The sequence below is a fragment of the Ursus americanus genome, chromosome 14 (assembly GCF_024610735.1).
Source record: "Ursus americanus isolate L20-20 chromosome 14, mUrsAme1.1.p, whole genome shotgun sequence".
Classification (NCBI taxonomy): Eukaryota; Metazoa; Chordata; class Mammalia; order Carnivora; family Ursidae; genus Ursus; species Ursus americanus.
In genome coordinates this window covers 50,253,077-50,303,655 of record NC_142140.1, presented here as the reverse complement: position 1 = coordinate 50,303,655, position 50,579 = coordinate 50,253,077, and the positions used below count along the sequence as shown (strand labels likewise).

Here is a 50,579-nt window from a genome sequence, read left to right as displayed (position 1 = left end):
AAAGTGAATGCCTCACACTCCTCACCCTAGTTCCCACTCTGGTGCTCACTCTTGTTCTGAGAAATCTAAACTATCAACTGACTGAATCCCCCACCTGGAGCACATTAGTGCCTATATTAGCATATCCATCGCCAGGTGGGTGACCTGAGGTCCAGAGAGGGTTAGTTCCGGCCCTAAGGTCATACAGATGGCAGGGATCCAAGCCCAAGCCGTCTCCCTCCAGTAGACTTGGCCACATCCTACAAAGGTGGAGATAGAGGTCAAAGTCGGGTAACTTGGAAGCCCAGAGAAAACCTGTCCCTGCGGAAAGAAGAGAGGAGGTGCCCCAGGAAAGCAGAAGAGAGGCAAGCTTGGAATAATTAAATCATCTGAGGTGAGTTACAGAGGAGAGAGCCAAAGCCGGTTGAGTCCTGTTGAGGAGTGTGAAAATTAAGAAAGGGAAATCTCACTAAAATAGAGTCGGGAGGCCAGAAGGGGGAGCTCTCACACAATACCACTCCTTGTCAGCCCTTCACATTCTCAACTGAAAGAAGCCTGTACTTTTACTGCCCTAGCCAGAGGAAGGAAGATTTTCTCCTAAACTAGCAACAGCCCAGCCAATGAGAGACAGTCACAGCTCAGCCAGTGAAAAGCCACTACACTTTGAGGGGCACCTGGCTGGCTGAGTGGGTGGAGCATGGAAACACTCCATCTCAGGGATTATGAGTTTGAGCCCTATATTGGGTACAGAGATTAGTAAATAAATAAATAAATAAATAAATAAATAAATAAATAAATAAAGTTAAAAAAAAAAGAAAGGGGCGCCTGTGTGGCTCAGTCGGTTAAGCCTCCGACTCTTGATTTCAGCTCAGGTCGTGAGCCCCGTGTCAGGCTGTGCACTGGGCATGGAGCCTGCTTAAGATTCTCTCTGCCCCTTCCCCATCAAAAAAAAAAAAAAAAAAAAGCCCCTACACTTTGCACTCCCAATTTATTCCAACGGAATTTTGTTTGTAACAGCCCCTCCCAACTTCCTCTCTCCGCTATGAAAGCGCATTCTTCCACCTTATTCTCCAGACTTGCCTGTGGTTCTGCCATAGCTTATTGTCACAAGTTACAATTCTCTGCTGTTGCCAAATAAACCGATTTTGCTGATAAAATAACTGATGGTTTTATTTTTAAGGTTAACAGAATTCTGGGGAAACAGGAAAACACCACAGCCCACCACCATCCATGTAGCCAGGGGGAGCTTCTACTCTTCAGAAATAAAACACCAATTTTAAACCCAGGGAAGATCAGAGCCTCCTAAATTACATCCAGCACTCAAGATAAACAAACATTAACCTTTGTCGTACTGGCTTGATTCACTTCAAAATTATTTTAAGATATAAACTATTTTAAAGCACACCCACTCAAAAAAAGAAAAAAGGAAAAACACCCACTCAAATGGCTAAAAAGAAAAAAAAAACTGACACAACCAAAGGCTGGAGAAAGTCTGGAGTGACCAAGAATTCTCATCCACTGCTCGCAGGCATGTAAAATAGGGAAAATACTTTGGAAAACGATTTGGCAGTTTGTAATAGCCAGGGTTTCTCAACCTTGGCACTACTGACACTTGGCCTGGAACATTCTTTGTGGTGGGACCATCCTGTGTGCCTTGTAGGGTTTTGAGCAGCATCCCTGGTCTCCACCCAGTAGATGCCAGAGTGGTGACAACTAAAAATGTCTCCAGACATTGCTAATGTCCCCCCTGGTGAAAGGGGCAAAATCACTCCAGATGAGATCTTTTGGGTTAAATATCATGACATCATGACTAAGCAATCCTCCTAGGTATAGATCTAACAGTTAATGAAACACCTTTTGCCCACAAAAAGATACGAACAATGGAAGTTCTTTCCATAATAACCCCAAACTGGAAATAACCCAAATGTCCGTCAACAAGTGAATGGATAGGGGTGCCTGGGGGGCTCAGTTGGTGAAGCATCTGCCTTCAGCTCAAGTCATGATCCAAAGGTCCTGGGATGGAGCCCTGCATTGGGCTCCCTACTCAGTGGGGAGTTTGCTTCTCCCTCTTCCTCTGCCCCTCCCCCCTGTTCATGCTCTCTCTCTCTCTCTCTCTCATGTTGTCTCTCAAATAAATCTAAAACAAAACCAAAAACAAGTGAATAAAGAAACTGTGGTCTGACCCAGGGATTCCACTACTAGGTATTTACCCAGAGAAAATGTAAACTAATTTGAAAAGATATACTCATCCCTATGTCTCCTGCAGTACTATTTATAATAGCCAAGATATGGAAGCAACCTAAATGTCTATCAATAGATGAACGTATAAAGAAGATGTGGTGTACAGGGGCGCCTGGGTGGCACAGCGGTTAAGCGTCTGCCTTCGGCTCAGGGCGTGATCCTGGCGTTGTGGGATCGAGCCCCACATCAGGCTCCTCCGCTATGAGCCTGCTTCTTCCTCTCCCGCTCCCCCTGCTTGTGTTCCCTCTTTCGCTGGCTGTCTCTATCCTGTCGAATAAATAAATAAAATCTTTAAAAAAAAAAAAGAAGATGTGGTGTACATATACAATGGGGAATATTACTCATCTATTAAAAAAAAAAAAAACGAGTGACATTTGGGACAACATGTATGGTCCTAGAGGGTATTGTCCTAAATGAAATAAGTCATACAAAGACAAATGCCTATGATTTCACTTATATGTGGAATCTAAAAAAACAAACCAACCAACCAAACAAAAAATCAGAAACACACACTAATACAGAAAACAACCTGATGATTCCCAGAGAGGCAGGGGCTGGAGGGATGGGCAAAATAGGTGAAGGAGATTAAGAAACACAAACTTCCAGTTTTAAAATAAATAAGTCACAGGATGAAAAGTACAGCATAGGGAATATAGTCAATAATATTGCATGGTGACAGATGGCAACTACACATCATAATGTACATAATTGTCAAGTCACTATGTGGTACATCTGAAATTAATATTACATATAATATTGTATGCCAGCTATATTCAATTAAATACATACACACACACATACATACATATATAATCAACTGTGGTCCAGCCATATCCTGGAATACCAGTAAAAATAAAAAGGAATAAACTATGGATATATACAATGTTATGGATGAATCTCAAAAACGTGTTCTTGGGGCGCCTGGCTGGCTCAGTCTGAAGAGCATATGACTCTTGATCTCAGGGTCATGAGTTTGAACCCCAAGTTGGGTGTAGAGATCACTAAAAATAAATAAATAAATAAATAAATAAATAAATAAATAAATAAATAAAACATTTTAAAAATCATGGTTTTTTTGTGACTATATTGAAAATCAGTGGGATCATACACTTAAGAAAGGTAAATTTTATGGTACGTGAATTTCATTTCAATAGAAAAAAAAGAACATGTTGACTGAAAGAATCCAGGCATAAAAAACACAGAGATTTTTAAAAATCATAAAATGATCCCATGTAGTATGAAGTTCAAGTATCAACAAAATTAATCTATGGTGATAGAATTTCCCTAAGGTTGCCAGGCAAAGGACACAAGTAAAACTCATGCAGCAGGGGCGTAGACTAGGTGGCAGCCACAGGAATGTATACAGATATAAAAATTCGCGGAGTGGGGGACCTGGGTGGCTTCGTGGGTTAAACACCTACTGGTTTCAGCTCAGGTCATGACCTCAGGGTTGTGGGATCAAACCCTGCATCGCTTAGCGCGGAGTCTGCCCGTCCCTCTCTCTCTGCTCTCTCTCCCCCCATCTCTGTCGCTCTCAAATAAATAAATAAATAAATAAATAAAATCTTTAAAAAAAATCGCAGAGCTACGCACCAAAGGATCTGTGCACTTCATCAGATGTAAGTTGTGCCTCAATCAAAGCAATTAACGATCAAAACTTAAAAGACACCTTACAGTTAAAATGGAAGTTATGTGTTCACCTTCCCACTTCCCCTCTACCCCGCACTACAGAAACAGCAACCGAAATAAAAAGAATGATACTGAACCGACCCCTTGCTCTGTGATTTACAATAATTAATTCATGTACGCTTCCCAGCAACCCTTGGAGGGTCGGTGCCTGTCTATCATCCCCTCTTACAGATGAAGAAACTGAGGCACACAGCAGAGAAGTAACTTGCCCAGCATCTTACTGTGAGTGTGTAGTGGTGCCAGGATTTGAACGGAGATGACCTCACTCACCTCAACCAGGGCGCCAGGCACACCAGGAACACAATACTCCCTGCATTTTTTTTAAATAAACTTGATACATAGTTTCACTTTCTGTTTTTCAGTAATTGATATAAGCAGTGTCAAACTGTATCATTTCTTTCTACTTACTTTTTTGTTATCCCCCCCCAACCCAAAGTTTTTTAGTTTAGCTTTGTTGATACATTTAGTCTTTCTGGTATCAGATGAACCTACTCCGGTTTCTTTTTCTGGCCCCCAGCTGGCTGGTGGGAGGCTTGGTTTGCAAAGAGCCTTTTGAGAAAGAATCCTCATTCAGGTCCTCCCCTGCTAAGAATCCATCAGTGGCTCCCACGATCATCAGGGTCAAGTTTGAACTCCAGGGAGGTGCTGGATCCCCTCCATCCCCACCATCTGTGGCATCTGGAGACCGTCCCTACTCCAGGTGCATCAATACTAAACACGCCAGCCATACCCCATGATGCCCTGTTTGCTCAACCACCTGTTCATTCATCAGCTTTTTATTTGAGCACCTTCCATGGGCTAGACACTGTTCTAGGAGCTGCAGACCCAGCAGTGAACAAGACAGATGATGATTTCTTCTTGGAGAGCTGACATCCTGATTGAGACAGACAAGTATGAAAATAGAGTAAAATCTATTACAATTTGCAAAGAAGAAAAACTGAGCTATGTGAGGGATGAGTTTGGTAGAGATGGGTGGGGCCTGTTTTAGGTGGAGATCAGGGAGTCAGGGAGTACTTCTCTAAGAAGGCATTTGAGCAAGGATGGAAATGAAGTGAAGAAGAAAGAATGCCAAGAGGAGAAGGAAAAACATTGCAGGCTGAGGGTAACAGCAAGTACAAAGGCCCCGAGGTAGGAATGGGCGTTTTTGAGGAGCAGTGAGGAGGGTGTCTGGCCAGAGTGAGCGGGATGGAGGGGAGCGGAAGAATCAGGACATGTCAGGTTCTCCCTCACCCACTTCTAGGGCTTTGCCCCTGCTGTTCCTTCAACCAGACACCCTATTCCTCTTTATCTACTTTGCAGTTTCCTAATTTGTCCTTAGTGCCAGCCCTTTTGTCTTTTCCACAGTGAGGCAGCTGCCTCCTTAAGGCATGGGCCGTCTTGGGATACCTTTCTCCTGATACCTCACACTGTGTTCCCTCACACATTCTGCAAAGATTGACTAAGTGTAGGCCAAATGTTGAGCAATTTCAGAGAGGAGTGACAATTAAAATAAATAAAACAGGGACATATTTATAATAAATATGCAGGGTATATAAAGGTCTCTCAGAGGAGATGACATTTAAACAGAGACCTAAAATGATCAGAAAAGTCTAGCCTCAGGGAGATGTGATGGAAGGGCATTCCAGACCAGAGAACAGCCAGTGCAAAGGTCCTGTGGTTGGAAGTAAAGTGAGAATATCTGAGGAACAGAAGGAAGGCCAGTTTTGCTGGATGGGGATGGGGGAGTAGAGGAGGTTGTGGCTGGACAGGTGAGCAGAGGCCTGACAAGACTACCCTGTAGACCAGGTGAGGGGTGGGTGTTTTTCCTAAGACCTCCAGAGAACCAGGGACAGGTTAGGGTTTCTGAGGCCCCAGAGCGCATTGGAGAGGGACCAGAGCAGCTGCAGGGAGGTGCCAGTGCAGTTATCATATTTGGTTGAGGTTGCACAGTAAGTCCTTGGTCTCCCTGTTTCAAGCCCGAGTGCGACTCTGTTTCCAGTGCCACCAAAGTCCCCAGCGGGCATCGATAAATACCCACTGAATAAACGGATGTTGGAAGGTTGGAGTGAGAATTTGGCAGGGTTCCTCAGCTCCATCCAGGGAGGAGGAAGCCTGGGATCTGGCAGGCAGCAGAAAGCCCATCCCTGAACACAGTGGCCCAGTCCCTGGGCCAGCAGCTTGGAGCCTAGCTTTGCCACATCCTCTCCACCTGTGAAATAGATGGGCTGAAGAATTAGAAGACAGGGCAAGGGCTATAAACACCTCAGCTCCATAACTGGGGATTCTCCTGACACCTCACCCTGCGTCTACTCACTCATTCCACAAAAACTGACTGAGCATAGGCCAAATGCTGGGTAATTTCAGAGAAGTGACAGTATAAATAAATAAAACAGGCCCGTATTTTAAATAAATATAATGGCATAGAACAGTCTCTCAGAGAAGGTGACATTTAAATGGAGACCTAAATTATCAAAAAGTCTTGGGGAAATGTGTGCCTCAGTTTCCTCATCTGTAAACTGGGAGCAAAAGAAACAGCTCAAAGGGTTCTTTAATTCAATTGATAAATAATCGAGGGACAGCCAGGAGGCTGTTGTGTCTGGATGGAGTAAGCACGGGGAAGAGGTGAAAGGGAAGGTGAAGGAGGTAAATTGTGCAGGGCCTGTGGTCTTCCGGCAGACCTTTGGCTTTTACTCTAAAGAAAGTGGGAGCCACAGAGGGATCTAGGCAGAGGAGGGATGTGACCTGACTCAGGTGCCCGCAGGTATCCTTAGGCTGTTGCAGGGAAAATAAACTAGGAAGTAAAGGCAGGAGCCTGGAGTCCTGGGAGGAGGCTACTGCGCTGGTCCAGGTGAGCGATGAGACTGGACCAGGTGAGGGCCGTGGTCGGGGTGAGAAGTGGGGGGATTCTGGATCGGTGTCTCGGTGTCATTCTCTTCCTCCTCCTTCTCCTTTTTCTTTCTCTGTTAAAATCCTCCACATAAAAAAAGGAAAGAAAACATCGCGCCCTGGTCTCTAGGTAACCAAGGTTCCCTCAGCCCTCCGTGTTTTGGCGGGTCCCTGCAGGGCGCCCTTGTTCAGGCTCAGTCGCCAGGGAGCGCTCCCGGCCCCGAACCCCAGGGACCATGGTTTGGCTCACTCACCGGGTTTCCAAGGGAGTGCGGGCCAAGAGCCAAGCTGCACCGTCTAGAGACTCCGCAGACCCCGGAGAAGCTCCGTAGAGGCTTCCACTCTTTTCCTCCACTTGGGCTCGCGCCTGCATTTATGGAACACCACCGGCATCAATAGCTCTGAAGAAAAGGTCTGCATTGTACAACAGGGAAAATTGAGGCTCAGAGGCCACAGGATCCTTAGGGCCCAAGCCAAGTCAGTGAAGGAGTCGGGTTTTCGTAACAACGGCAATAACATTAAAAATGACAGCAGCTAACATTTATTGAGCGCTTACTGTGTTCTCAACACTTGGCATGCACAATCTCATTTAATTTTATCAACACCGAGGGGTGGGTGGGTAAAACCCATTTCTCAGATGAGGCCCTCTTAGGACTTTGGGGCTCTCCCAAGGCATGGGATGCTGGGATTTGAACCCAGATCTGTCCAGAGCTTGTCTCCAGGTAATGGGGGATCCTTCCTGGGATACCTGAGCTTGCAAAGGAGAGGTGGGGGATATGAATTGTTCTTGTTTTTAGAGGGGTTCCCGGAGGCCCAAAGGCCTCTGCCACTCCCGGCTTTAACGTGGTTCAGTCTTTTCTTCGGATTGCCGCGCGCTCAGATGGGGGACCTCTGGGCAGAGTGAGGATGCAGAACCAGGCAAGGGCGGGGAGAGCAGACGAGGTGATTTCAGTCGCCGACGGGGGTGGGGGGGAACCTGCAGGCAAGACCCCACAGCCCCGGGGGCCGCCGGGAGCCGCGCCCCCTCGGCCCCGCCCCCTCCCCGGGCGCCGACCTCGGTGGTCACGTGACCAGGCCCGGCCGCCGCTGGGGCTGGAGGGCGCGGCGCGCGGACGCGGCGGCCTGACCAGGCGGGGCCCGAGCGGAGCAGGCCGGAGCGGGCCGCGCGCTGGCGGGGGCTTGCGCCGCGCCCGCCCCTTCCCCGCCCCGCGCGGGGCGCAAGCGCGCTCCTCTTGCCGCCCCTCCCTCCGCGCGGGGACCCCTGGCGGGCGGCGCGAGGACATGGCCAGCGACGCCGTGCAGGTAGGCGCACCTGCGTCCGCAGCCGCCGGGCGGCCTCCCAGCGCCGGGGACCCCCGCCCGCGCGTTGCCGGGGTCCCCGGGGCCCGGGCGGCCAAGGTGGGGGCCTCCCGAGCGCCCGGGGCCCCTCCCTGGGCGGACACCGTGGAGCCAGCACGGTCCACTTTTCGGCAGGTGGAGGTACGCACCGAGGGGGAGCGGGGAGGTCCTGAAGGCCCCCGCCGCACCCCCAAGCTCCTCCCCTGCCGGAGAATTACAGTGGGCGCGGCGGAGGCTCTACTCGAGTGTCTGTGGCTGGCTCTGTGTCCCGGTGCCTGTCGCCCCTGCCACTCAACTCGGCACTCCCTCCCCCTCCCACCCCTCGCGTTCGGTTCCGGGCAGGTGCCACTCCACCTGGGGCAGGTGCCTGGCGCAGTGGCCCGGAGGGGAGGAGGCCGCTCGGTCCGTGCCCCTCCTCCACACAACAAAGCTCTGGCGGCCCCTCGCCTCCAGACTGAGCTTTATGATGGTCCCGACGCCATCCAGATTGGCACCTGTTGGCGGAAGTGCCCGAGTCACCTCATTAGGTTGAGGAATGGGGGACCCGCACGGCCACCCTCCGGGCTACCAGGTGGAACCTTATTCCAGACAGGGGATTCTCTTGTACCTGGTACCCTACCTGGGCATGGGTGACAGGGCTGGGTCACGGCTCCCCCACACGCAAACACACACAGCCTGGCACCAGCCTGCCACCAGCCAGGTTCTCCATGTACCACCTTGTGAACATCACAGCCTTGGACTCACCTTCCACATCTGTGACCGGCAAGGCCAGGGTGACTTCTGAGCTTTGGTTCAGAATCTGAAGCACATTATCCTGTGCCTCTGGTGCCCTCATTAGTGCCTCAAAATCCCTCCGTTGTCCTGTGGTTGCTGTGTAACTGGGTTTTCGTCTCCTTCTGCACCTGCCCCCATCCCCTCTATGTCTCCTCCATGCTCCCCTGTCCCCCACCCCAGTCCTGCTGATGGCCTGTCAGCCTTGCCGTGGAGCTGGGCGTATCTGGTGTTGCCGATCACATAAGGTCAGACCTTGGGGCTGGGTGGGCTGGGGTTTCTGCCTCTACCCCCAGCCCTGGGAGGGCTCTATAGGAATCCTGTGGCCCATGCATGCACTTGGCATGTGCGAAACATGACCCTCCTGGAATGAGGCTGGACCTGTGCTGTGGTCCCCCCTCCCATCTCTTGCCCACTCTTTCCCCCTCCTAGTCATCCCTTTCTTGTGCCTGCTTGGGCCTGCCACCCTGTCCCTCTGTCTGTCCCGACGTATGCCTGTCTGTTCTGTGTCCGGCAAACGGATGTCCTGTCCAGATTCCGGAAACACCCAAAGCATTGAAATCTCCGGATGTGAGGGTCTAGGTCCCTGGCTGCTCTGGGAAGGGGGGGATTCTGGGAGGTGGACCCTCTAGACCTGGGTCTGGTGTGCCGTGGTGGGAGGTGGGAGAGCAGGGATTCTCCAAGGCTGGGCCAGGCTCCTGATCATGGGTTTGCCTCGTTGGCCCATGGGTGACCCCTGCCCTCTGGGTCAGAGTGAGTCACCCAAGGGAAGAGAACCCAGGAGGCTGGGCCTCCCTCCTTCCCTCCCTGCTCTGGGTAGTCTCAGGCCTCAGCTTCTATTCCTCTCTGCCCGGACTTTCCCTATTTGAGCTGGCTGAATCCTGGCTGTATCCTGCTCTGCCTGCTAGGGATGGAATGGGGCTGGGTGGTGGGCGGGGACTGGTCACCAGCTGGCAGGATTAGGCGAACTTGGGTTTAAATTCCAGCTCTGTCACTTTCTCACTGTGTGTCCTGGACCCCGTGCCTTTGCCTCTCTGAGCCGCGGTTCTGCCACTAGAAACATGGACGTGTTCATCAATGAGGGTGTCCCTGGTCCAAAGCGGGAGATGTAGATGGGCCTGTGCTCTGCAGGTGGGGCTGCTGCGAAATCCTTACTGGTGGTCATGGTCAGCAGCCCAGGGTGTGAGTCTGTGTCCTTTAACGCACGGTTTCTCAGTCTCAGCACTATTGACGTTTGGGGCTGAATCATTCTCTGAGGTGGGGGCTGTCCTGTGCCCCATAGGATGTCAATCAGAATTCCTGGGCTTGACCCAAGACAGGCCAGGAGCACACCCTCCCCACCCCCTGTTGTGACAACCAGAAATGTTTCTGGATGTTGCCCAATGCCCCAGGAGGTGTGTGTGGGGATCCCCCCTCCCGCCCCCACGGAACTGCTGCTGTCCCCTCTCTCAGCCTGTTTCCTTGTCTGGAAAGTGGGGGAGAATAGTGGCAGCGGCTCAGGATTCGTGTGAGGGGTTGGTAGGATGGCGGAAGTGACACTCTTGGCCTGCACTGAAGCTTGCTGGGGGCAGCTGCCCTCCACATTGGCTGGGAGCCAACAAAGACTTTCCTCATCTGTGAAATGGGTTCTCCCAGTGGGGATTCTCACTTAGTGCCAGGCCTGACACTTAGCTGGTGATCAGATTCTGGGCACCCCCCTTTTAAATCCCAGCCGTTCCTCCTGTTGGCTGTGGGGCCTCTGGGCAAATTATGTCACCACTCCAGGCCTCAGTTTCCTTGTCTTAAAAATGGAGTGATAATAGCATCCACCTTGTGGACTTGCATTGGGTGACCTAGATGGAGCTCCCAATAACTGCTTTTATTATTAATAGTCATACTTGGCCTTTAATGAGCCGCTGGTTTGTGGGCACCCTCACCCCAGCCCTCCAGCACTGTCTCCTCATGATGTGGGCCTCAGGGAGGTGCCCCTGGCCGGGGTGGGCCCTAGCTGTGGTCACAGCGGTGGGTGACCAGCCTGAGAGGAAGCCGGAAGTTGGGATGGCTTGCATCTGCAGGAAGGGGCCCGCCCATCTGAGCACTCATTGGCCGGCGTGTGCATATCAGCGTACGTGGGGTAGGGACAGTGGCATGCCTGTGTTTTGTGCACATGCTTGTAGGTATACAAGAGGGTGTATACACCCAGGTCAGCCCCTGGAGCCTGTATACACACTCAAGGGAGCCTGGTCTCCATGTCTACACTAGTAAGGTGTGTGCATACCTTAGCAAACTCCGAGGACATAGAGCGAGGGCTGTCCCTGGTTGCCTCCTGAGAAGCAGGCGTAGTCCTGGAGGGGGCCAGTGAGGGATAAGGTCCCCTCGATGCCCCAGAGCCCCGGAGCTGGCCCCACGCAGGGGCTGCTGGGAGCTAGCAGGAAAGAGGAAGTGGCGGTCAAGAGGCCCTGGCAGGGCTGAGGTTCAGGAAGAGGGCGGGGCCCTCAGCCGGGACCCAGGATGGCGGAGGCCAGTCCCCCTTTGGACCAGGAGCTGGAGGTGGGGTCTGGGGTCGGGGTGGGGGGGAAGAGGACCCTAGTGACACAGGCCGGAGGCCCTGCCCTCGGTACCTCTTGAGTTTGGACCAAGGGGAGGAGATGAGTTTGAGAGTTTTCCGTCTTGAAGATGAAATTATGTGGGGTTTTTTGAGGCTCCCAGGTCAGGGGGAATAGAGAAGGAAGGAGACAGGGCTCTGCTCTTTAAGGTCCAGTTGTAGGGGACGAGAGGAGGGGAGGCAGGGCTTGTCCCAGGAACTCGTACTTTGAGGGTACAGCAGGAGAGAGGTGGGGCCTGTCCTTAGGACGTAGTTTGGGGGTATGGCAGAGGGAAGACAAGGCCTGCCCTTGGCACCTCCCAGTTTGAGGGCATAGCAGAGAGGAAAAGAGCGTGCTCTCTGGATCTGAAGCCCATTGTATTTTTGGGGGGTGGGGGTGGGCGGCGGAGGCCTACCCTCATACTTCCTTGTTTGAGGAGCAGCAGAGGGAAAATGGAGCCTGCCCACGGGACCTGGTTTTAGGGACAGTAGAGGGGAGTTAGGGCCTACACTTGGGACCTGCTAGTTTAGGGGGACAACAGGAGGGAGAGGGGTCTGCCCTCAGAACCTTGTTTTGGGGGGGCAATGGGAGATAGGCCTGAACTCGGGGACCTCCTAGTTTGGGGGCCACACTGGTAAGATAATGGGCCTGTCCTCCAGAATCCTGCTGTATAAGGAATAGATGAAGGGAGACAAGGCTGTATTTATGGGGCCCCCTAGTCTGAGGGGACAGGGAAGGAAGAAGGCCCTGCCCTTGGGACCTCGCAGTTTGGGGGAATCAGGAAGCAGGGACGGGGATGGGACCTTGTCCCACCTGCCAGTTTTGGGGCTCAGAGTATATCTCGGAAGCCCCCAGGCCAGGAGGAGGCCAGGCCACGCACCCCGGCGTCCCGGCCCCACTGACCAGGCCCCATCTCCTGCAGAGCGAGCCGCGCAGCTGGTCCCTGCTGGAGCAGCTGGGCCTGGCAGGGGCGGACCTGGCGGCTCCTGGGGTGCAGCAGCAGCTGGAGCTCGAGCGGGAGCGGCTGCGGCGCGAGATCCGCAAGGAGCTGAAGCTGAAGGAGGGCGCCGAGAACCTGCGGCGGGCCACCACCGACCTGGGCCGCAGCCTCGGCCCCGTGGAGTTGCTGCTGCGCGGCTCGTCCCGCCGGCTCGACCTGCTGCACCAGCAGCTGCAGGAGCTCTACGCCCACGTGGTGCTGCCGGACCCCGCGGCCGCTGCGCGAGGTGAGGGCGGGCTTCTCCACGGGCTGCGGGACTCGGGGGGCTCCACGGCCAGGCCTCGCCCACGGTCTCCCAGGGCAAGGCTAGCCCTGTCTCCACGGGTCCCCGGGGAGACACACGGGGTTGGGACAGCCTGCAGCCTCGACCGACATACGACCAGAAGAAACACCCAAACCGACAGCCAGAGAAAGGTCTACACAGTCACACCAGCACGCAGACAACACCCAGGGACCTAGACGCTACCGTGTGAACACCCAGAGACTGCTGTACTGCCAGCCAGCGCCCAGAGAAGCGCACACGCGGTCACAGCCACACACAGACGATATCTAGAGCCCCTTACACATGGTCACACCGACCCCAGAGGTTCACACGTACACAGCTGTCTGACCTCTACAGATGCACATCATCCCGTGCACAGCCGGACCCTTCTGCATACAGTCAGACAAGGCCAGCGGACTCCAACACCCACCTGCCACCTGGGCAGGTCAGCAGCTGGAGAGCGACACTGTCACGTCCGTGCTCAGAGACAGTTTGTTCAACACCCAGCATCTCCCACAATGACTTCTGCACAGAAGGTCCCCCGTCCCCCAGTCACAGCACTCCCCAGCACGCACACAGCCATGCCAGCATCCAGGGACACGTGTGTCTGAGAATACCGACACCCAGACAGACCCGGTACAGACGCAGTCATACCAGCAGCTGGAGACCTGAATGGACCGTCGTGCCAGTAGTTGGAAACGTGTGTGCGGGGTCACCCCAGCACCCAGACCTCACACAGTTATTCTGAGTAACACCTGTTGTTTCATGTAGTTACGTGAGCACCTAGGGAGACACACACTCAGTCATGCCAGCACCCTGGCACAGATGTAACCACACCCACAGACTCCCACCCAGCCATGTAAGTAGTTGGGGGCTTCTGTACACACTCACACCGACACCAAGGACTTACGAACACCTGGACGCTTGCCCACACTCATTCGTTTCCCTGGGAGGGCTGGAGTGGGGGGAACTTCTGGGCCCTGGCCCTCATTTCCTCCTCTCCCTGGCCTTAGGGGCAGAACCCAGGCTGGGCAGAGGGTGGATCCTCTCAGCTGGGCAAAGCCTCTTAGGCAGATGGAGAGGAGGGCCGCTGTCACTCTGTCCCACCCGTCCCCCTTTAGATGCCCCCCAGTCCCCTGGTGCAGGTAGCCAGGCCTGCTCGGCCACCAACCTGAGCCGCGTGGCCGGCCTGGAGAAGCAGCTGGCCATCGAGCTGAAGGTGAAGCAGGGGGCGGAAAACATGATCCAGACATACAGCAATGGCAGCACCAAGGTAGGAACAGATGACGGGCTGCGGGGTGGGGACCAGGGTGCCACCTATAGCCGTCTGCCCCTTGGGAAGCTGGAGCCCTCAGGGTTCGGGACAGAGGGACTGACGGGTGACTCGGAGGCCGGCAGCTTGTGGGGGCCTATGAGAAACAGGGTGGCTGGGTGTGGTGGTAGACACAAAGCCGAGGCTGTCCCCCTACGCTCAGTTACCCCAGAGACTCGAGGGATGGCCACAGTCCGGGCAACATTCAGCCTCTGCTGGTGGCCTCTTTCTGACACATATACACAGTCAGGTCAACACTTAGATGCACACGTGCCGTCATCCTAACATCCGGAGACACACCCATGGTCATAACAACACCTAGAGACACACAGTCGTATCAACACTTAGGCACACGTATGGACCGTCCTAGCATCCGGAGAGACGGCAGTAACAGCACTTAGAGACATAGAGACACGTGGAGGATAACCGCCCGGCCGCCTCTAGACACAGAGGCACACACCGTCATGTAACACCCAGGACACATGGCACGGGCCAGCGGCACACCTGGACACACAGACCCACAGACCATGACATTCACACCCAGAGACTGGAGTTGTCACACAGACAGCCCCACACCCCAGTCCTGGTGTCCCTGGACTCCACTTACTGCAGACTGTCCCACACACCCACCCAGTCCCCCTTAGACTCACCCATGTGGCGACAGTCAGGGCTCCGCTGGCCTCAGGGAGCTCTCACCCTTATGTGTGCCCTTCTGACGCTGACACACACGGTGCCTCCCGATGCCAGGCACGGCTCGGAGCCCTGCGCACGGATTAGCTCCTTCAACCCTGAGCCTGGTGGCGGACGGTGCTGTTCGTACTCCCATCCCTGCGGATGAGGGAACAGGCCCAGAGAGGGGGAGTGGCTCACCTGGAGTCACCCAGGTGTTCGGTGGGAGGGATTCAAAGGCCAGGGGCCACTTCTCCCCTCTACACCCGGAAATGCATGGATATTGCTGCTGTCACACCCATACCTCCTGCTCTGTGACACGGTCACCACAGCCTGCGCAGCGTGGGCGGGGGTCCGGCGGTCAGAGCCCAGTTCCCTAGCTTGCCCTGACAGCCCGTCCCCGCCTCCAGGACCGGAAGCTGCTGCTGACGGCCCAGCAGATGCTGCAGGACAGTAAGACGAAGATCGACATCATCCGCATGCAGCTCCGCCGTGCGCTGCAGGCCGGCCAGCTGGAGAGCCAGGCAGCCCCAGACGAGGCCCAAGGTGAGCCCCGCGCCCGAGACGGACGAGCGTGCCCTGCGCCATGCGGGGTCAGCCCCCAGCCCCATAAGGGGACGCTTCCTGAGGCAGGGAGGTGGCTGTCGGGACTCCCATTCCTGACCGTCCCTGGGCCTGATTCCTATTTTGTCCCATGGAAGGTGTGTGCTAGGTCGGGTACGGGCACACCACAGCCCCAGGACCAAATCCGCCACTGCCTGTCTACTTGGGTAAATAAAGTTTTACTGACACACTGCCACGTCCACTCATTTACTATCTCCTAAGGCTGCCTTCGCACTGCGACGGCAGAGCTGAGCAGGGACGCGGAGCCTGTGTGTTCCACAGAGCTGAAAATACCTAGTCTCTGGCGCTTTAGGAGAGAAATTGCGGACCCCTGGGCTAGGTGGCCGCCTTGTCGTGTTGGCCCCGGTTGTAGAACTGTGGGTGTCCACAGTGTGTGTCTTTCCACCTGTGTGTCTGTATCTGAATGCCTGGGGGCGTCTTAAGCAATTGTCCACCTGAATTTGTGACAGGATCTCGATGTGTTGTGCAAGGCTAACGGTGGCTGTTACTAATGTGTGTCAGTATTACGGTGACATTGACCGTGGGGACCGGGGGCTGTGTGTGTGTCCCGGTAACTATGGCAGTCTGTCTGTCACCACCAGAGAGAGAGAGCAGCGTGAGCCATTAGCGGGTGTTACTGGTTCAGGCTAACAGTTACTGTTCAGGCACAGGTAACAGTGCCATCGACTGGGTGCCCTCTAAACAACAGAGGTGGATTGCTCACCGTCCCAGAAGCTGGCAGTCCGGGATCAAGGTGCCACTCCAGTGAGGCGAGAGCCCTCTTCTGCATTCATAGCCAGCTGCCTTCTCGCTGTGGGTGTCCTCCCGTGGTGGAGGGGTGGAGGAGCTCTCCAAGGGCCTCCCTTTTAAGGGCCCTGCTCCCATTCATGACGGCTCCATCCTCAGGACCTGATCACTTCCCAAAGGCCCCCACCTCCTAACACCTAATACCATCCCATTAGGGGTTGAGTTTCAATACACGAATTTTGGGGAACAAAAACATTCAGCCCATAGCAGTGGGGTCTCTAACTCAGATGACAGTGTGTGTGTCTTTGGGGCGGGGAAGTGTCAGTGTGATTGTTCACCTGTACTGGGAATACCGGCATGGGCTTCTCAGTGACTGTGTATGATGGTGCGATCATGTCCCTGTGCCTCTGGGTGACATTGTAACTTGACTACTGGTGCGATTTTGTCCCCGTAAGAGTCTTGGTGACTACCTGGGCACATGTGACAGCAGGCCTGGGGGCGACAGTGTGACCGCGTTTGTAAGACGATGTGCCTGCAGATACCAGGGTCCCTGTGACACTGTGTCTGTGTCGTTGGTGCCTAGAAGAGTGTCACACACCTGTGAGTGATAGCATGACTCTCTCTGACTGAGTGCCAGGGTCTGAGTCAATATACAGGACAGTGAGACTGTCCTTGGAACCTACAGCCATGAATAGCGTGGCCACAGCCTTGTGCCTCTGGTGACAGTGTCTCCTTATGCCTGTCCCTGTGCCATTGGGTGACTGTGGCCATCCTATGTTGGCCCATGGCTGTGTCCCTGGGACTTCATACTGGGACATAGGCGGTCTGTTTCCTTGCAACATTGGGTCTCTGTGCCTGTGGGTATTGGTGATGCTGCCCTGACTGTGTGACGGTGTGATGGTATTTCTTTGCCTGTCCCTGTGCCTTATCCATGTGCCAGTGTGATTGTGATTCTCCTGGGGCTGGAGTTAGAGCCGCAGGAGTTTTGCCACAGTGTAAATGTGTCCCGTAAGGATGTTTGTGTCTTGTGACCCCGTCTGTCTGCCCTGTGACAATGTCCCTGTGTGGCAGTGTGGCTGTATCTTTGTGAGAGTGTGTGTTCCTCCACCTGTGGGTGACAGCGTGCCTGCACTGGTGACAAAGTGATAATGCCACTGTTACCCTGTGAGTGACAGTGTGATGATCTCTGTGTGACAGTGACCTTGTCCTCGCAACTGCTTTATATTTCACCGTGTGGACGGTCACATTCATTTACCCAGACTCCTCCCACAAGAAACGGGGTGATTTCCAATCTGTTGCTCTTAGAAAGAAGGCTGCAGTGAGTAACCATGGACATATCTCAAGTGCAGAGGTGTTTTGTGGGATAAACTCCTGAACTGGGACTGATGAATCGAAGGGCAGTTACATTTGTGATTTCGATAGATATGGCCAGACTGCCTCCATGTGTCCCTGTGCCTGTGTGACTGCCTCCTTCTGGCTGTCCAACGGGCATAGTGTCCCTGTGACAGTCCCTGGGGATGAACTGGGGTCCTGCCAACATGTCTGTCCTTTAAGCCTGTGTTGTGTACCTGTGTGTACGACTGCCCCTGTATGACAGCCCAACCCTGTCCCCGGGATGGTCCCTGTGGGTGACAGTGTTTGGAAAAAGAGTGATTGCAGCTGGGTGGAAGTGTGACTCCCTGACCGTGACCCCTCGCTTAGGAAAAACGTGATGCATCTTGCTGGTGGTCTATCTGTCGCCGGCCCTGTTCCTGCTCGCGAGTGCCGGGCTGGGGCTGGGGTGGTTGGACCTGGGTCCTAGGCAGGCCTCACCCCCTGGCACCCCACGCCCACAGGGAGTCCAGACCTGGGGGCCGTGGAGCTGCGCATCGAGGAGCTGAGGCACCACTTCCGAGTGGAGCACGCCGTGGCCGAGGGTGCCAAGAATGTGCTCCGCCTGCTCAGCGCAGGCAAGGCCCCGGACCGCAAGGCTGTCAGCGAGGTGAGGGGTGGGGCTTCGGTGGGGGGCGTGGCCCAGCAAAGGGGCGGGAATCGGCCCCGGAGGGCCTTGAAGGGTGAGGCTTCCCCAAGGGGCGGTGCCTCGGTGGGGCGGGACCTCAGCCAGGGGTGGGGCATCAGCCAGGGGTGGGGACTAGCTTTCCGGGAGCCCAGTGATAGGACCCAGATGGTTTGAGGGCTTGCGCCAGGTGAGACTTAACCAGGCCCCACCCCCAGCGCCGTTCTGTCCCTCCCGTTACAGGCCCAGGAGAAGCTAACGGAGTCCAACCAGAAGCTGGGGCTGCTGCGGGAGGCTCTGGAGCGGCGGCTCGGGGAGTTACCTGCAGACCATCCGAAGGGGCGGCTGCTGCGCGAGGAGCTTGCTGCAGCCTCGTCTGCAGCCTTCAGTGCTCGCCTGGCTGGACCCTTCCCCCCCACCCACTATAGCACTCTGTGCAAACCCGCGCCACTCACAGGTAGGTCTCTACCTCCCCCACCCAGACCCCACCTCTGCAGTTCTGTACTCTGGACCTCTCCCGCAAGTCCTGAGACCCCTAACCTAGATCTCCGCTCTCCCTACCCCTGGACTCCCATCCTACTGTTCCTCCGTTCTCCATTCACCCCAACCCTGTAGCCCTGGGTCCCATCTCCCTAGGCCAGACAGTCCCATGCACTCTGGACTTCTGGCCCCAGCTTGCCCTCTGATTTTGGACTCTTGCCCCCATGCCTACCATGTCCCCATCACTACCCCTCCCTATGTGGCCATTTTTTCCTTCAGCCATAGCCCCCAGCCCAGTCCCACAACCCCTCACTCTCAGAACCCTCACCCTTGAACCATTGTCTGCTCCCCACCCCAAAGCCAGCCAGCTCCTCCCTCCTTAGACCCCTCAGCCACTACTTCTCCCTCAGACTAGCCTTACCCTAGACCCCTTCCCCCATCTCAGACCTCAGGTCAGATCCCTGAATCCTACCTTGGACCCCCTAGTCCAACCCAGCTCCCCGTTGCCTCAGTCATCGACCTATGCCTTAAACCTATCTTCTGTCATTAAATCCCAAGCACTCAGAGCCCCTCCCCAGCCTGGTGTGCCCCAGCCTCACCCACTCGTCCTTGCCCCATATTTCTCACTTCTGGGCACAGCCATCCCGGTATCAGACCCCCTGTTCCACCCTGATTGTCCCTCACCAACTCCCACCTGTATGCTGGCCACTTCTGCACATGCCCACTTCACCTGCAGTCCCCTCCCTTTGGCCTGGCCCACCTGTGGGCCCCCCTGAGCCTGCCCCTCCCTCAGGAACCCTGGAGGTACGTGTGGTAGGCTGCAAGGACCTTCCAGAGACCATCCCCTGGAACCCCTCACCCTCGGTGGGGGGGCCCGGGACCCCTGACAGCCGCACCACCTTCCTGAGCCGCCCAGCCCGGGGCCTTTACAGCCGAAGTGGAAGCCTCAGTGGCCGGAGCAGCCTCAAAGTCGAAGCCGAGAGCACCAGTGAGTGGGCGTTGAGGCCTGGAGGGATGAGATGCCGCGGGCATCCCGGGATGTCACACGCTTGTAACACTTTAAAAAACTAGTATATTACAGTCAGTAGGATGGATTCTGTTAAAAAAAATTACGAGTGTTAGGGAGGATGTGGAGAAATTAGAAGCCTCTGCAGGGCTGTTAGGAACGTAAAGTGGTTCAGCTGCTGTGAAAGACGTTATGGCAGATCCTCAAAAAATTAAACATGGAATTACCATACGATCGGCGATTCCACTTCTGAGTATATACCCAAAAGGGTGGAAAGCAGGGACTCAAGTTGGTAATTTGGACAGTCGTGTCCATAGCAGCATTATTCACAATGGCCAAAATGTGGCAGCAGCACGAGTGTCCATTGGCCGACGAATGGATAAACGAAATGTGGTATGTGCCTGCAGTGGGATGGTTAGGGGTCAGCCTTCAAAAGGAAGGACATTCTGATCCCGGCTACCACACAGGTGAGCCTGAGGGCGTGACGCTGAGTGAAATAAGGCGGTTACAAAAAGACACGTGCTGTATGATTCCACTTCTGTGAGGTCCCTGGAGTAGTCCAATTCATAGAGGTGGACGAAGGGTGGTTGCCAGCGGCTGGGTGGGGAGGGGAGAATGGAGAATTGTTGTTTAATGGGTACAGAGTTTTAGCTGAGGAAGGTGAAAAAGGCTCTGGAGATGGATGGCGGTGTAGTTGTACAACAGTGAATTGTACACTTAAAAGGGATTATAATGGTAAATTTTATGTTATGTGAATTTTACCACAATTTAAAAAACCTAATACAATAACAGTGCAGCAAACACCCGTGTTACCACCACCCAGGTCAAGAAATAGAAGTCTCTGGAAACCCCCTTGCCCTTCCTCCCCATTCTAGTCCCTTCTTCTGTCCAGAGGTAGCTACTGTCCTGATGTACGGTTATCATTTCCCTGATTTTCTTTGTAGTTTTAGCATCTATGCACACATCTCAAAACAGCATAGTTTGATCTTGCCTGGTGTTTGGACTTTATATACGTGGAATCATACAGAATGTGTTCCATGGTAATGGCTTCTTCCATTTAGCACTGTCTGGAAGACTTATCCATATCATTGCATGAAGCTATAGTTCATTCATTCATTTTAACTCCTGTCTAATAGCCCATTGTCTTAGGCTGAGCCATAGAAAATTGTTAGGGCTTTTTAAAGTAAAATATAGTAATAGTTGAGTATCAGTTAATAAGGCTATATTATAGTTAATATATTAATTCTCCTATTAATAGATAGATATTTCTAGTTTGGAGCCATCTCCCAGTGTATATCTGCATGCCTTTTTCCAAGTAAATTCTTAGGAGTTTATTGCTGGAAGTTGCACATGAAGTAAAAGTGAATTTGGATCTCTACCTCACACCATACAGAGAAATCCACTGGAAGCTGGTTAAACACCTTGAGGTGAAAGGCAGAATTGTAAAGCTTTGTCAGGGTAGCATGGCAGAATGTCATGGGGGGAGGGAAGGATTTCTTTACTAAAATACGAGCTATGCTCCCCCCTCCAAACATTTTCTGACCCCCTCCCCATCCCCTCATGCCAGGCGAGGTCAGCACTGTGCTCAAACTGGATAACACAGTGGTGGGGCAGACATCCTGGAAGCCATGTGGCCCCAACGCCTGGGACCAGAGCTTCACTCTGGAGCTGGAAAGGGTGAGCTAGGTGGGGGGATGGCAGGGCCTGGAGGAAGAGGAGGGGTTCTGGACCTCAGACACCCCCAAGTGATGGCCTACTTCTTCTCCCTTGAGGCTCGGGAACTGGAGTTGGCCGTGTTCTGGAGGGACCAACGGGGCCTGTGTGCCCTCAAATTCCTGAAGTTGGAGGATTTCTTGGACAACGAGAGGCATGAGGTGCAGCTGGACATGGAACCCCAGGGCTGCCTGGTGGCCGAGGTATAGCCCTGACCCCTGACCCTGTGAAAACACTTCCTGCATCTCCTGCCCCCAGTTCTTTAGAAGGGGAAGATATGGGGGGCGCCTGGGTGGCACAGCGGTTAAACGTCTGCCTTCGGCTCAGGGCGTGATCCCGGCGTTCCGGGATCGAGTCCCACATCGGGCTCCTCGGCTAGGAGCCTGCTTCTTCCTCTCCCACTCCCCCTGCTTGTGTTCCCTCTCTTAAAAAAAAAAAAAAAAAAAAAAAAAAAAAAGAAGGGGAAGATATGTTTTGGATTGGTCTCTGAACCTTGATAGAAAGGTACATGTAATTAGTTACATCAGTGACACCACTTAAGCTGGGATTGGTTTCGTTCTGAGGGAAGAAAGAAAAAAGAAAAGAGAAGAAAAGAAAAAGAAGTTACAAAATTTTGCCAAGCCAAAAAAGAAAAGAAACACCTGGCGACATGTCAAGGAGATTGTTATCTGGTAGAGAGAAAGTCCTGCCGCAGTGGTGTCAGGGTTAGGGTCGAAATCGGGCTATCCCACCCTTGGCACTATGGACAAGTGTGCCCTAGGGGCCCGGATCGTTCTCAGTTGCCCTGTGGGGTTTTGAGCAGCGTCCCTGGTTTGCACCCACAGAAGGCCAGCACCGCCCTTCCCCCAAGTTGTGACAATCAGAATGTCTCTAGACATGGCCACTGTCCCCTGGTTGAGAGCCCACAATCTAAATAACATTTCTAGCTGACCCCTGGTGGTGTGAGCCAAGCCCTGTCCTGCGTGCTTTGCCGGCATTAACTTGTTAATCCTCACAACGGCCCACTTCGACCCAGTTCAGGAGGGATCATCGTCAGTCACATCTGACAGAGGAGGAAACAGAGGCACGGAGTAGGAAAGTCACTGGCCCCCTCATTCAGCCAAAGTTTTCCTCAAAAATTCTTGAAATGCACCCCTAACGTATACGTGTGCCCTGTGACATATCCGTGTCTCCATGTGGGGATTCTGACAGGATCTCATAACCGAGGACCACTAAGGAAAAGAGCAGCTGAAGGGCTGACTTCAGTGGCAGGGCAGTGAAAGTGTTCTTCCATTAGGAAGACCCGCCAAAACCAAGTGGGAAAGGTAATGGGGGTGGGGGCGAGTTCTGAAGCAGTCCTGCTCACCCTCAAGGTTCACTTATAGCATTCTGTTTTGTTTTTCTGCCTCCCCCAAAGTGCCAGCCAATAGAACTTTCTAGAATTCTGTTGTGGATGAGCCTACAATAGTTGCATTCTGTTGTACGTGGAAGTGTTCTATACGTGCTCCGTCCAACATATTAGAGGCCAGCCACTTGAAGCGTAGCTAGGGTGACCTGGGAACTAAAGTTTTAATGTTACTTAAATTTTACAGAATTTAAATAGCCTTACGTGGCTAGTGGCAACCATATCAGACACCCATAAAGTCACACAGTTCTGTGACTTTAGCACCTTCTAGAAGATGCTTTGGAGTTGGGAGAATTCAGCTAGACCAGTGGCTTCCCCACATCAGCTGGAGGGCTTCTTGAAACACGGACTGCTGGGCCCCACGCTCGTGTTTCTGATTCAGTGGGTCCAGGTGGGGACCCGGGAATCTGCATTTCTGGCAAGTCCCCAGGTGGTGCTGCTGGTCTGGGACCACACTCGGGGAATCAAGACACGAGATGATGTAGGACCTTGCTGGAGTTGCATGTCCATCTTGTCGGGTCAGACCCCCCCACACACCCAACGCCTAGAGGAGGGCTCGGTTGTCTGCTTCTTGCCTTCCTAAGATGGCACTTTGGGAGGTGGCCCTACCAGGCAGTGGATTGGTTTCATAACCCTTAATATGTTATGACTTCTTAATATCTGTGTTTGGATGTGGTGTTACAGTGATTGGAACCCCCAGAGTGTAAGGGTGTGCATACCTATGCCCCTAAGGGCTTCCCCACCACCTAGAGGTGGCAGTGGGTTCTCACCCCTCGGCCCCTCTCCCCAGGTTACCTTCCGCAACCCTGTCATTGAGAGGATACCCCGGCTCCGAAGGCAAAAGAAAATTTTTTCCAAGCAACAAGGTGAGGGGGTGGGCAAAGTGGGGACGAGGCCAGGGGTCCCAGGGGTATCATGAAGGGTGACCCCTGTCCCCGTCCCCCCAGGAAAAACATTTCAGCGCGCCAGGCAGATGAACATTGATGTTGCCACCTGGGTGCGGCTGCTTCGAAGACTCATCCCCAATGCCACGGGCACAGGCACCTTCAGCCCTGGGGCTTCTCCAGGACCCGAGGCCCGGTCCACAGGGTAAGGAGGGAGGTCCCTGGGCTCTAGGCTGTCCCTGGTTGCTTGCTAGGGTGCTGGGTCCCAGACACACCCTCCTCCCTTGTTCTACAGTGATATATCTGTGGAGAAGCTGAACCTCGGGGCTGACTTGGAGACCTTGCCCCAGAAGAGTCCTCTGGGTCCTCCTTCCAGCCCCTCGAGCCTGGTGAGTGTCCCACTCCTTTCCCCCAGGCCTGGCTTGGGCAGCGTCGAAGGTTCCTCCTCCAGGCCTCTCTCCCAGCTCAAGGCCCAGAGACCACCAGGAACTTCCCTGGGTCACGCATCTCTGCTAGAAGTGGGGTCCCACTCTCTATCCTAAATAAAAACACAGGCTCAGGAGCCAGGCCACCTGGGTCCATGTCCCTGCTCTACCAGTTCTAAGCTGTGCGGCCCACGGCAAGCTGCTTCCCCCTTCTGTGCTCTGTGCACTGGCCCGTAAAACAGCCATGTTTAAAACTGACTTCAAGGATAGAAGTCAGGATGGTGGTTTTCTCTGGCTGGGGGGTTATTGATAGGAGGGAGATACAAGGGAGCCTGTCGGGTCATGGTGATGTCGTGATTCTTCTCCAGGTCAGAGATCAGCACGTGCGCCTTTTCCATAAAGGGGCATGGAGTCAATATTTTCGGCTTTGTGGGCCAGAGAGTCTCGGTCACAGTGACTCAACGCTACCATTGTAGAAAGCAGCCACAGACGACACGCACATACGCCAGTGGGCATGGCTGTGTTCCAGTAAAACTTTACTGATGGATCCCAAAGTTTGGATGTCCTGTCACTTGCACAGATCACAAAATATCGCTCTCCTTTTGATTTTCCCCCAACCCTTTAAAAATGTAAAAGCTATTCTCAGCTCACAGACTGTACAAAACCTGGTTTACCCACCCCCGCCCTGTTCCACGCATAGCCAGGTGCACACGTTTGTGGGAGCAGGCCCCTTGGCCCAGCTCACTGAGTGCATTTTATAACCTCATTTAAAAAAAAATGAAAATGATAGTGTATGCTTCTGTATTATATTTATAATAATAATATAATGAGCTACATCATCAGATGAGTTTGGCAGAACAAAATCCAAAAGTTTAATACCACCAAATGCTGGGCAGGACGCAGGGAAACAGGTGGTCGGTGGAAGGTGTGCAAATTACTGTGTCTCCTTGGGAGGGCAGAGCTGGCCGAGCTAAAAATGGACATCGTCTTGACAACCCAGGAGTTCCAATCCTAGACACTCACACCTGTGCGCCTCCGGGAAGTTCGCCGCGGTGGCTTTGGGTGAAAGTGGACACGTCAGAGTCCATCTGTAGGAGAGCCAGTGCTAAATAAATGACAAAGTGGCATAGTGCATGTCTGTGACAAATGAGGCTGGTCTCCCAGGGCTCGCATAGAGTGATTTCCAAGACAGGTTGTCCGGTAGGAGAGGCAAGATTAGGATGTTGTTGATAGTGCGTACAAGGAGAATGGAGCCTTGTGTCACTTTCGCTTGTGTGGGTATAGAATATATCTAGAAAGGTCCTCGGGAAATCATTCATGGTGGCTGGCTCTAGGGAGGGTGGCTGGGGCACGAGAGGCCCATGTGTCCCACTGGACAGCTATTTGGACTGATGGCATTTTCAGAACTGTTCAGTAGTGGACGGTGATGAACTGGTTGTAATATGGTCCCATTTGCAGTAGTAACTTGACTCTTTTCAAAGTTACACGCACACATGTGGTATGAAGAATTAAGTAGCTCTTAGAGCAAATAGCCGTAAAGGAAATATGTAGGTAAATGACTAAATGTATTTACAGCATGAAAAAAAAAAAAGCAGTGAAAGGGACAGGGAGTATGTGTGTTCGGTTGGGGGAGGGGGAGTTCTGCTGGTTATTTACTATGCTGGTCAGCTGACCACCCGTGAAGGTGACATCTGAATGAATGCCCGAAGGAGGTAAGGGAGGAGCCATGCAGATGTCAGAAAAAGAGAATTCCAGGTAGAGGGGATAGCGTGTGCAAAGCTCCTGGGCTGGAGATGTGCCTGGTATGTTCAGGGCACCGTGAGAGGAACAGTGTGGCTGGAGGGCAGTGAGCGAGAGGGCGAGTGGGAGGAAAAGTGAGGTCAGAGAGGTGACGGGAGCCTTGGTGGCTATTGTGGTTATGGGGTGCCTCTGACTTCCCTCTCCCTGCTGCAGAGTTCCCCGATCCAGGAAACTGCCACCATCCCTGAGCTGCCTTCAGAGACCCAGGAGACCCCAGGCTCCACCCTGTGCAGGTGACACCCCTCCCCCATTCCCCACCCCCCCTCCCCTCCTGCTGTCCTTGTCCCCACCAGTGTCCTCTCTCCACAGCCCTCTGAGGAAGTCACCCCTGACCCTCGAGGATTTCAAATTCCTGGCAGTGCTGGGCCGGGGTCACTTTGGGAAGGTGAGGCCAGGGGGGCAAGGAGTTGGGGGAACAGGGAATCCCTGGGCTGGCCATGAAGGCCATCGCTGCCCACTGTGGTTCTAGGTGCTGCTCTCCGAATTCCGGCCCAGCGGGGAGCTGTTCGCCATCAAGGCTTTGAAGAAAGGCGACATTGTGGCCCGAGATGAGGTTGAAAGGTGGGGACCCGGCCCAAGCCCTCTGAGAACCTCAGTCTTTTCTTCTGGGAAATGGGAGACAGGGAAGTCCCCTCTCTGGAGCTGCTGTGACAGTGATTTATAACAGTCACTGGCACTTATTAAGCTAGTACTTAAGAAAATAACTCTTGGAAAGCGCCCACTATGCGCTCTATGTTCTGTAACTCATTTGTTCTCCACGATAGCCCTACGAGGTAAATACTGTTATGGTTCCCATTCTGCCGATGACACAGAAGGGTTGAGCAAGTTGCCCAAAGTCGCAAAGCCAGTAAGCAGCTGGTCAGGGATTCAAACCTAGGGACTCAGGCTCTGAAGCCTGTACCCTTAATGGCACCATCGCGCTGCCTCTGCTTTGGGTCAGAGCCATGGGTTCAAATCCCACCTCTGCCACAAATGTGCTTAGAGACCCTGGGGAAGTCACTTTGCCCTTCTAGTCCTTGGCCTCCCCATCTATAAAAGAGGAGTAATAATGCCTTTCTTGCAGGGCTGTCAGGTGGGTTAAGTGAGAGGGTGCATCTGAGCATTCTACGGTACCTGGCCCCTGTAAAAAGGCCCAGCAGAGGCACCAAGATTGTCCCTAATCTTTCTGACATCCTTTTGTTAATCAGGAACCCAACTCAGATAGGCTTAAGCAAAAGAGGAATTTATTGGTCTGGGTCAGAAAAGTCCAGGGGTGCACTACCTTCAGGCCTGGCTATATCCAGGTGCTCAGATGACATCTCAGTCTGCGTTCTGCTTCGTGGGCTTTGCTTGCAGTCCTCTCATGGGGACAGAGATAGCCCCTTACCTGAGCAGTGTAAGGCTCATCCACTAGTTTTAGCCCTTCTTCCTTAATATTTCCGGCAGAAATCCTGAGGTTGAGCCCCACTAGCTTGCCTTGTTCATTCCCAAACCAATTCCTGGCCAGCAAAATGGGTGCTCCAGTTAGCCCACCCTGGCTGTTCCCTAAAGGGATACTGGGGGGCTGTTACTAGGATGACAGGTGGCTTCTGGGTGCCCGTTTAGCAGACAAAGCTGCTGGGGTTCAGAAATATTAAGCAGCTTGCCCAAGGTTGCACAGCTGCGTGAGGTCCTCAGCAAATAGCTGATGATCGATCGAGGGCTTCTTGGGAGCGTGGGAGTTGGGGTGGGGGGGCTGCTGTGGTCTCTGACCCCCGCCCCCTACCCTGCCCAGCCTGATGTGTGAGAAGCGGATCTTGGCAGCAGTGACCAGAGCCGGACACCCGTTCCTGGTGAACCTGTTCGGCTGTTTCCAGACGCCCGAGCACGTGTGCTTCGTGATGGAGTACTCGGCCGGCGGGGATCTGATGCTGCACATTCACAGTGACGTGTTCTCGGAGCCTCGCGCCATGTGAGCTGCTCCCCACCCGTGCCTCAGCCCCCGACAGGCCGTGGCAGCCCCCTTCCCACCCCTCCACCCTTCGGCCCCCGCTCCCCCCTGCCAGCCTCCTGGAGTTTTGGGGGGACTGGGGAGCTTTTGAGGATGTGGACGCCGGGCTCCTGTGGCCTCGCTCCCTTGCTGGGAGACCCGGCTCCATCACACCAGCTTCTCTCTGCAGCTTTTATTCGGCCTGTGTGGTGCTGGGCTTGCAGTTTCTCCACGAACACAAGATCGTGTACAGGTGTGTGCCCTTGCGTGCCTGTGCTCCTGTATGCACGCTCTGCCCACTGGGGGCCCTCAGGCTGCAGGCAGGGCCCAGACCCCCCCTCATCCCTCTTTACATCCCCCCCAACCCATCACAGGGACCTGAAGTTGGACAATTTGCTCCTGGACACCGAGGGCTATGTCAAGATCGCAGACTTTGGCCTCTGCAAGGAGGGTGAGGGGCGGGGCTGGGACTTGAAGGGCTGGCCTCTGGGGATTAGACAGAGTGGGGGAGGGAATGGAGTCCCCAGCCCTACCTGGGTTACCCCCCACCCTGACCCTGGGATGGGGCTGGCTGTCTGGGCCACCCCATGCTGGGCTGGGCTACTGCTGGGAGCCCCCTTCCCCCCATAACCTCACATGGCCCTACTGCCCCCAGGGATGGGCTATGGGGACCGGACCAGCACATTCTGTGGGACCCCGGAGTTCCTGGCCCCCGAGGTGCTGACAGACACATCTTACACACGGGCCGTGGACTGGTGGGGCCTGGGCGTGCTGCTCTATGAGATGCTGGTTGGCGAGGTGAGGCCCCAGGCAGGCCCTACCCTGCCTGACCCTGGGATTACACTGGAAACTGCTTGTGCCTGGGGGTGGGATCAAATGGTGCCTCCATGTGCTGTGTGATGGGGACAGCTGGCTTCGCCTCCCTAGCCTCAATTTTCGCATCTGTAAAATGGAATACTTACCTTCCCTCATCAGCCAGCGTCCAGGTGACCGTGTGCTGGGAGCAGAGGGCTCAGGTGGGGCTGGGAGGGGAGTGGCCAGAGGAGGGGCCTAATTCATCCTGGCTCTCCCTGTCCCCAGTCCCCATTCCCAGGGGACGACGAGGAGGAGGTGTTTGATAGCATAGTCAATGACGAGGTTCGCTACCCACGCTTCCTGTCAGCTGAAGCCATTGGCATCATGCGCAGGGTGAGAAGCCTCCCCAGCGGGGGCCTGGGAGGGGCTCTGGGGCCGGGAGCGGGGAGACTGACACCTCTCCTCCCCCCAGCTGCTGCGGAGGAATCCAGAACGGAGGTTGGGATCCAGCGAGAGGGATGCAGAGGATGTGAAAAAGCAGCCCTTCTATAGGGTGAGTTCACCCCAAGTGCCTGGCCAACTCCCCACCGGAGACCTGGTCATCCCTCCCACCCCCAAGGCCTATTCATAAGATCTAGTCACTTCCCCTCCAACATTGTCATTGCCATTTCCTCCCCCCTTCCTTCACACCCACTGACCCTCCTACACCCACATCTACTCCAGGCTGGCCTGGTGGGGCCACTGCCCTGTGTATGAACCCAGGCTCCCTCTCCCCCACCCCAGGGCTCCCCATACTCACACTGTGATCCTTACGGGGCCCCCAGTCCCCTACTTGACCCCTCTGTCTTGTGACTCCTTATGCTAATCCCCACGGATGGAGGGCTGGATGGGGCCCAAGGGGCTGGCCCCTCCCACAATCTGCACCCCTACCCCCATGCTGACCTCCTCTTTTCTCTCCCCCTTCTCCCCCACCTAGACACTGGGCTGGGACACTCTGCTGGCCCGGCGCTTGCCACCTCCCTTCGTGCCCACGCTGTCAGGCCGCACTGATGTCAGCAACTTCGACGAGGAGTTCACAGGGGAGGCCCCCACGCTGAGCCCGCCCCGCGACGCACGGCCACTCACAGCCACAGAGCAGGCAGCCTTCCAGGACTTCGACTTCGTGGCTGGGGGCTGCTAGCCCTTTCCCCTGCCCCTGCCCGCCCTTCCCCGACCAAGCTCTCATTAGTTTTTAAAAAGGCCTTTGGGGTTTGCCCCTTCCATGCATCCTCCGGCTCCTCATGTGTGCAGTAATGGTGGCATGGGGGGAGGGGGGCTGTGGGAGGGGGGTCGTGTACTTGGAAGTGAAGAGTTGGTGGGGTCAGATCCAGTGGGTGGCCGGGGGCATAAGGAGTGACGGCGAGATGCCCTGGGTTATGGTATGGGGCTCACTTGATGAGGGTTGAGGGAAGGTGGGGACTCCGGGCCTTTACTATGGTGGGGAGCGTGGGCAGGCTGAGATGGGACAGGGCTGGGAGCTGTGTTTAGGGACACTGGAGTTCTGAGGCCCTGATGGGGTGTGGCTTGGGGGTAGGGCCTTGGGGATGTGTTGGAGGAGCTCAGGGCCACAATGAGAGAATTGTTGCTGGGGTCAGCCCTGGCGCCCGCAGGAGCAAAAAGCGCCTCGGATTCCAGCTCAGCTGCTCTGCTCTCGACACAGCGCGGGCCCTTGGCCTGGGGCGGTGCATTCTGCGCATGCTCCAGCGGCTCCGGCTCCTCGTCTGACGGCTCTGCGCCTCTGCGTGGAAAGTCCCAGAACTGCACATCCCGGAGGCTCGGGCAGCGCTTCTATCGCCCCCGCGCGGCCACAGGGGTGCTGTAGCCCCGATCCGACACATGCCCCGCGCAGGCCCGCAAAATGGCTTTATTCCCCGAAGGCTCCGCGCTGCGGTCCTGGGCACGGCCTGGAGCGGTCCGACTTAGCCGCTGGGACTCCCGGCTCGCCTACAGGTGGCTGAGGCTACTGTGCCTGGAGCTGCGCAGCGAGCTGGCCTCCCAGGCGCTCCTGGTTAGGCCCAGCCCCGCAGGGCTGCCCTTGGCGCCGGCCCTCGGGGGCAGGAGGCGAAGCAGTTGGCGCAGCACCGCCTGGCGCAGGAGGATGTACACCCAGGGGTCCAGGATCTGGTTCCATGAGGCGAGGCGCACAGCCAAAAACAGCGGCCGCTGCAGGGAGCTGGAGCCCCAGCCCCCGACGGCCAGCACCACTAACACCTGTGGGAGAAGCCAGTGTGAGCGGTCGGCAGGTGTCAGAGAAGGGAAGGGGACTGGCCAAGGGTGGGGCCGGGATGGATGGGAGCGTGGCCGGAAGGTAAGGGAGCTGTGAGGAGCAGCAGAGGCTAACAGGGAGGGGAAATGGAAGTCTTCGTAAGAAGGAACTACGGAAAGAGGGACGGAGAAGGCGTGGCAGAAGCAAAGGCCTTCAGTGAGTTGGGGCTCGAGCAAAAAAGGAGAGAAATCCCAGGTATCCTGAAGGACTGGGGACCGAGGGGAGAAGAGAAACGGGGCGGGGTGGTGGTGGAAGGGGCTAGGGAATGAATCGTCCCGGCCTCGAGGGATGGGGCTGGGAGGAAGCTTGCCTGGGTAGGGTGACCCACCAAGACCCCAGGCAGGAGTAAGAGAAGGGGACTGGGTGGAGGGGATGGGACGTCAGAGGGAGAGGCCGAAGGGCGGTCCCTCCTGACAGGTGGGGCCTCGAGGGGGTGGGCCCCTGCTGGGGAGGGGTATCCTGGGACGGAAGGGGGTGGGAGGGGCCTAGAATGGAAAAGAATGGGCGGGGCCAAGGAGGGGGCAGGGAGGAGCCTGGCCCGAGGGGCGTGTGCGCCCCTCACCAGCAGCGGGCTCCAGCAGATGCACGACACCACCATGATGCCCACGAGCTGGCCCACCATCTCCACATCGTGAGCGCGGGCTCTGCGCGCTGAGCCACGGCCCGGGGAGCCGCCGGGGACCGAAGCGACGGACGAGGAGGACGAAGCCGAGGCCGAGCGGGGCGCGCGCGCCCCCCAGCGACGGCGGCCGTCGGGGCCACACGCCGGAGGACGCCGTTGCGAGCGGCGGCGCCAGCGGGCGCGCAGCAGGGCCAGGCCGCTGAGCGTGTTGCACACGAGCGCGGCGAGCAGCGCGGCCAGGCCGAGGCCGGCGAAAAGGCCGGCGAGCAGCGCCTGGCGCCAGCCGCCCGCCGGGCCCAGGCCGATGAAGCACCACGTGCCCGGGTACTGCAGCTCGTAGCGGCCCACGCGCGCCAGCGGCAGCAGCGCCACCGCCAAGGCCACGGCGGCCAGCGCGGCCAGCGCCAGGCGCGCGCGGGCCGTCGAGACGCGCGCCGCGTGCAGCAGCGGCCGCGTGACGCCCACGCAGCGCTCCACGGCCATGCCGCAGCCCAGCAGCAGCGGGCACAGGCCGAAGAAGACCATGCAGCCGCCCAGGAAGTGGCAGGCGCCGCCGGCCGGCGAGCGGCCCGCCGCGTATAGGCGCAGCACCAGCGCCCCCGGGATGACGTGGCCCGCCAGGTCGGTGGCCAGAAGGCTGGCGACGAACAGCAGGAAGGTGGCGGCCGAGCGGCGGCGCCGCAGGCGGCCCGCGGCCTGCGCCAGCAGCGCCAGCGCCAGCACGTTGGACACGGCGCCCAGGGTCATGGAGAAGATGGGCAGCGCCGGCGACGCGCCCGCCCGGCCGGACGGTGGCCCGGCCGACGCGTTGGGAGCCCCGGGCTCCGCACACGTGGTCGCCTCGCCCGCCAGGCTCAGGTTGAGGGGCCCGCAGAGACTCATGTCAGGTGCTGGGGTTGGGGCTGGGGAGAGGAGAGGAGAGGAGGGCATGGTGAGGCCGGCTAGGAGCACACTGCCCATCATCCAGATGGGACTAGCGGGCAGCCCCACCTCGGATCATCAGGACCTGTTTGGTGCCATGGCATTCTTCTGTCCACTCTGCCCTTGGCAACTCCAAATGACCCTGACTGCCCCATTCCTGACCCCTTTCTCCTCCTCTGCCTCATCAGCCCGTCTCTGGCTTGGGGCGTCATTCTTGCTCTCACCGACTTTTCTGTCCATCTTGGTTTCCTGGGCTCTGGCCTTCCGTGTCTGTCCCCACCTCTGGACGTCACCGATCCACCCCTGACACCCCCTCTCATTTTTGTACCACAGCGAATTCCTCGCTCCTGGCCCCACCTGACCTCACTGCCCCATCTCTGACCGTCACATGTCACCTTTTCTCCAGTCCCATGTTTGATGCTCACAGCCCCACCTCTGCCACCATGGACACATCTCCCCACTGCATTGTCCTTTTCCCTACGGCCACATCTCTGTCCCCACCGTCCCTGTCCCCTGTACGCCCATCTCTGAGTTCTGTCTCACCCTGGCTCTACCTTGACCACAGCTGCTTCACTGTGGATGCCCCATGGTTCCTATTCCTGTGAGCTCCAGGTCCCTGCCCTAAAGGCCTCAAGACGGATTCAGCACCATCCATCCCTGGATAACCTGGAGGTGAGGGCTGAGAGGGCAGAACTGCCTGTTGGCCACATGGGAAAGGCAGATAGACAGACATAGACTGACAGGGACAGACAGATGGGGCTGAGAGTCAAGAACCCAGGACAGAGAGACTGAAGTAGCCATGGCCCCATCCTTCCAAACCCTCCTCCCCACCAGAGATCCTCATGCCCCAGTCTTCTTACCCACACAGCGTGGGACTCCAGGTCCCCATCGCCTGCTGCTTGGCCCCTGCTGCCTGCTGTACCCGCGCCCGCTGCACCGGAGCTCTCAGGCAGGCCCGGCCGCTCCCTCTCCCTCCCTCCTGGGGCGGCTCCTCAGCTCCCTGCCTCCTCCCGCTGCCCGCTCTGGCCTCCAGGGGCCGCTCCAGCCATCTCGCGCCTGCAGGGGGCCTGCTGGACCCCCGTCTGTGCTGCTGGCAACGGGCAGGGGCCACTCTGGACCCCAGCTGCCCCACCGGGAAAGGGGCTCCCGGGGAGCTGGCCTGGTTCCCCATGACCCTCCCCCCCCCGGAGGAGTGGGAGTAGCCCTCTTCCCCCCCCCGCAGGCGCGGGCCTTTCGCCTGCCTCATTAATAAAGCGGATAAAATCTAAACATTGGAAAATGTGAGCATCGCCCAGGGCGGGCTGCGGCAGCTGCAGGGGGTACCACTGCCCCCATGGGGACTGTGAGGTTGGGGGGCTAACCCTGCATGGGGGCAGCAACACCCTCTTGCCCTGCCAAAGCCTTCATGGATGTCGGGTCAGTGGTGGTGGGCAGTGCCTCGCGTGGACCAGCTTGGGTCAGGCCCAGCCTGGCCAGGAGACCGCCCACTATTTACACAGGGGCTTAAAGCTCAGGCCAGGGCGAGCAGCGAGTCATACCCTGGGAAGGGCAGGGGAGGAGGCTGAAGGGGGACAGAGGAACCATGAGGTCTGGTGACCAGGGGACTCTCCTGAGACACGCAAGTCCTAAGCCACCTGTGGACACACAACTGCAGCCTCACATCCTGCCCTGAGAAGTAGGGGCACACGCACACAGTCTCCCATTCTAAGATACACCATCATACCTCTTAACACCCAAAGACCAGATACTGTCAGTCTGTCCCCAGCACAGCAGCAGCCACGTTCCTCAGGGCTTTGGGGTCAGCCATTGTCCTACCCCTGAACACTATGTGACAGTGTCACCTCCAGGGCCCCCAGAGATGCCCCCATTGTTACTGGCTTTAACTTTTCTCAACACGGTGAAATGCATCCCCCTGAGAAAGCGCTGGGAGATCCAGTCTCACCCAGCACTGAGACACACAGTCCCTACCTCTGAGACAGCCCACCAGCCACACTCCATCATCACCCACAGACACCCCCTAACAGTCCAAGACAGCCCCCACGAATACACTCCATACACCCAGGACACGAAGAGTGGCACCTGGACATCTTGAGATCTAGCTGGTTAACACCTGCCCTACAAACAGAAAACACGCAGAGGCGCACACACACTCACAGCCTTGGACACCCCGAGCTGCACTTTCACGGCCACACTCCACACAGAGATGGTGCCAGTTACACCCACAAACACCTTGGAACACAAAGACAATCGTTACATCCTGTTCTCGCAACAGAGTCAAAAACCACCAACACTCTGATAGACACATTCTTATTGTCTAAACACTGAGACACACAGCCACACCCATTCACAACCTGAGCTGTTTACCAGCAGACACAGGAGGCACCCATGGGTGCCCAGGGATGTTGACAGGGACCCCCACGACAGCCGTCTCCATCTCACCCCAAGAACACAACCGCGGGCTGTGCACACACCCCAAGCCCAGCCAGTCCCCCCAGCTCCCCTCTCCCAGGCAGGCCTATGGCCCTCCTGTTGAATGTAGGGATGAAAATGGGGAGCGGGCTGACCTCATACATTCCTGCAGGGACCTCTGGCCTGGCTCCCCTCGCTTCAATTCCTGCCCTTCCCTCCAGGTCTGGCCAGGGTCCCACCCCCCTTTCCTGATCCCCACTCAATCCTCGAGGCTGAAGTGGCTTGTCAAAACAAGCACACTGGGTTTATGTCCAGTGCAAACCACGGCGTGCCGTGGACGCCAGCAGACCCCACACATCTAGTCAGCAGGAACGGGGACCACGCCGTGACTGCTCCTCTCGGTCTTGGGGGCAGGGCTCCTCCCCACAGCATTTGCCCTGGCAGGCCTCCGTCCTGGGCCCCCCAACTTTCTTTTCCCAAGCCAGGCTTCCGCACGGGCCGGCCCTGGTGTTCCCTATGGCCCTGGGCTGTAACAGCCTTGCGCCCACTGTTCACATCAGGCTTGAGGTGGCGGGAGGCCTTGTTCGAGTGGGAGCAAGATTTGAACCTCAGTAGGCCAGGAAGCTCGGGCCTTTGACTGGAAGCCTGGTGGCCCGCCGCCAGAAACCTCATCGGGCGGAACGGGTGGGGGGGTGGCCCCAGCAGGCTCCTAATTCAATTTGGAGCCCGAGAAGGATGGATTTCAGCTGCTACATTCTTTCCCAGCCTTGGCTCACCCCCTTCTCCCACCCCGAAGCCGACGCCGCCACACAGGTCCAACAGCAGATAGATTCTTTATGTTCAAGACAGCAAATTCAGATACAAACCCCGCCCCCCCCCCCCCCCCCCGCCATCCTCCCTCCTGCCCCTTCTGTCCATGGCTGGGCTGAGGGAGACACAGAGGGCAGGGGAGGGAGGGAGGGAGGCTGGGGGTTCACAGCAGACTAGTGTTTCAAATGCGGAGGTAACAGACTCCACGGTGAGGGGGCTCCTCTCTGGGTGGGGCACGGGGGGGGGGGCATTATTGCATTTGCCGAGGGGGGGGACACCCCCCTTCTGCATTCCCTGCTGCAGGAAACCAGGGAGGTCACGACCCCCAAACAGGCCCCAGGGAGATGAGAGACCAGTTTGGCAGCTGATGCGGAAAGTGTTGGGGGCGGGGGTGGCCGCCCAGTCTGGCTGGTCCCTCCCTCTACCCCCTGCGCCTGACCCGGCTGAGGTAGGTGGGGAACAGGGCAAGGGGGGACCAGGGACCCCAGCCAGGGTGGGAGCTGGGGAGGGGTGGTACCGATCGGAGTGGGGCGGAGGCCCGGCCCCACCTCCACTCTGCATCGTCCTTGGGCTGCTGAGCAAGGTCCGAGCCGGATGCTAGGGGTCCGGGCCATGGTGGCCCTCCCCCTGGGGGCTCCCACCAAGCGGAGCCAGGTCACTGAGAGGTCTGGAAGGAGGCCTAGAAGCGGCCAACCTTGGCGTCCCCAATGGCACCCCAGACGTCAAAGACGAACTCATCAGGGAAGGCAAAGTCACCAAGCTGTTCATCCAGGGCCTCGGCTAGCTCATCCGGGTTCCTTTTGTCCTTTCCAAGCTCCACCATGGTGGCCGCTGGACACGGGTGGGGGGTGGGGGGCAGAATGGAAGCACAGATGACAGAGGTACTCAGGGTAGACCCAGCCCCACGGGACCTAGAAGCCCCCTACCCCAGGCCCACACCCAGGTCCAGGCGCCCCCACTCACCCAACTCCGTGTCCCTGATGCCCATGTAACTCTCCAGCAGGTCATCGACCTTCTCAATCGCCTTTTCCTCAAAGGCTGAGGGCTGGGGGGGGGGACGGGGGGGACAATGACATCACAGTAATGTGAATATATCTGTAGTTGTACTTACTAAGTGTGGGATGCTCTTTCCACCACTTTACACATATTAACCCACAGCTCGTCCTCACCACGACCCTGTGACAGTATTACTATCCCCCTAGTTCACAAACAAGGAAACTGAGGCCCGCCTGCCCAACAAAGGTCCCAGAGCTGGTATGTGGCAGAGGCAGATTTCAATCTAGTGCCCAGAGCCCCTCAGCTAACAGAGGAGCAGCCCCCAATGGATGCCAGGGGAAGGAGGGCTGGGGCCGGGCCAGATCACTCACCACATCCTCTACTGTGGCAGGGCCGCGGGATCTGAGCCGGAGGGTCCCTCGGCCAGTGCCCAGCTGGGGGCCAGAGCCAGGGCGGCCACCCCCTGAGCGCACACCAATCATGTCTGTGGGAGGCAGGGAACGGGTGAGGGTCTGGGAAGCCCGATTCCAGCATGCCCAGGACAGGACCCCAGGCAGCCTGGCCTCAGATACCCCCTTCTACCTTCTCGCAGCTTCTGCAGGCTCTGGGGAGCTGGGGCCTGAAGTGACCCCAGGAGGGCAGGACTCCTGACTCAGGCTTGGCATGGATGGGGGAAGGAGAGCCGGGAAGGAGAGCCAGGGGCTGAGAATGGAAAAGGCTGGAGGGGAGACAGAAGGGGGCCCTGTTCCCAGGGCCTGAGGGACAGGAAGGGGGTGGGGCCTGGGTCTTGAGCTGTTCTCCCCAAGGCCAAGGGGATACAGCTGCTGGGCCAAAGACCAGCCCTCTCAGCCTGGGGAAGTGTTTGGGAGTCCCCCACCCCCACTTCAGGGGCCTCAGGCCCATTCCAGAGAGTTAGTGAAGTCAGACGGAAAAGTGGGGGTGCAGGAACAGGGCAGCCAACCCTGGCTTCTCAGGGCTGGGGGGGCTTGCCAGGGTTGGGGGCGCTTGGCTGGGCTGATGGTTCCGGGAAGCTGGGTGTGGGGGCAACTTCCTCCTTGTTCTCACCCTCCTCCCAGGCTGGGCGGAGAGCCAGCACCCCCTCCCCAGGGCAAGGCGGAGCTACCCCCCCATTCCACCGCAGCTGGCTGGCCTTGGGCGCCACCTGCTGGTGTCTCCCTGCCACTGTGGCCTGAACCCCAGTGAATACGGCCATCAGGGTGGTCCAGGTGGCAGCCCCCTCACCAAAGGCCTTGCGCGGCTCCGTGAGCTTCAGCGTGAAGGTGCGGCCTCGGGGCAGCTCCTTGAGCAGACGGGCCACCTCGTAGTGCCGGCAGCCCAGAAGACTCTGCCCGTTGATGGCCTCAATCATGTCCCCCACGCTGATGAGCTGGATGTGGTCGATCACGCTTCCCTCCTTAATGCGCTGCGGGGAGAGGAGCTGTCAGCCCCCACGGCTCCGCCCTTGGGTCCCACGGCCCATCCTTACCCTCAGGACTCCGGGCAGCCCTTCCACCCCAAGCACCTTGATGAAGGCATAGCCGGCCCCGTTGTCAGTGATGGTGAGCCCCAGTGCCTCCTCTGACTTGAACACCTCTACCTCCTTGCGCTGCCCCTTGACGTGGGCAAAGATGAAGTCCTCCAGCCCGATCTGGCCCCCCAAGAGCTTGTCCATGTCCACTTTGTGGGTGTTGAGGGTACAGAACATCACCTGCATGGGTGGGAGACACTCAACCCTCACCTCCCTCCCTCGCCCTTTGCTAACCACCACCTGAGGGGGAAGGAAGGAGCTGGGAAAGGTCTGGGGGTCCCTATCCCAGTGCCTGACCACCCCAGAGTGGCCCCCACTAGAACGCAGCTCTGCTAGGACTTCTGCTGGGCTTCTGTTCCAGCAAAAACTCTCTGCGGCCCCCAGGGCACAGAGCCTGGCACACAGTGGGTGCTCAGCAAGGGCTTGTGGAATGAATGAAGGGGCACAGAATACCCACCACACCTACTGAGACCCCCGCATCTCCTTCCTGCTCACTCCTGTTGTCCTTCTTGCCTCCCTTCCTTCAGCTCCCAAGTCCTTGGGGTAAGGCCTCCCAACGCAGCATAGAGAAATGAATCTCGCATCTGACCTCCAGACCCCATAGGCAACTGGGGCACAAGCCTCCCAGTGCATGATGGGAATGTCGCATCTAGCCCTGACCACACATTTCTGCAGTCCACTGGGGAACAGGCCTCCCAACGCCCAATGGGAACTCAGCACCCAGCCCTCGTCTCCAGTTCCCCTCAGTTCATGGGAGTGCAGGCATCCTAATGGCTGATGGGAGCTTGGCATCCAGTGTGGCCACTGGCTCCCATGATCCACTGGGGTGCAGGCCTCCCAAAGCCTGAAGGGAACTCAGCGCCCAGGCTCGGCCTCCAGTTCCCTGCCACTCACTGGGGAGCAGGCCTTGGCATACGCGACTTCAGCCTGTGAGCTGCCGCTCACGGACAGGAGGCATGCCCAGGCCACAGCCCACCGTCAGGGACCCTGGTGCCCGGCTCCCCAGCGGGTACCTCGGCGGCCGGCAGCCGGAAGGCCTCGGCGATCTTGCCGTACAGCTCCTTGACGTTGGTGAAGCCCTCGATGCGGCCCGTGGGACTGCCATGGGCCAGCTGGGTGTGGAACACGAGGCGGGGCCGCAGGGCCGGGGGAGGGGGGGGCAGGCCCATTTGGGGCCCCCCCGCCCCACCCCCACCCAGGGGCCCCGGCTCCCCCACGCCCAGCCCCCCACGGCCTGGCTCAGCCTCCTCGTTTTCCACCAGAGGCGGCGCCTTTTTCCGCCGCCCCAGTCCCAGCGGCATGAGCGGCGAGGAGCGCGGGCACACTCAGGAGACCTGCGGGGCAGGAAAGCGGGCTCAGGGCCTGCGCGGTGGCCGCAGGCTGCCTCTCCCACCCTGTTAGCACCCTACTAGCCTTATGCAATATTTAGAGAACACACTGGCCTCGGTTCCAAACCCGGGCCCAGCGCTTACCTACCTTGTACAGAAGTAATAACAGCAGCTAACGCCTGTGACCTGACTTTATCCTCACACTGCATCGGGACGCGGGGACAATATTATGTTATGATTATGCCCATTGAACAGATGAGAAAAGGGAGGCTCAGAGTGGTTACGTTCCTCTTTATTTTTCTGTTGGCACTGACCGTCTCTAGTGCTGTGCACAAAAAATTTCTGACTCTCCCTTCAAAGCACACAGGCAGGTGACACTTGCTCACCTCCTTGTGACCCGGCAGGCATACTAGTTCTGGCCAATGAGTTGTGAGAGGGAGCGACACATGACATTTCTGAGCTGAAGCATTTCATCACTGGAGCACGAGACTCCGGGGGTCTTTACCGCCCAGGCAGGCCGCGTTTGCTATGGTAGCAACTCCCTCGGCCAGCCCCTAAGTGACTGTCGTGAGTGGAACCAGCTGCTAGGCTGCAATGATGTAGCAGGAAAAAAACTCCCAAAACCCCAAACCTTTGTGGAGTTCAGCCACTAAGATTTAGGCGGTTGTTTGTTACTGTAGTAAAACTCGTCCTCACTAATATACTCTTTTTCTTTCCTCTTTGTTTTCTTTCCTTTACCTCCTCCATTCTCTCTCTGTTTCTTTCTTCCTCTCTCCTTTCAAACAAATATTTTTTGCATACTTACTATATTCCTTGCACCACTGTAGATATTGCCTTCAGTAAGACAAGCAAGGTCCCTGACCAGGACCACTATGTGCAGTTACACAGGTTGTTCACTGTGCAAAAGCACCAGACCAGGGTTGCAGGTGGGACTGAAATTCAGCCTGTGCTCTGCTTGCCGAGCTGATGTGTTTGCCGGGAGGAAGGGCTGCCTGCTTCCAATTCCCTCCTAGGTGCCCTATATGCTAGCTGGGGCTCTGTCCGTGCTGTCCAGACACAGTCCAGAGCCGAAGATGCGCAGTGAGCAATCACATGTGTAAAGTCTAATATAATTTCTAATCGTGCTATGAAGACAATAAAACAAGACAAGTTCTTCTACAGCCAAGGTCAAGGAGGGCCTCTCTGAGCAGGTGAAACTGAACCTGACATCTGAGTGACAGGAAGAAGTACGCATCTGAGGATGTGGGGCAAGACGGCTCCAGGCAGAGGGAACGGCCAGTACCAAGGCCCGGAAGCGGGGACGTGCTTGGTGTGTCTGAGGAACAGCTAGGCTGGTGTGGTTGGACCAGAGTGCTAAGGGGTACAGCAGGAGGGGGGGAGGGCAGGGAAGGGGTGGCGCAGAGCGAGCAGGGCCTCGTGCGCCCAGGGAGGACTTAGGCCTTTGCTCTGTGTGAGGTGGCGGCCACGGGACAGTTCTGAGCAGACTCGGGCTCACAGATCAGCAAGAGACCAGTGTAACCGGAGTGCGGTGAGCAATGGGAGACTGAAGACGGGCGGTACCGGAGGTGACAGGGGGTGGGAGGGGTTGACTCCGCGGGCCTTCCAGAAGGGGAAAGAGCTCAGATTTCATTTTTGAGTCACACGTCCAAAGTCACAGAAGCCGGCTGCACTCTCCGGTCTCTCTGACGACTGTGCAAAGTGGTTCCCTAAGCAACTCCATCTCCCTGGGCCTGGGACGTCTGCTCTACAAGTGGGGACATTCCACCCACCTGGCCAGGCTGTGATGAGGATCCCGTTAGGCCATATTCTTTTGTGTAAAGGGGACTTCCGGCTCCCTCCCTTAAAACCTCTTCCTCCAGGGGGCCGTCCTGGATCCAGCCAAGCCCAGTTGGCTGCAGCCGCTCTTGCGCCTCGGTTGTCTGCGCCCGCATTCATCCGTCCCACTATCTCTCACCTACACTACTGCAGTTGCGCCCTCCGAGTCGGCCAGCTTCTGCCCTCGCCCTCCACGGTCTGTGTCAACACAGCAGCCAGAATGACCCTGGAGAACGTAAGTCACACCTGTCCTCTGCTCCGACCCCTCCCAGGGCTCCCACCTCCTTCACAGTAAAAGTCAACGACCTCCCGTTGACCCACAGGCCCCAAAAGATCTGCCCCCATCACCTCCCTACCCTGACCTGCTCCCACTCGCCACCTTGCTAGTTCCTCCCAGGCACACGGGCCTTGTCCCCTGCCCCTCTGGCACACCGGCCACCACTTGACTCTGCCCCCTGGCAGCCACGCAACTCATTCGCGCATCTCTTTCAGATGGGATCTGTGTTTCACCCACTGTTCTCGTTCGCTGTTTTCTGAAAGGGCAAGGGATTTTGTCTGCCTTATTCATCCCTATATTCTTGGCGCGAAGAACAGTGCCTGGTGGGTAGCAGGTGCTCGATAAATGTTTGCTGAATGAACGGATGGATGAACGATCCTAATATTCATGAGCCCAGCAGTCCCTGTGCCTGGCTCTGGGGAGACAGAGGGGCACAGGCTGTAGTCCCCGCCCCAAGGGAGTCTTGTCTTGCCAGCAAACGTGCAAGCCCCGCCTCTGTGGTGCTCATCCTCTGCTCCCAGCACGGTGCTGGGGACAGAGCACGCACTCTATCTAGCCGCACAGACACAGAGTATATCCCGCACCTCTCACTGTGCTTTTGTTTTCACTCCCTTCATTATCAAGGATGCTGAACAACCTTTTTTTTTTTTATGGGGGGGTGGGGCCAGGGAAGGGCAGAGGAAGGGGGAGGGAGAGACTCTTAAGCAGGCGCCACTACCAGCGCGGAGCCCAATGCGGGGCTTGATTTCACGCCCCTGAGATCATAAGCCGAAATCAAGAGCTGGACGCTTAACCAACTGAGCCGCCCAGGTGCTCCAATCTTAACAGCTTTTAAGACATTTATTAACTGCTTGGATTTGTCCTTTTGTGAGCTGTCTGTTTAAGTCTCTGGCCATTTTTCAAAATTGCACAGTTTGTTTTTTATTGTAATGCCTATCTTTTTTTCTTACTGATTTGTGGGAACTCTATATATTTGGGATACTAGTCTTTTACTGGTTACTTCATCTGTCTATCCACAGCACCCATCACAGTAGGCATGTGCTGAATATTTGACAAAAAACAAATTCTGAATGAATAAACCGATGCTGTCCCCTCAGATTATTTCATCGCACTCAGTGATGCTTAAAAAAAAAAAAAAGCCGAGATGCCCCTCAACAGACGAATGGATTAAGAAGATGTGGTCCATGTATACAATGGAATATCACTCAGCCGTCAGAAAGAATGATAACCCAACATTTGCGGCAACATGGACGGGACTAGAGGAGATAATGCTAAGTGAAATAAGTCAAGCAGAGAAAGACAATTATCATATGGTTTCACTCATTTATGAAACATAAGAAGTAGGAAGATCAGTAGGAGAAGGAAGGGAAGAAGAAAGTGGGGGTAAACAGAAGGGGGAATGAACCACGAGAGACTCTGGACTCTGGGAAACAAACTGAGGGCTTCAGAGGGGAGGGGGTGGGGGAACGGGATAGGCTGGTGATGGGTAGTAAGGAGGGCACGTATTGCATGGTGCACTGGGTGTTATACGCAACTAATGAATCATGGAACTTTACATCAAAAACCAGGGATGTACTGTATGGTGACTAACATAACATAATAAAAAATTAAAAATAAATAAATAAATAAAAAGAAAGAAAAACAAAAAACAAAAAAAAATCCCAAACCCCTCATCATCACCTCCTCTGGTTCTCCTCCTGCTGCCCCTCATACATCTTAGCAGCATGCTGCGAACATGAGTCTGGAACCTGGTTTCTCCATTTACTAGCTGTGTGACCTTGGGCAAGTGTCTTAACCTCTCTGAGCTCCAAGGAAATCATATACGTGCCTGGAACAGTCCCTGGCACACGAGAAGTGTTCCACCAATAGTGATTTTTTTTTGTTTGTACTACTTATTTCCATCTGTACCACCTTTCAGTCAGTGGACAAGATTCAAACTTCCTCCTTTACCCAGGGCCCCCACATCCTAATCGCCAATTCCCAACCGCTTTACTCTGCCTAGGCTTGCTGCCCTGGTTCAGGGGAGTTTCCATGTCCTCACCTGTGAGGAGGGAATAATGGTAGCGAGGAAAGTAAGTGATTAATGAATTTGCTTTCCAGACTAGAAGAGGCAGGGTGGCCTGGGTTCAAATCCCACCCTTGCCACTTACCAGCTGCGTAGCTGTGGGCAAGTCACTTCATGTGATGGGGCCTCAGTCTTCTCATGAGCGGAACTCCTGTCTCTCACGGTGCTAATGGGAATCCAAAGAGATTAGGCAAACAACCTGATTAGCATTTTGCCTGACATTCGGTTTAAGGAAACTGTTACTATTATTGTCATTATTATTATGGCCTCCTCCCCTACCCCCCCCCCCCCGGGGAATATCCGAGTCCACTCTGCCTGCCGAAGCCTACTCTAGGCCACCTCCTCCAGGCAGCCGCCCTGGCTTGCCCCAGCCTCTTGGAACCACCCCTGTGGTCCCGACGGCTCAGGCCCATGAACTTAATTACATGTTGCCCTGGCAGAACTCTTGTCTTTCAGTCTTAGGCTGCTATTTCACTTCGTGTCTCTATTTTAAAATGTAAACCAGATTGCATCACTCCCCGGCTTCAAATCTTACAACCGTTTCCCACCTTACAGAGGCAAAGCTCCACACTGCTTAATATGAGCTACAGACCCCTGCAGAATGGCCACTTTGGCTGCAGCTGGTGCCCCAGCCACACTATTCCAAGCTCCGTCTAGCCTCAGAGCCTTTGCCCAGGCTGGGCCCCCTCCCTGATCTTTGCAGGGCTACCTTCTTTTTGTCATTCAGATCTTGTCTCCAAGGCACCTCCTCCAAGAGCCACCCCCCTATACCCACAGATTCTACCATGCCACCCGCTCATATTTTATTCATAGCACTTTTATTCATAGCACATAGCACTTACTACCATCTGTAGGTACCTTCTTTATTTACTTGTTAACTTGCTTGTTGCCTGTTTTCCCCCAACTAGAATGGCAGCTCCCACAGAAGGGATTTTTGTCTTATTCACTATTGTGTCCTCTGTGCCAAGAACAGTGCCTGGCACATGCTGGGTGCTCAATAAATGTTTGTAGAATGGATGAACGTGCCTTATGTCCTCCTTCTGACTACTCTCTGAGCCCTTCCATCCTCAGAACATGCCATGGAGTTGCTAACTGCTACCCCCTCCCACGTTCCTGGTCTCCCCTCAAACCTGAACCTAGGGATGGAGGAAAAGAGTGTCCGCCTGGGCGCCAAGTGCACTGGCTGGAATCCCAGCATCCCTACCCTTTCTTTCCTGGGAAGCATCTGAAACTTAGCAACCCCACAACCACGCAGAATCACAGTGCGGACAGCAGGAAGTGGGGAAGGGGGTTCCTGGGAGCTGACATAAGCTGGGGGAGGGGGCCACCACACCCAGCCTCCCCTTTCTAGTAGAATATTGCTTTGGAGAAGAGGGAGGGAGGCCTCTGATTCAGTCTTGAAAAACCGGCTCCTGGGTGTTTCCGGGGAGAACGCCTACTGCCCAGGCCTCTACCCAGGCTTCCCAGAGGGGCCCAGTGGGGAAAGGACCCCAGCATCCAGGTCACCTATCTCCCCTGCAGGTGTCACTCTCTTCTAAGCACCTAGGTATTCAGGCCTTGTGTTTCCAGCTCAGGGGAGGCAAGGTTTTTCTGGTGTTTCTGGTGACTTCTTAGGGGGAAAGCAAAGACCAGTAGGTGTGGCCCAGATGTATGCATGGTGGGAGGGGGAGAGCAACAGCCGCCAGAAGAGCTGGTCAGGAACACCTGAGCCATGGAGCCATCTAGTCTAGTGGGTGAAACTCCAGTTCTGGACTCTGAAGCACAGGTTTGAGTTTCAGATCTGTCACCTACGAGCTGTGTCACCTTGGGCAAGCCACTCCACCTCTCTGGGTCTGTTGCTTCACCTCTAAAAGAAGTAACAGCACCTCCCATGAGGTGTTTAGACTCAGTGATATTCATGGTAAATACCTGACACGGAAGCGTTCAATAAATGCTAGCCGGGATGATTTCTTCATTATTATTACCGGGACCTCGGTCCTCTCCAGGTCCCTCTAGGCCCTGGAGGATTGGGACGAGGCCGGGTCCAGGAAGGTGCCCAGGCAGGGCTCAGAAATACCGACCCCGCGCCCGTTCCCCCTGTGACGGGGGTTGTCCAGAGGAGCGCAGGGAGCAGAGTTGGCTGTCGACCCCATCCCAGCGGCGGGAGGCGTTTGACTCTGCCCCCGGCGGGAAGATAGGCGCCTCTGTGGGAAGGGGCCTCGGGCATCCTGGCGCCCCACCTAGACCTCCAGCCCTGTCCATGGGGCCGGCCCCACCCTGCTCGATCCGCCGGATCCCCGCGGCTCTGCGACCCCGTAGATCCGCGCTGGGGCCCCCGGAGCGACCGCGCCGCGCCGCGCCGCGCCGCGCCCCGCCCGTCGGGGCACTCACCTGCGCCGCCGCCGCCACCCTGCGCGCGCCCGGCTCGGCCCTCCGCAAACTCCGGCCCGGGCCTCTCCCGCAGCCGCGGGCCGGAGGGGCGGGGCCCGCGCCCGCGCCCCCCCAATCAGGAGCCGCCGTCCGACGCTCGTGGCCAATCCGCGCCGTGCCGCCCTTCCCCGGGTGGGTCCGACGGAAACATTCCAGAGGGATCCCTCCGCCTCGCCCCGCTCTCGCCGACCACCCCCCCGCGCCGCAGCGCAGTGGACCTTCCCACCCCGCCTAAAGCCGTGGCAGGCTGTACCACCGCAGGGCGCGGAGGGGGGAACTTGAGGCTGGGCCCCTGCCAATCGCGGGGAGGAAGGAGACGAGCAACCAATGGGAAGCTGGGCCCCCTGGACCACGTGCTGTTGGCTGACTGTCCGTCTGGGGTGTCCGGGGTGGTAAGGGGCGGGAGGGCTGGTCGTGGGAGTCAGGTGACTGGGGCTAAGTTTCGGGCAGAGGCAAACTCTGCACATCCGGAAAAGCTGACCCTTTAGGAGACCTGGGAGGGGGCCGAGGGCAGCCCCCAATCCAGTCCTCCTCCCAGTCTGCCCCTGACCCAGCCGGGCCATCCTCGGAGCGGATAAAAAGGATGCATTCATTCCAGACGGGCGAGCGGGCGGAGGATCGAGATGAATAGGGAGGGTCCCGAGTGTCCCTGCTTCCTGGGGTGTACAATGGACAAGGGCATTTGTTCATTCATTCATTCATTCACTCATCAAATATTTCATGGGCCTGTGCCCCTGCTCCGTGCCAGGCTCTGTCCTATCTTTACAGATACTTAAACGAGTAAGCTGAATGTGCTTCTGGTAGAGGTGACAGCGCGTGCAAAAAGCCTGGAGGCTGGACAGAGAGATACAGCACGTTTTGGGAGAGTGCAATATCCTAGGAGCTAGCAAAACTGTATGAAAGGGTGCTTGGAAGGGAAGACAAGGGCGAGATAGACTGCGCGGGAGGGAGCAGCGAATATTTACTGAGTACATAATATGTGCTAGGTTTCAAAGGGTACCCAATCAGTCCAAGCCTCTGCCCTTTCATGAGGCTGTCTCCTCCATCTAACTGCCCCCCTCACCCCTGCCCTGGTCCTGAGACTGGCACTGAGCGGCGTCTCAGCGTCTCAGCGCACACCTGTGAATGAGAAGACAGGTGATCTCACCATGGTCAGGTTTGCCTCCTAACTGGGATTTCTCAGGCACGAGTAGGTCCAAGAAACAAAGACACAAACGCACCTCGTACAGACCAGGACTCTCCGTTCCCAGGACACGTGAGATTTCCTTGTTCTACCTCAAAGCCGGCCTCTGGGGCATTTGGGGTTGGACCAGGAGCTTGCTGTGTGTTCTGGGAATTGTAGTTCTTGGAGGCCTCTAATGGCTGCGACTCTGCTCAGGCTTCCTTGAATGACTGGGTCTCTGCAGTCCCCAGGGTGAGCTGTTGTGCATCCCAGCCCCGTAAGGTCCCACAGAGGGGCGAAGTGAGAGGAGAGTGGGGCCTGGGCTTAGCTGCTCAGGGCTGTGAAGTCTGGCCCCACCCAGCTGGCAAACACCAACTCCGCCATGGCAACAGGCAGGCTATTGTCCTTCTCTTCCTGTTCTGCTGACCTCTACCATCTCCCCTGAGTGATCAGTTGCAATGGCTGGGCCAGTGTCCTCTGTGGGACTGTACCCACTGCCCTGCTTGCACCTGGGATCTGAGCTGCCCTCTACATACATGAAGAGGACAGTATGTGGGGCCATGGGGAGAGCAGAGTCCTGAGTAGAATCCACCTGAATCCACCTGTTGATTGATGAGGAGGTGCCCAGGGAGGGGTGAGGGGGTTGCCCGAGGGCACAGAGCAGGCCACCTCTTTATCCAGTTTTATAGTGCAAGAGGCTGGGAGGCCCAGCTGCTGCGGAGCTCAGACTTCAGTGCTACCTCTGCCCTCTTTGGAAAAAAGAATCTGGAATGCCAGCTAATACATGCGGGAGGAAAGACTGAGTTGGAAGATCCCCATTTTGCAGCCAACAGAGATTAATTAATTCAGGCGAGGCTCCTCAGTGGAGGAAGTAGATATTCACAGGGTCTCAAAGGACCAGCCCACAAATTACTTGTTAATTACAGCGGGGGAAGGATACCTTGGAAAAAGCACCATGGAGAAACCTGGCAGTCACCACTTTAACCAAGTGATCAAAACTAACATCACCAGTGATGGGACAGGCCGACCTCACATGCCCCTTGCTATGATGACACATCACCTGCAAAGTGCTTGGTCCTGCCCCTAGTGTTTAACCTGGATCTACTCATGAGAACACAAACAGATACTTCCCGATTAAGGGACTTTCTGCCAACAAACAAACAACCCAAAACCAAAACACAAAAACCAAAAATACCTGGATTCTTCAAATAGATCTATGTCAGGAAAGGAAAAATCAATCCATTAATTGAATGAATGAATGAATGAATGAATGAATGAATGGAATGCTGGAGAACAGTTCTAGATTGAAGGAGACAGACGTGACAACCAAAATCAATGTATGATCCTTGATTGGATCCTTGATAAAAATTTCCAAAAAAAAAGGATAAAACAGCTATGACAGATATTCTTGGGATAATCGAGGATAATTGAATGCGGAGTGGATATTAGATAATACATCCATGTTAAATTTCCTGAATGTGCACATTGTACTGTGGTTAGATAAGAGAATGTTCTTATTTCTGGGAGAAACACACTGAATTATTTAGTGGTCAGTTTGTGATGGCTGCAATTACCAAATGGCTCAGAAAAAAATATATGTATATATTTTATATACAATATCATAATATGGTGTACATTAATATTAATACAGAGGAGGAATGGAGAGAGGGAGTGGGGAGAGAGAGACAGTGTGTACACGTGAGCACAACCGTGGCAAGGTAGTAACAATTGCCACCGAATCCAGGAGAGTAGTATACGGGTATTCATTTTACTACTCTTGTGAGTTTTCTATACCTTTTGAAAATTTCAAAATAAACATTAGGGGAAAATACCCCCAATTCCCCCCATCTCTTGCAATACTGCAGGAGGCTCAATGTTCCCCTTTTTGTGTGTTTTCTTGAAAATGTGCATTTCTTTAAAAGATTGTATTTATTTGACAGAGGGAGCGAGCACAAGCAGGGGGAGGAGCAGTCAGAGGGAGACAGAGAAGCAGGCTCCCCACTGAGCAAGGAGCCCCGTGCAGGGCTCGATCCCAGGACACTGGGATCATGGGATCATGGGATCATGACCCGACCCGAAGGCAGATGCTTAACCGACTGAGCCATCCAGGCTCCCCTGAAAATGTGCATTGTTTTATGTGGGTGTTCTATTAGACTTGGCTTCTTACTTTTCCAGTTAGCACTGTATGGCTTGCTTGCTTGTTTGCCTGTTTTGCAGTAGGCCTTAAAGATCCATCCGTGTTGCCAATCTCTTAAATCTGTTTTCTTCTAATTTCTACTTGGTGCTCCGCGGATGTATTCCTCACATCTTACTACTGTGTCCCCCAGGGATGGACACCAGGCAGGCTCCAGCTCCCCACACTGCAGCCTTGGACATGTCCCCTTAGAGACCTGGTGGGAATGCCCCTAGGAGAGAGCCCTGGATCACAGGGCACAGTCAACTGCTATGTGGCCTCCTGGACTGGCTGCTCCCAGTCACACTGCATGCAGTGCAGAGGGGTCCATGTAATCCACATCTCCTCCAGCTGTCAGCTTTATCCAACTTCTCACTTTTGCCACTCAGACTCACTGTCAAGTGACATCACCATTGCTATCTTTCACATGTCTCTGATTTCCAGTCACTTCGAGCATCTCCTCATTTGCTGGATGGCTTTCAGTTTCTCCTCTTTTGTCAATTGCCTGTTCATAGTCTTTTCCCTGTTTGCACTTGGGGTGCTATCTTTTACTTGTTGATTTGCATGTGCTCCTCATGGAGTCGAGATCTGCGCTGTCCAATCTGATCTGTGTAACATGAAATCTCCCCTCTCCTCCACATGTGGTTATAAGCACTTGAAGTGTGGCTAATAGAAATTAAAACGTGCCAGGGATTCCTGGGAGGCTCAGTGGGTTAAGTGTCTGCCTTCAGCTCAGGTCATGATCCTGGGGTCCTGGGATCGAGTCCTACATTGGGCTCCTTGCTCAGTGGGGAGCCTGCTCCTCCCTCTGCCTGCTGCTCCTCCTGCTTGTGCTCTCTCCCTCTTTCTGGCAAATAAATAAATAAAATCTTAAAAAAAAAAAAACAAATTGAGATGTGCCGGCAGTGGAAAATACACACCAGATTTCTAAGACGCAGTACAAAGAAGAGCAGATATAAAATATCACATCTCTCGGGGCGCCTGGGTGGCACAGTGGTTAAGCGTCAGCCTTCGGCTCAGGGCATGATCCCGGCGTTATGGGATCGAGCCCCACATCAGGCTCCTCCGCATGAGCCTGCTTCTTCCTCTCCCACTCCCCCTGCTTGTGTTCCCTCTCTCGCTGGCTGTCTCTATCTCTGTCGAATAAATAAATAAAATCTTAAAAAAAAAAGATTTAAAAAAATATCACATCTCATTAATTCATTTTTATGCTGACAACATGTTATAGTAATAATAATGTGGATATACTGAGCTACATAAAAATGTGTTACTCAAATTCCTTTCACCT

At 55.6% G+C, this 50,579-nt stretch overlaps 3 protein-coding genes across 6 annotated transcripts; 1 reads left to right on the top strand and 2 right to left on the bottom strand.

Moving 5' to 3' along the window:
- Positions 1-7,859: 7,859 nt before the first annotated feature.
- Positions 7,860-29,737, top strand: PKN1 (protein kinase N1). Of its 3 annotated transcripts, none has more exons than XM_045811959.2 (22): positions 7,860-8,076; positions 12,370-12,673; positions 13,831-13,982; positions 15,101-15,236; positions 17,876-18,021; positions 18,280-18,493; positions 19,310-19,504; positions 21,090-21,199; positions 21,295-21,438; positions 23,410-23,485; positions 23,567-23,708; positions 23,799-23,892; positions 25,882-25,961; positions 26,038-26,113; positions 26,198-26,289; positions 27,482-27,658; positions 27,867-27,929; positions 28,051-28,127; positions 28,332-28,474; positions 28,757-28,864; positions 28,944-29,024; positions 29,448-29,737. In XM_045811959.2, the coding sequence occupies exons 1-22, from the start codon at positions 8,056-8,058 to the stop codon at positions 29,649-29,651; spliced, it is 2,835 nt and encodes a 944-aa protein (XP_045667915.1). In that variant the 5' UTR covers positions 7,860-8,055; the 3' UTR covers positions 29,652-29,737. The 3 variants fall into 3 exon arrangements, with proteins under 3 accessions (XP_045667915.1, XP_087723337.1, XP_045667914.1); XM_045811958.2 differs by lacking the exon at positions 7,860-8,076 and adding an exon at positions 11,223-11,412; XM_087867211.1 differs by lacking the exons at positions 7,860-8,076; positions 28,757-28,864 and adding an exon at positions 11,208-11,412.
- A 52-nt stretch (positions 29,738-29,789) lies between these two features.
- Positions 29,790-32,361, bottom strand: PTGER1 (prostaglandin E receptor 1). Its single transcript, XM_045811978.2, has 2 exons — positions 31,339-32,361; positions 29,790-30,721 (listed from the first exon to the last, which is right to left on the bottom strand). Exons 1-2 carry the CDS (start codon positions 32,359-32,361, stop codon positions 30,455-30,457), a joined length of 1,290 nt encoding a protein of 429 aa, XP_045667934.1. The 3' UTR covers positions 29,790-30,454.
- Positions 32,362-35,544: 3,183 nt separating this feature from the next.
- Positions 35,545-47,196, bottom strand: GIPC1 (GIPC PDZ domain containing family member 1). 2 transcript variants are annotated; one of them, XM_045811986.2, is made up of 8 exons: positions 47,177-47,196; positions 43,633-43,713; positions 39,076-39,396; positions 38,057-38,242; positions 37,777-37,957; positions 36,906-37,018; positions 36,502-36,583; positions 35,545-36,369 (listed from the first exon to the last, which is right to left on the bottom strand). In XM_045811986.2, exons 3-8 carry the CDS (start codon positions 39,361-39,363, stop codon positions 36,218-36,220), a joined length of 1,002 nt encoding a protein of 333 aa, XP_045667942.1. In that variant the 5' UTR covers positions 39,364-39,396; positions 43,633-43,713; positions 47,177-47,196; the 3' UTR covers positions 35,545-36,217. The 2 variants fall into 2 exon arrangements, with proteins under 2 accessions (XP_045667942.1, XP_045667941.1); XM_045811985.2 differs by lacking the exon at positions 47,177-47,196 and adding an exon at positions 45,918-46,068.
- Between the last annotated feature and the right edge of the window lie 3,383 nt (positions 47,197-50,579).

Excerpts from the sequence above, each read along its gene's own strand:
- PTGER1 (XM_045811978.2), bottom strand. The coding sequence starts at position 32,361 with ATGATGGGCAGTGTGCTCCTAGCCGGCCTCACCATGCCCTCCTCTCCT. Across the intron at positions 30,722-31,338 it reads TCTGCTGGAGCCCGCTGCTG|GTGTTAGTGGTGCTGGCCGT; the intron begins GTGAGGGGCGCA and ends CTTCTCCCACAG.
- PKN1 (XM_045811958.2), top strand. The coding sequence starts at position 11,374 with ATGGCGGAGGCCAGTCCCCCTTTGGACCAGGAGCTGGAG. Across the intron at positions 18,494-19,309 it reads CAAACCCGCGCCACTCACAG|GAACCCTGGAGGTACGTGTG; the intron begins GTAGGTCTCTAC and ends CCCCTCCCTCAG. Across the intron at positions 25,962-26,037 it reads CCAGGCTCCACCCTGTGCAG|CCCTCTGAGGAAGTCACCCC; the intron begins GTGACACCCCTC and ends CTCTCTCCACAG.
- GIPC1 (XM_045811986.2), bottom strand. The coding sequence starts at position 39,363 with ATGCCGCTGGGACTGGGGCGGCGGAAAAAGGCGCCGCCTCTGGTGGAA. Across the intron at positions 37,019-37,776 it reads GGAGCCGCGCAAGGCCTTTG|ACATGATTGGTGTGCGCTCA; the intron begins GTGAGGGGGCTG and ends TGCCTCCCACAG. Across the intron at positions 36,370-36,501 it reads CATCAGGGACACGGAGTTGG|CGGCCACCATGGTGGAGCTT; the intron begins GTGAGTGGGGGC and ends ACCCGTGTCCAG.